This window comes from Salmo salar, chromosome ssa11 (genome assembly GCF_905237065.1).
Source record: "Salmo salar chromosome ssa11, Ssal_v3.1, whole genome shotgun sequence".
Taxonomy (NCBI): domain Eukaryota; kingdom Metazoa; phylum Chordata; class Actinopteri; order Salmoniformes; family Salmonidae; genus Salmo; species Salmo salar.
In genome coordinates, this window is record NC_059452.1 from 86,613,129 (window position 1) to 86,685,217 (window position 72,089).

Genomic DNA, 72,089 nt, shown 5'->3' on the forward strand with positions numbered 1-72,089 from the left:
GTTGCGAGTTAGAGTAGTAGAATAGACAAGGTGCAATTTCGAAATGTGGTTGCCATGAACAGATTTTGTCTTTTTATGTCACTGATAGTCACTCATTTAGCCCATGTCAACAAAACATTTTTAGATTGGTAAGTTAGTCTCTCGGTCAGCTATCTAAACTTAGAAATCATGGTCGAATTACCATCTGGGGGACCCCCATTGATTTTGCTAGACAGTCTCAATCAGATATCATATTAAAAACAGCAAACATTTCACACCACCCTATGGTAGAATTTGTAGAATTTAATGGAATTAGCTGTAAAACAGCTCATTTTTCTCTCGGCCCCCTTGGCAAAGTGAGTAGAATTGCATGAAATGAGTTATAAAATTGCCAAATCTTCTGTCCACCCCACGGTAAAATGTGTAGAATTGCAGAAAAATAGCTTTTAAACTGCATAATTTTCTCTATGCCCCATGACAAAATGTGTAGATTTGCACTCAATGAACTCTAAAATGTACACATGTTCTCTCCGCTGTCAAGAGGGGGGCCGCTAAACTGTTTTGCTCGCAATGTGTGTGGGGTATCGATCTGAGTACGCAGATCCACAGCCGCTCATGATGAGTTGCAATTGTTTGTGTCCCCCACCCCTATTACATTTTAGCCAGTGAGCAGACGCTCTTATCCAGAACAACTTACAGTAGTGACTGCATAAATGTTGATACTTTTTTAATTCAATACTGGTCCCCAGTTGGAATCAAACCCACAACCCTGGCATTGCAAGCACCATGGTCTACCAACTGAGCCACACGGGACCCTATCAAAGTTGCCCATCTCTGGTCTAGCTGGTCAAGCTATTCTGACTAGCATGGTCTAACTGGAAAAACCAATGCACATCCTTATTATATTTCCCAGCATGCTCTATTGTTGTTTGATTTTTAAGAATTGTTTGTTTCAATATCTGTGTTTTTGCATCTACATTGATTGATTCATTAATCTTATGGTACACAATATAAATAACATACATTTTTCTAAACTGATCCAATCTGTTAGTTGGATTTATTGCATCTGTTAATGAAATGGTCCACTCACACAGACAATGTGGTTAAGAAGGCGCAACAGCACCTCTTCAACCTCAGAAGGTTAAAGACATTTAGCTTGTCACCCAAAACCCTGACAAACTTTTACAGATGCACAATCGAGAGCATCCTCTCGGGCTGTATCACAGCCTGGTACGGCAACTGCACCTCCCTCAATCGCAAGGCTCTACAGAGGGTTGTGCGGTCTGCATAACGCATCACCGGGGGCAAACTACCTGCCCTCCATGACACCTACAGTCATGGCCAAAACTTTTGAGAATGACACAAATATTAATTTCCACGAAGTTTGTTGCTTCAGTGTCTTTAGATATTTTTGTCAGATGTTACTATGGAATACTGAAGTATAATTACAAGCATTTCATAAGTGTCAAAGGCTTTTATTGACAGTTACATGAAGTTGATGCAAAGAGTCAATATTTGCAGTGTTGACCCTTCTTTTTCAAGACCTCTGCAATCCGTCATGGCATGCTGTCAATTAACTTCTGGGCCACATCCTGACTGATGGCAGCCCATTCTTGCATAATCAATGCTTGGAGTTTGTCAGAATTTGTGGGGTTTTGTTTGTCCACCTGCCTCTTGAGGATTGACCACAAGTTCCCAATGGGATTAAGGTCTGGGGAGTTTCCTGGCCATGGACCCAAAATATCGATGTTTTGTTCCCCGAGCCCTTTTGCCTTATGGCAAAGTGCTCCATCATTCTGGAAAATGCATCGTTCGTCACCAAACTGTTCCTGGATGGTTGGGAGAAGTTGGAGGATGTGTTGGTACCATTCTTTATTCATGGCTGAATACTTAGGCAAAATTGTGAGTGAGCCCACTCCCTTGGCTGAGAAGAAACCCCACACATGAATGGTCTCAGGATGCTTTACTGTTGGCATGACACAGGACTGATGGTAGTGCTCACCTTGTCTTCTCCGAACAAGCTTTTTTCCAGATGCCCCAAACAATCGGAAAGGGGATTTATCAGAGAAAATGACTTTACCCCAGTCCTCAGCAGTCCAATCCCTGTACCTTTTGCAGAATATCAGTCTGTCCCTGATGTTTTTCCTGGAGAGAAGTGGCTACTTTGCTGCCCTTCTTGACACCAGGCCATCCTCCAAAGGTCTAAATAACGGCACTTTAATAATGTTTACATATCTTACATTACTCATATCACATGTACTGTATATACTGTATTTTATACCATCTATTGCACCTTGCCTATGACGCTCAGCCATCGCTCATCCATATAATTCCATGTACACATTCTCATTCACCCCTTTAGATTTGTCTGTATTAGGTAGTTGTTGGGGAATTGTTAGATTACTTGTTAGTTATTACTGCACTGTCGGAACTAGTATCACAAGCATTTCGCTACACTGACATTAACATCTGCTAACCATGTGTATGTGACAAATAACATTTGATATGATTTGATTTGATTTGGTTGTTCCAGTTTAGATGTTTTAGGTGTCATTTATTTATCTTTCTAACCCTGGAAGTAATTCTGAAAGCAATGTGTAGGTGAATAAAAGTTCCAATTGTTGGATATCCCAACTCTGGCTGGATTCCAATAGGAATTAACATTAATTTGCAAGCCAGGCCAGCATAATATGAATTGCATTCACCAGCATACCAGTATCACCAGCAAACCAGCAAGTGTCCAAAGCACAATGAATGCTTGTCACCAGCAAAACCCACTCTGGTCACCAGCAGGGTGACTATTAAATGCAAATATTTCTAGGGCTTCTATCTGTCTGTCTGTTAACAGATGTAACATGTTACACACATGGGCATTGGTCCGGTGATTTAAGCTCTCCTTTTTTGAAAGGTAACGTTTGTGATGGGATTTGTCTCTTGTGTGTACACTACATGACAGTTTACAGATATCCCATATGCAGTCATGATATTCAACGCTGATGCTCCAGTGCCATCAAGTGAAGCTACATGAAATTACACTGAAATAAAACTTGTGTTAAGTCCTCTCATGTGTAGAGACTACTTTATGTACATAATATTCTCCATAATAGGACTTCATGAGACCCATAATGCAACATCACATAATAGTGTAACAGAAAGTGAAAAGCATAATGGATACCATAAAAAAAAAAAAAAAACAACAACAAAGAAGCACCTTGATTGGGATTAAGAATGTTCCATTCAAAACTGCAAACAACATCCCTCCCCAAATTCATGCTCACAAACTGTCACGTCCTGGCCAGTATAGGGTTAATTGTTTTGGTAGTTTGGTCAGGACGTGGCAGAGGGTATTTGTTTTATGTGGTTCGGGGTGGTGTGTTTGTGTAAAGGGTGTTTGATTTAGTATTTCCGGGTTTTTGGTTGATGGTCTGTGTTTGTATTCTATGGTTAGTCTAGTGTGTGTGTTTCTATGTTTGGTTAATTGGGGTTGGGACTCTCAGTTGAAGGCAGGTGTTGTCTATCTGCCTTTGATTGAGAGTCCCATATATTAGGGTGTGTTTGTGTGTGTGATTTGTGGGTGATTGTTCTGTGTTGAGCTTTGCCTTGCCAGACTGTTTGTTAGTTGTTCGTTTTTTCGGTTTTGTTATTTTGTATGTTCATTTTTGAAGATAATTAAAAATCAAGATGAGCATTCACGTACCTGCTGCGTTTTGGTCCATTTCTACCAACAACAACCGTGACACAAACACATTCACACTTCGTCGATAAGTGGTAATTTAGTATATGGGCTCACAGAAATCAATGCCTTGTAATCAATTGCATTTGCCGGTTAAAATGAATCAATGGGGATTACTTGACTAAAATGTGGAACATCGCTTTGGCTCAAGAGATACATTCTCTTATGGGAGAATACTAATGTACTGGAAGGATCATGTGTGCTCATCAGGGCCAATGTCACATTCCCTTTATTCAGGCCCTCCTAATTTCTCTATTGATCGCTGACTCTGCCAGTACCTGCACTCCCATTTTTCTCATGAGTCATATTCATGCCGGGGTTAATATTGGTACCTTTCCGTTTTCACTTCTCTAATAAAAAATACAAGTTTTTTTATTGCTGTGGTGTTTATTAAAAGCAGCACACTTAGAAATGGAATAAATCACATTAGCAAAGATTTGTATCCTGTAAACAGGGAATTTGTTTGCATTCCCCTTATCTCTGATTTACAGTAAATCGCAGGTGCCCAGATAAATGAAGCCTAAACATCAGTTCCAGACTTTCAGAGATGGTAGTTTAAAGATGCACTCCAGCTTTTTGTTTGACTTTTCCTATTGAAAAACAATACCCCACGTATAAATACATTAATGTATATACACACACTTAAGGGTAAAGAAACATGTTTTTTAGACACAAATGCAAACATCATATAGTAGGCCATTCAATGAGTTGGTCTGATGGTGCCTTTTGCTTGAGGAACAATAGAGGAGCATCTATCCACACTTGTGCCACGTCAGAGGACACCTGGACCACCTATTGAGCAGTGCCTTTTAAGTAAATCAGGTGATAAAAGAGCTGAAAAAAAAGGCTAGAGTAGGACTTTAATAAGGACATGTTCTTTGATCAGCAGTTATCAACATGTATTTTCTTTGTTCTTACTGACATAAAATGTGTGACGGATCTGGCACCTCTGGTATATATGGGGCGGCAGGTAGCCTAGTGGTTAGAGTGTTGGGCCAGTAACTGAAAGGTTGCTAGATCAAGCTGACAAGGTAAAAATATGTTTTTCTGCCCCTGAACAAGGCAGTTAACCCACTGTTCCTAGACCGTCATTGTAAATAAGAATTTGTTCTTAACTGACTTGCCTAATTAAATAAACGATACATTTAAAAAATTCTGGTGTCACCTGCCACTGTCTTTCTTAATGCACTGTATGTCACTTCTCTATTGAAGGTTGAGATATCAGAGAGCAAAAAGATACTTAAGTATCAAAAGTAAAAGTATAAATAATTTCAAATTGATTATATTAAGCTAACCAGATGGCACAATTTTTTATTTTTTATTTAAGGATAGCCTGGGGCACACTACAACAAGCAGACATCATTTCCAAATGAAGCATTTGTGTTTAGTGAGTCCGCCAGATCAGAGGCAGTAGGCATTTATGGAGATAAAAGTACATGATTTATTTAGGAATGTAGTGAAGTAAAAGTAAAAGTTGTCCAAAATATAAATAGTAAAGTAAAGTACAGATACACAAAACAATTACTTAAGTACTACTTTAAAGTATTTTTTACTTAAGTACTTTACACCACTGGTGTCATGCAGGATGGTATCACCTGCCACTGTCCTTCTTAATGCACTATATGTCACATCTCTTTTGAAGGTTGAGAAATCAGAGAACAGATACTGTATCAGCATTTAGTGAATATTGTGGGGGTTTTCTCTTTTCAATCTTTCAAGGCCCTATAGTTAATCTACTGTCTGTGTCTATTGAATATAATGATCCTGCATTGCTTTGTTCTGGGAAAAGTCTCTTTGATCAGGGTGAAATGTACAGTTAGTCGGTACATGGAAAAACAAAAAATCAATGACCACTTCTGATATTCAGAGACAGACTCAACTATCTTGGGAGATATTAGCTATCCATCTTCAGTGAATCACATTTGGGAGAGAGAAAATGTAATCTGAACGCAACCAATCAACTTCCTCAAATACCTTCCCCAGACACACCCAATAGCCCTGTAAGAAACCTTTAAGCTCTAAATTAGCATCATGTATTACATACAGGCATTACTAGTTTTTAACTGTCATAAATAACTCCATCTTTATCCTAGGAGACACCCTGGAAGTATATATATTAATAGGCATCATTCATGCAAACACTTGTTTTAAGTGTATCATGTTTGAATGGGAAGGCCATTTTAACACTGTGGGATTAGTTAAAAAATGTTTTATTAATAACCAGCTGCAAGCAAGCTGGTACATCCTTGTCTGAACCTGAATGCAGGGTTTGATCTCTGACAATGTATTCCTAATGACAATGTGCTGTTGAATAATATTGTGGTTTTGTATCTTTGCCAAATGTATAATCCTGTGTTGTGTACAACAGCTCATCCTGACTCATTTATTTAGGGCTTACCCATGTAGCAGAGGAGGCTGGTGGGAGGAGCTATAGGAAGACGGGTTCATTGTAATGGCTGAAATGGAATAATGGAGCAGAGTCAAACATGTGGTTTCCATATGTTTGATGCATTTGGCAATGTTACACTTATTCCATTCTAGCATTACACATGCCTTTCCTCCTATAGTTCTTCCCACCAGCCTCCTCTGCTAAACGGGTAAGCCCTAAAACTATTTTATTTAACTAGGCAAGTCAGTTAAAGAACAAATTCTTATTTACTATGATGGCCTACCCCTGCCAAACCCTAACCCCACTGGGCCAATTTTGCACCACCCTATGGAACTCCCAATCAGCGACGGTTGTGATACAGCCTGGAATTGAACCAGGGTCTGTAGTGACGCCTACAGCACTGCAATACAGTGCCTTAGACCGCTGCGCCACTCAGGAGACATGTTGGAAACAAATCAAATCAAATCAAATGTATTTATATAGCCCTTCTTACATCAGCTGATATCTCAAAGTGCTGTACAGAAACCCAGCCTAAAATCCCAAACAGCAAGCAATGCAGGTGTAGAAGCACGGTGGATAGAAAGGCCAAAACCTAGGAAGAAACCTAGAGAGGAACCAGACTATGAGGGGTGGCTAGTCCTCTTCTGGCTGTGCCGGTTGGAGATTATAACAGAACATGTTCAAATGTTCATAAATGACCAGCATGGTCAAATAATAATAATCACAGTGGTTGTCGAGGGTGCAACAGGTCAGCACCTCAGAAGTACATGTCAGTTGGCTTTTCATAGCCGATCATTGAGAGTATCTCTCCCGCTCCGTTCACGTCCGGTGAACAGGTCAGGGTTTCATAGCCGCAGGCAGAACTGTTGAAACTGGAGCAGCAGCACAGCCAGGTGGACTGTGGACAGCAAGGAGTCATCAAGGTAGTCCTGAGGCATGGTCCTAGGGCTCAGGTCCCCCGAGAGAGAGAGAGAGAGAGAAAGAAAGAAAGAAAGAAAGAAAGAAAGAAAGAAAGAAAGAAAGAAAGAAAGAAAGAAAGAAAGAAAGAAAGAAAGAAAGAAAGAAAGAAAGAAAGAAAGAAAGAATTAGAGAGAGCATACTTCAATTAACACAGGACACTGGAGAAATACTACAGATATAACAGACTGACCCTAGCCCCCTAACACATAAACTACTGCAGCATAAATACTGGAGGCTGAGACAGGAGGGGTCAGGAGACACTGTGGCCCCATCCGATGATACCCCTGGACAGGGCCAAACAGGCAGGATATAACCCCACCCACTTTGCCAAAGCACAGCCCACACACCACTAGAGGGATATCTTCAACCACCAACTTACCATCCTGAGACAAGGCAGAGTATAGCCCACAAAGATCTCCGCCACGGCACAACCCAAGGGGGGGCGCCAACCCAGACAGGAAGACCACGTCAGTGACTTAACCCACTCAAGTGACGCACCCCTCCTAGGGACGGCATGGAAGAACACCAGTAAGCCAGTGACTCGGCCCCTGTAATAGGGTTAGACGCAGAGAATCCCAGTGGAGAGAGGGGAACCGGCTAGGCAGAGACAGCAAGGGCGGTTCGTTGCTCCAGTGCCTTTCTGTTCACCTTCACACTCCTGGGCCAGACTACACTCCATCATAGGACTTACTGAAGAGATGAGTCTTCAATAAAGACTTAAAGTTTGAGACCGAGTCTGCGTCTCTCACATGGGTAGGCAGACCATTCCATAAATATGGAGCTCTATAGGAGAAAGCCCTGCCTCCAGCTGTTTGCTTTGAAATTCTAGGGACAATTAGGAGGCCTGCATCTTGTGACCGTAGCGTACGTGTAGGTATGTACGGCAGGACCAAATCGGAAAGATAGGTAGGAGCAAGCCCATGTAATGCTTTGTAGGTTAGCAGTAAAACCTTGAAATCAGCCCTTGCCTTAAAAGGAAGCCAGTGTAGAGAGGCTAGAACTGGAGTAATATGATCAAATTTTTGGGTTATAGTCAGGATTCTAGCAGCCGTGTTTAGCACTAACTGAAGTTGGCGAGGTCGGGGTTGAGACCTGAGCCAACTCCCCGTGCTTACCGTGGGGAGCGAGTGACCGAGCAAGCACCGTATTATGCGGTGAGGCGCACTGTGTCGCCGGTGCGCACTAACAGCCCGGTGCGCTCGGTGCAAGCTCCTCACAGTTGCCGTGCTAGAGTTGGCCGTCAGCCAGGAAGAACTGCGCCGGCTCTGCGTGTCTGTAGCTATAAATAGTGATTGAATAGGCTGCATAGCTTTCATGACTAGAAGCTCAAAAGACGAAAACGTCGTTTTTGTTTTTGTAAATTGAAATTTGCTATCGTAAATGTTAGCAACACCTCCGCCTTTGCGGAATGCGTGGGGGATATGGTCACTAGAAACCCCTTAACCAGAGCCATGTAGTCTCATGAGCTGGACTGATCTCCTAGACTAGGTCAACAGGTGGGTCAGTCCCTCTACCTCTGTCTTGGTGATATGCTTGCAAGTGACAACATTGGTGTTGGCAACAGAAACAATGTAGTACAGTACTACCTAAACAAAAACACTGAATAAACATTGCTGTGGTAGATTTAATTAATTTACAGGCATTCCAAGTGAGAGGATTAGGAATAATCCTTAGTTTTTATGTGTTCCCTGTGTGCAGTTTTACTGTCTGATTGTAAGCACTGCAGTCCCTGCCACGGGCCTGGGCAGAACAAGACGATGGCTGCATCATCATTATATGGACTGCAGTTTTTGCTGGCTAGATAACATATAACAAAAGTTATATAGAAACAAAGGAAGGTGAAAACTAAACAAACATTTGCCTCACTTTATCTCTGTCAATGGGGCACCACACACTTACATTTCATGCATAACATATGTAACCTATATATGTCTTCATGTAGTAGCCCAGGGTCGGACTGGGACCAGAAACTGTTCCTGGCATTTCTTACACACTGTAATTTTTAACCCCTTTTCCTCCCCAATTTCATTCTTGTCTCATCACTGCAACTGCCCAATGGGCTCAGGAGAGGTGAAGGTCGAGTCATGTGTCCTCCGAAAAATGACCAACCAAACCACGGTTCTTAACACCCGCTCGCTTAATCCGGAAGCCAGCTGCACCTAATACTGTTCAACTGATGACCGAAGTCAGCCTGCAGGCGCACGGCCCACCACAAGGAGTTGCTAGAGCGTGATGAACCAAGTAGAGACACCCCCCCCCCCCCGGCCAAACCCTTCCATAACCCAGACAACGCTGGGCCAACTGTGCGCCACTCTATGGGACTCCCGGTCACGGCCGGTAAAGACACAGCCTGGGATCAAACACACAGCCTGGGATCAAATCCCTGGCTGTAGTGACGCCGCAACACTGCAAGGCCGTAACTTAGACCACCTTACCACTCGGGAGGCCACACCTGTCTGTTTTTTTTTTCTTGAGGCCACCACACCGGCCCATTTTTCCCCTTGAGGCCCCCATTATTAATCAGATAATGTTTATGTTGTGCTAAAAACCCAAGTTAGACAAGCCCACTGGGCTTAACCTGTTGGGGCTAGGGGGCAGTATTTGCACGGCCGGATAAAAAACGTACCCGATTTAATCTGGTTACTACTCCTGTCCAGTAACTAGAATATGCATATAATTATTGGCTTTGGATAGAAAACACCCTAAAGTTTCTAAAACTGTTTGAATGGTGTCTGTGAGTATAACAGAACTCATTTGGCAGGCCAAAACCTGAGAAGATTCTTTACAGGAAGTGGCCTGTCTGACCATTTCTTGCCCTCCTTGATCATCTCTAACAAATACAGGGGATCTCTGGCATGACGTGACACTTCCTACGGCTCCCATGGGCTCTCAGAAGGCGGGAAAAAGCTGAACGATGTAATTCCATCCCCAGGCTGAAACACATTAGCGCGTTTGGCAAGTGCTCTATCAGAGGGCCATTAGACTGAGGCTCGTGCATGAGGGGATAGCATGCTTTTACTTTCACTCTCTTTGTAATAAAAAACGATTTCCCGGTCGGAATATTATCGCTTTTTTACGAGAAAAATTGCATAAAAATTGATTTTAAACAGCGGTTGACATGCTTCGAAGTACGGTAATGGAATATTTACAATTTTTTTGTCACGAAATGCGCCGTGCTCGTAACCCTTATTTACCCTTTCGGATAGTGTCTTGAACGCACGAACAAAACGCCGCTATTTGGATATAACAATGGATTATTTGGGACCAAACCAACATTTGTTATTGAAGTAGAAGTCCTGGGAGTGCATTCTGACGAAGACAGCAAAGGTAATAACATTTTTCTTATAGTAAATCTGACTTTGGTGAATGCTAAACTTGCTGGGTGTCTAAATAGCTAGCCCTGTGATGCCGGGCTATCTACTTAGAATATTGCAAAATGTGCTTTCACCGAAAAGCTATTTTAAAATCGGACATATCAAGTGCATAGAGGAGTTCTGTATCTATAATTCTTAAAATAATTGTTATGTTTTTTGTGAACGTTTATCGTGAGTAATTTAGTAAATTCACCGGCAGTGTTCGGTGGGAATGCTAGTCACATGCTAGTCACATGCTAATGTAAAAAGCTGGTTTTTGATATAAATATGAACTTGATTGAACAAAACATGCATGTATTGTATAACATAATGTCCTAGGGTTGTCATCTGATGAAGATCATCAAAGGTTAGTGCTGCATTTAGCTGTGGTTTGGGTTTATGTGACATTATATGCTAGCTTGAAAAATGGGTGTCTGATTATTTCTGGCTGGGTACTCTGCTGACATAATCTAATGTTTTGCTTTCGTTGTAAAGCCTTTTTGAAATCGGACAGTGTGGTTAGAAAAAGGAGAGTCTTGTCTTTAAAATGGTGTAAAATAGTCATGTGTTTGAAAAATTGAAGTTTTTGCATTTTTGAGGTATTTGAATATAGCGCCACGGGATTACACTGGCTGTTGAGTAGCCCATAGAGGTTAAAATGGCAAGGCCAAAATGCCAGATGACCAGTCCGCCCCTGTAGCTTAAACATGCCATTAGCAGCAGTAGTTTCGACTACTATTATTATGCAAAATAACATTGGACCATCATCTAAGCCTATTTTTTTTGCCAGTCATGCAATAAATCCTTATCTATGCCTACTGATATAAAGTTATAAAGGTAAAACACACATCATATCTCTCTGTATTGTTATTAATAAAATGTAAACCTAGGCTATGTTGGAAGAAGGTGCATTGCGCTTAGCAGGCAACAATGTTGATGATAAATTTACAATAACAGTATTGAGTAGCCTAATGTCTGGAAATGTCTTGCCTGTTGATCACGTCTTGCCTATTGATCAGTCACAGTGACTGCTCTGATTGGCCAGGGTGGAGACAGGCGAAACAGTTCACGCGAAGAATCAAAAGCTGAGGGCAAGAGTAGTACCTTTATTAAATAGCGCGTCAATTTCTCGATAGAGAAATAATTAGTGTGGAGCGTCGAAAGGGGTGATACATTTAGAATGGAAACAAGTGGGCGTTGATTTTTCCAACACTTTCTCAGAGTGTTCCTCTTTTCTTATGTTTTGCAGATGGACTTCATCGAATTTGGAGTGAATTTTCCGCAAGTATTCTATTTGCCTGAAAACTTTATTTTCACAAATTACCTCCGCATGATTTTGCATTGGTTGTTCACTGCTAAAATGATCAGCTGATGCACGCTTTCAATTGCAACCTTGTTCGATGGCACTGGCCACATGTCACTCTGACCCTGGGTCATAAAGCTGAATTCCGTGGAAATTCACAGGCTTTTTGTGGTGCCTCACGGGTCATTTTGCACGACTGACCACACCTGTCTCGAAATGTTTTTGTCAGTCATTCCTCATGTTTCAACTTAACTCGTTTTATCTTTAGCTTCGTTGATTTTCCTTTATTTTGGTTGAGGTCTTCACAAAAAGTTACATTTTAGAATCAATTGTGTCTTGACGCGCAAGGGCAACTTGTATTTGTGGGTTTTTAATTATTTTGGGTCCATGCTAGAACATCCTGACCTTTCCACAACTTTCAGCTTGATAAATTATTTCATGGATTTATGAGACGTGGCTTAAGGGTATTCCATAGCATCTGCATTCGAGAACTTGTGGTCTTGCTAGAAGTTAGAATCGGTAGACTGCTCTGAATGTAGAACTGCTGTTTGCATTGTCTAACAGTGAACATGAAACTAGTCTTTAGATGCTATACCCCTTTTCCGCAAAATCTAATATGGATAGCAGTCTTGTTCTGTCTTAGCTGACACGTTTCCTTATTAATTACATAAATAATTTGGGCTCCCGAGTGACGCAGTGGTCTAAGGCATTCCATCTCAGTGCTAGAGGCATCACTACAGACCCTGGTTTGATTCCAGGCTGTTTCACAACCGGCTGTGTTTGGGAGTCCCATAGGGCGGCGCACAATTGGCCCTGTGTCGTTAGGGTCTGGGTAGGTCGTCATTGTAAATAAGAATTTGTTCTTAACTGACTTGCCTAGTTAAATATATATTTATTTTTTAAAAGAGTGGTTAAAAATGGTCCATCCCCTCAAGCATTTTAAATTCTCATCTAAGTCTAACCTTATCCTCGTCAACATTGTTCCCTTTAGAGCGCTTCAAGCATTTAGAGACCACTCCATACCACAGCAGTCAGCCATGCCAGTGGACCTTGCCATGCAACTGTGTCTGAGCTAGAGTCCTCCCCTCTGTCACCTACTGGGTGTGTCTCCTCTGAAGGCCCTGAGACCTGCCCTTCTGACAAGAGATTTCCAGACTCCCAGGGCAAGCCTCCGCACTGCACCGCCCTTCTCTTCATCCTTTTCCTCTTCACCAAAGTGGTCTCGGAGCTGTGTCCACAGGAACTGTGCCATCCCAAAGAAGAAGCGTGTGGTGTTTGCTGATACTAAGGGTCTGTGTCAGCGTGAACGAGCGCTCCTTGAGTGGCACCGTGCGTGTGTGCAATGTTGGCTTTGAGAAGTCTGTGCACGTGCGGGTAACCTTTGACTCATGGCGGAGCCATCGTGACATCGCCTGCTCCTACCTGCACCGGCACTACAGCGATTTTAGGACTGATGTGTTTGCATTTGACGTCCCCCTCCCCCAGAATCTGGATCCCAGCGAGTGTCTTGAGTTCTGTGTGTCCTTCCGGCTAGGCAGCGGGGACACACCTTGTTGGGACAACAACAAGGGACAGAACTATAGGGTGTGTGTGACACCTGACGAGTCAGGCTACAGCCAAGCCCAGGCCCTGTTACGGAACCATATCACCCCCTTCCTCCTCCAGTGTCCCCCTAACGGCCAAGGAGCGGAGGAACCAGCCTGAAGAGCCCCATGTACCCTGATTTCTAACACCGCTCAGAGGCCTTTATCAGCCAGAGTGGGAGGCGACTGGAGAACTCTGTCCCTTTCTGGTAGAGGGAAATGGCCCTAATCTGGTCAGGAAATGAGACAACTTTGCCAATCTGATTCTGGCTGCCTGAACTTGGCAATGGAGCTGGACAAACTCTTGCCAAGAATACGTGCAATGTTTAAACCTGTTTTAAATTTTAATAGAGGAAGTGCATCACTAAATGTAATTGACTCAACTGAAATGGAATTGAACCCGTCTGATGGTAGAAGTTTGAAAGACAACCATGTTTGCCTTTGTCGCGGCCCTTAATTCTACTGCTCAACTGGGCCCCAACTAAAATGTGAAATAGATTTGCACTACTAGTGTACTTTTCATAGAATACAGCCCTGTGCTACCCTCAACATATTCCAGATCACTCGGGGGAGTTTCCTAAATACCAAGCACCAAGATCATAATTTTATCTTATTTATTGGTTCTTAGAACTAAGGCTGCGTTTAGAGGCAGCCCAATTGTGAAATTGTTTCACTAATTGGTCTTCGGAATGATCACGTCAGATATTTCACATCCAGAAATTTTAATTTGACCAATCAGATCAGCTCAGAAAAAGATTGGATGTGAAAAGTTCTGACGTGATTGGTCAAAAGACCAATTAGTAGAAAAAAGAGAATTGGGCTGCCTGTTTAAATGCAGCCTATGACGCTTCTTAAACTCTTCACAGAGTTAGTTTCCAGGTGTTTATTAGTACTGATTGCACACAAAGGCCCTCTCAAGAAGACTGCCATGCAGACTTCAACTTCAGCCACCATAACTCGCCTTTTAACAAATGAATGTGTGCCTTGAGTTATTAAACATTCAAAAATAATATTGTCTTCACTCTCATTATTCTGAAACTGCATGGCTAGCAACTGACAAATCATACCACCACCTACTGTATATAGTTATCACAAGCCCTCTAACGTGACTAGTTGGTATACAAAGGGGAAAACTAATTTAAGGCTAATTCATGTCAAATTTGTGTGGAATCATTAACCTTCTGACTGACTCTACCATTAATGGAATAGTCTTTTTTGTGGTAAGTAGTGAGAAAACTAAGCAAATGTTTTGTGCTATATGCACCAAGTCTTGAACCAACAGGACCCTGACCAGATTCTACCCACAAGCCATAAGACTGCTAAACAGTTAGTCTGGGTAGCTATTTGGTTAACCATTTAACTATTTGCATTGACTCTTTGTGCACAAACTTTTTTGACTCATCACATATGCTGCTGCTACTAATTACGATCTGCTACTTTATTCCTAGTTATATGCACATACAGTATCTACCTCAATTACCTCGTAGCCCTGCACATCAACTCGGCACTGACACTAAACATTGCAGGTGTACCCCTTGTATATAGTCATGTTATTGTTACTCACTGGGTATCTTTTATTAAGTTTTTTACTTTTCTATTATTTCTCTATTTTCTTTCTCTCTGCATTATTGGGAAGTGCCTGTAAGTAAGTACTTCACTGCTAGTCAAAATCAAATTGTATTGGTCACATACACATATTTAGCGGATGTTATTGCAGGTGTAGTGAAATGCTTGTGTTCCTAGCTCCAACTTATTGTTTATGAAGCATGTGACTTAAAATTTGATTTGACTGATTTGATTTTATAGATATGCCGTTTGTTAACGTTTCTGATTCTAAGGGCTTGTTCTTCTGCTCAAAATGGTACGCAGCATCATCTGGATGTGTGTGCAACAAAAGTTCAACATTCACCTTCTTCTACCATTTATGTCAAGTCGTCTACGCATACAATTTGATGCATACGTTCGATTAATCCAACGTATGAACCACACAGAATGCACAGCCTCTGCAATGCAATGCTGCAAGGAAAACACAGCGTTCCATTGTAAATTAATGTACTCGTGTACCAAAACGCAATGACGCTGTAGGTGTGATCGAGGCGTAAGGCTCAGATTTCCCTGGGTGTCTTCCTATCAGCTACATCATGCATTCCTAACAGCCTGTGTCAGTAGAGGATGTTCTGGGTGGAGGAGTGATACACACACACTGACATGCCTCCCTGACTGGCACGCCCACCTGTCTTCTTGACAGTACTCATGTAATGCTCTAGACTCTAGAGCCTCAAGCAACATGAACATCAACTCACTTGGGCGGTAGGCACAGCAATCGTTTGGTAACCATGGCAGCATCAGAGCCTGTGTTTACATGCAAGGTTGGAGGTCACCGTGTTGGGAATAAGGAGTGATGTGGTGACAAAGTGTCAGTCTGCCTTTCACTTGACCTCTCGCTCTAACTCACACCCTTTCACTCTATAGCTATAATGTCCTGGGACTGACGCTTTGGTGAATAGTTCCAGGTAGTTGAATGAAGTCAGCCTATTGTGTGTCTCTGTACACTGTTCTCACATTGTATGGTCATCTTGAAAGGTAATGCCATGTGTCATGACCCCTCCCCCCAAAATGTAATCATGAAAGTTCTCAGTTTCCTTTTATCTGGAAATATGACTCAAAAGCCAGCATGGCATGTGTTACTATTGTCAGTTCTGGCAGACATGTTCAGAAATGAGTTCCAATCCCACAATAAAACAGCATGTCCTGTTCAAAAGCACCGAAACACCATATATTACCCAAAAATTATGCCGACTTAAAATGTCTGTACTTGTGTAAAGCTCTTCCAGTGAAGTGCTAGTCGTGGGCTGTTAAGGGCAGGCAAGTGATTTGAAGCCAACTCAGTTGTGTCACGGCTGTCGAAAGGATCGGACGAAAGTGCAGCGTGGTTGTAGTTCCACATTTTATTACATCCGTGAAACTTTGCAAAACATAAATAACTGAATTTACAAAACAACAATCCGTGACGCAGAGAGAAACAAACACGACTCAAAAATATAATCACCCACAAAACCCAGGAAGAAAAGACCCTACTTAAATATGATCTCCAGAGGTAACTAGGACCAGCTGCCTCCAATTGGAGATCAACCCCCCCAAAAAAACATAGAAATAGAAAAACACAAAACACCCCGTCACGCCCTGACCTACTCTACCATAGAAAATCACATCTTACTATGGTCAGGACGTGTAGAGCAAGGTTTCCCAAACTCGGTCCTGGAGCCCCCTCTTGATGCACGTTTTAGTTGTTGCCCTAGCACTACACAGCGGATTCAAATAACCAACTTATCATCAAGCTTTGATTATTTGAATCAGGTGTGTAGTGCTAGGGCAAAAAACAAATTGTGCACCCAGGTTGGGCCCCAGGACCAAGTTTGGAAAACCCTGCTGTAGAGAACAATATTTGGGTCCTTTTTGAATTATAATCTCCTTGCCTCCCTCTTTCTTAACTTCTGAATCTCTCTCTATCTAAATAGAGAGAGATTCAGTGACACTGTTGTGAGTTTCTCAATCTGTTTATTCAGTTTCATCTGTTACTCAGTTTATCTTCCACACTGTCTAAAAGATAAATAAATCCCAGAGTAAAACTGGAGGTGATTCATAGAATGACTGGCATGTAGGTCACAACCAGATATAGGAAACGACAGACAGTGAACACCAACAGGTGACAACCAGATAGATTAAACTCAAAATGCATTGCATGAGTCACGACTTGAAAATATGTGGTGGTTTTAGCAGGGGAAAGCAATTCAACAAGTCATACATTGCACTGAAGGAGCTATCTGAACGATGTTGTGTGGTGATTCTGGGTCTATACAGAAAAAGCAGGTTCCTCTGTGGACCTTAATGGCAACTGCTACTGGGAAGGTGCTCGTGCTCAGGGTTCCAGGGGCTCCTGGCGAAACAGTCCGCAGCCTTCCTGTCACACTCGCAGATGAACATCTCACAGGCGTCATTGTTGCCTGAGGTTGTGAGAGAAAGAACAATAAGGAGGGTATAGTAAGAGAATAAAATGGAAAGAGCAAGGTAAAGTGTACTGTGGGCAGCACTGTATGTAACGTAGTATAAAGCTAATCATTGTGGTGTATGCTACTCACTCTTGCAAGTGACCTTTCTGAGGTTCTCGTCACAGTCGTAGGCATAGGATTCAGTGTAAGGGTTGTCAATGATGGGCCAACATTCATCATGCTGCATGGCATCAGAGTAGCACAGGTCATGGACCTCACAGCACCTGTAGGATGACACCATAGAACACACCAACTCTGAGACAAACTCATACTTACACATTCACACTGGCAAAACTTTGGCCAGAACTTTGGTGGCGGCAGCAATAAGCAACAAAGAACCCAAACTTTCAAGCAAAACATGAATTGATGTCAAGTCAACAGAGATTCATTAGTGGTCGGGATAGTGTGTAGACTGTAGTGGTTTCAGCCCTATTGACATATAACCCTTGTCCCTTGACCCTTAACCCCTGACCTTTCCAGTTCGTCCACAGGGGTACCAGAGCCTCCCTTGCCACAGTAGCAGCCGTAGTCCGCATAGTCAAGGATGGGCCAGCTATCAGGCACAGTGCAGAGGATCATGTTTCTGAACTGCCACAGGGCCCTGTAGTTAAGGTTAGTTGTCTGGGCTGTAAGAAAAGTTTGAGTTTATTGATTTCTTGCTCACATAAAACTGAAGAAATACAGAATTTACACAGGCTAATAAAAAAATTGCTAGAAAAAGACAACACTCACTTAAATACATAAATGGCATGCATAGAATACAACACACTTAAAACATTACTGGGAAAATAAGCAAAGATGGAAATGCTAAAATGTGATTGTTCAAGATTAATATAAAGACTGAGCCAGATCAGATGAGTACGCTAATCCTGCGTTTAGACGAGGGACACAAAAACGTTCAGTCAGCATTGCGGGATAAGAATGCAAGAAAGCAAGCCAGCACGACAGCACAGATAGAACAATGAGACAGATATTTCACCGGATGTACAAATGTGAAGCAACTACTTGGCGTTTCCACTCACTACCAAATATGGTAGTGAGAGGAAGCCCAGTGGCCGGCAGTGGGAGAAGCTGGATTTTGGCAGACATTCTGCAAATTTTCTTATTGATGAATAATTTGATCTCAATATAGTTTTCTGTTCCCAAAACTAAAATATTTTACGAACAGAGTGGACTAAGTTTTGTAGACTTTACCCTTGCCAAAGTTTTTTTTTGAAATTGCGTTGTTTAGAGGAATACCAAGGTGAATTTTAGTTATTGCACACGCGACTTCAGAGTAGGCGTTCTCTAACAGAAATATGCAAATGTATACTAGAACGCGCCAATAGGATCTTGCTAGCTCGTGCATGGCTCTGCCCACCTCCTTGCTTGTTCCGCCCACTATGACTATTTGTTCCCATTTGAAATGATAGGCTGTGGTTTGTCTTGGTTTGTTATAAAAAATCTTTGACGACAATATGCGTTGCTATGGTGATTTCAGTAAACAAACAGTGCAAATCAACATCTGATAGAATATATCTTTGCCGTATCGTTGTTTTCTAAGTCTGGCGGCAAATCCTGTATACCGTAGCGGCTGACAACATTCCCCTCCATTTTGTCATTTAAAACAATTACATCCTGTTTGCCGTTTACCTCGTTCCATGTAAACTCAGCATAATATTAGTCAAATCTGTGTATGTAAATATACGTACAAATCTGTTAACAATTGATCCCTTTTCAGTTTACGACATATTCACAAATATTGGATTATGCTAACGAGTATGATGATGGAGACCTATCATGACAAAATGCAATTGAAACTATTGCAGGTAAATTTGCCCGATTTATAATTAGACTGTATACAGCTGTGACTCACCAACAGAGAGGCGCAAAGCAACAATGAATACTGCTTGGAGGGAGTTCATGTTGCTAGCCAACGACAAGTGAATTCATAGACCTAAACCTCTGCATTGAGGTCTATTTATACTACCTGTAACTCAGTGACCTTGAGGCTCTTTCCCAGACAAACCTGGGGTCTCCCATATCTGCATGCTGCGCAGGTACAGAATAAATCGGAGCACTTAACATATGTGGCAACATATACAGGGGCACATGGAAAGTCCCACTTTCTGGTGCTCTGGTGTATTGGATTTCATGTACATTAAATAAAGTTGGTGTTCCATTACATGTAATTATCTTATGTCATTAATGTCTGTTATGACTACTCATAGTAAAATGTGCATTCTGAAATTGTGTTGACATTGAGACAGATTAGTGCACAAATATGACTTTCTTGGAGCACATTATACAGTACGCATTCCCAGAAAATGTGCAGTGTTTGATATTCCATATAGTTGTGTATACAGTATAGTGACAATAGCAAATATGTGCTTCCATGTGTGTGTGCACGATGCTCAGCATATGGAAAACCATACATTTTATTAAGGTCACAGAATTGTGTATATGCAAAATAATTGGCAAAAACACATGACCAAAAGTATGTAGACACCTGCTTGTCCAACATCTCATTCATAAATCATTAATATGGAGTTGGTCCCCCCTTTTCTGCTATAACAGCCTCCACTCTTGTGGGAAGACTTTCCACTAGAAGTTGGAACATTGCTGCAGGGACTTGCTTCCATTCAGCCACAAGAGCATTAGTGAGGTCGGGCACTGATGTTGGGCTATTAGACCTGGCTCACAGATCGCGCTTGTGCTCTGGGGCTTTGTCATGCTGAAACAGGAAAGGTCATTCCCTAAATTTTTGCCACAAAGTTGAAAACAGCCCCAGACCATTATTCCTCCTCCACCAAACTTTACAGTTGGGACTATGCATTGGGGCAGGTAGCGTTCTCCTGGTACCCGTCAAACCCAGATTCGTCCGTCCAACTGCCAGATGGTGAAGCAGGGCAGAAATTTCACAAACTGACTTGTAGGACAACATTTGTAAATAAGAATTTGTTCTCTATTTAACTAGGCAAGTCAGTTAAGGTTAAATAACCCAAAAAATAATTTCAATATTTGTTTTCTTCTCAAAAAGATAGAGGTCAAAATAGTTGGCACACCTGTTTTCAATACCTTTCAATAGTTATTGCGAGGATAACGGCACAGAGCCTTTTTGTAATATGTTTTATGAGATTGGAGAACACATTGGGAAAGGGAAAGGAGATACCTAGTCAGTTGTCCAACTGAATGTACTCTACCGTACAAAAGTTTGGGGTCACTTAGAAATGTCCTAGTTTTTGAAAGAAAATCGAATTTGTTGTCCATTAAAATGACATCAAATTGATCAGAAATACAGCGTAGACATTGTTAATGTTGTAAATGACTATTGTAGCTGGAAACGGCTGATTTTAAATGGAATATCTACAGTGAGGGAAAAAAGTATTTGATCCCCTGCTGATTTTGTACGTTTGCCCACTGACAAAGAAATTATCAGTCTATAATTTTAATGGTAGGTTTATTTGAACAGTGAGAGACAGAATAATAAAAAAATATTTAAAAAACGCATGTCAAAAATGTTATAAATTGATTTGCATTTTAATAAGGAAAATAAGTATTTGACCACCTCTCAATCAGAAAGATTTCTGGCTCCCAGGTGTCTTCTATACAGGTAACGAGCTGAGATTAGAAGCACACTCTTAAAAGGGAGTGCTCCTAATCTCAGCTTGTTACCTGTATAAAAGACACCTGTCCACAGAAGCAATCAATCAATCAGATTCCAAACTCTCCACCATGGCCAAGACCAAAGAGCTCTCCAAGGATGTCAGGGACAAGATTGTAGACCTAAACGGCTGGAATGGGCTACAAGACCATCGCCAAGCAGCTTGGTGAGAAGGCGACAACAGTTGGTGCGATTATTAGCAAATGGAAGAAACACAAAAGAACTGTCAATCTCCCTCGGCCTGGGGCTCCATGCAAGATCTCACCTCGTGGAGTTGCAATGATCATGAGAACAGTGAGGAATCAGCCCAGAACTACACGGGAGGATCTTGTCAATGATCTCAAGGCAGCTGGGACCATAGTCACCAAGAAAACAATTGGTAACACACAACGCCGTGAAGGACTGAAATCCTGCAGAGCCCACAAGGTCCCCCTGCTCAAGAAAGCACATATACATGCCTGTCTGAAGTTTGCCAATGAACATCTGAATGATTCAGAGGCCAACTGGGTGAAAGTGTTGTGGTCAGATGAGACCAAAATGGAGCTCTTTGGCATCAACTCAAAGTGTTTGGAGGAGGAGGAATGATGCGTATGACCCCAAGAACACCATCCCCATTGTCAAACATGGAGGTGGAAACATTATGCTTTGGAGGTGTTTTTCTGCTAAGGGGACAGGACAACTTCACCGCATCAAAGGGACGATGGACGGGGCCATGTACCGACAAATCTTGGGTGAGAACCTCCTTTCCTCAGCCAGGGCATTGAAAATGGGTCGTGGATGGGTATTCCAGCATGACAATGACCCAAAACACACGGCCAAGGCAACAAAGGAGTGGCTCAAAATGAAGGACATTAAGGTCCTGGAGTGGCCTAGCTATTCTCCAGACCTTAATCCCATAGAAAATCTGTGGAGGGAGCTGAAGGTTCGAGTTGCCAAATGTCAGCCTCGAAACCTTCATGACTTGGATAAGATCTGCAAAGAGGAGTGGGACAAAATCCCTCCCGAGATGTGTGCAAACCTGGTGGCCAACTACAAGAAACGTCTGACCTCTGATTGCCAACAAGGGTTTTGCCACAAAGTACTAAGTCATGTTTTGCAGAGGGGTCAAATACTTGTTTCCCTCATTAAAATGCAAATCACTTTATAACATTTTTGACGTGTTGTTCTGGATTTTTTGTTGTTGTTATTCTGTCTCTCACTGTTCAAATAAACTTACCATTAAAATTATAGACTGATCATTTCTTTGTCAGTGGGCATGTCTTCACTATTAATCTAAAATGTAGAATAGTAAAAATAAAGAAAACCCCTTGAATGAGTAGGTGTGTCCAAACTTTTGACTGGTACTGTATATACAGGTACAACGGTGTAGGCTGTGCTGTGTGAAGCAGTGGTGTCTGTGGTGGGAAGGCAGAGGCTGAGAAGCCACAGGCCTCTGGTCAGACAGGCTTATACAGCCACAGGCCTCTAGCCAGATAGGCTTATAGAGCATAGAGCCACACGCCTCTGGTCAGACAGGCTTATACAGCCACAGGCCTCTTATCAGATAGGCTTATACAGCCACAGGCCTCTGGCCAGATAGGCTTATACATCAGGGTGGTGACATACTTCTTCTTGTAGCGATGAATCGCACTAAGCACCATCACACCATCCTGAGAGGAGAAAGAGAGAAAAACTCCATTAGCACATACTTGACATTTCCCTTTACCTCTCCAAAAGCAACTCTTCTGGGATTCATTCTGTTCCATCTTGCAGACTTTGAATCAATCTACTAATGCTTCATGGCTTTTATTTAATCTTTCTGATCTCTCTCTGGTCTTACCTTAATGGACAGGGAGTAGAGGTGATTGAGCATGACATGGTTGGGTTCTGGAAGCAATGCAGGATCACACTGATGAGGGAAAGCGAAAACATCTTACTCCAGTGCATGCACATTACTGTCAATGACATGAACAGCTCTGTCATGTCTTCATCATTGATATTCCTATGAGGGTTTGGATTCAGTTGTTGTCATCTTGTACTCAGAGATTCCTGTGTGCTTGTTTAGGATGACCTGTAGCAGGTGAGGTGGCAGAATGGGCAGAGACTTAAACTTATCTTCCTGCTTGGGAATGTAGGGTCCTGCTGGTACGGTCCGGGAGGGGAGCTGGACAGGTCTAACTCACAAACAGATGGTAAATACAATGCGAGATTGAACACCAAGATTTGTGTAGTTAATATTTTGCTATTACCAGTTACCATCTAACTTTCTAGCATCATGGAGACATTTTCCAATACAGTAGCATAACTTGGTTACACTCATTAGTGTTAAGCAGAGCCTGTATTTAGAGAGTTTTGGCCAACTCTTAGAATGTTGTTCTAATTCTAGACATTCAGTTACATAGCATGAAATATTAATGGGGTACTAACATGGCTGCCATAGAATGTTAGATGCATCATTAACGCAGAAAGCAGTCGTGGGTGACCCAGGACCGACGTCATCACCAACCGGAATGCCAGTACTCCCCGATGCTTCATGTGTTGGCTGCTGCATTCTATCACGGGACGACGCTGGAGAGGCGAAGCAGGTACGGGGAGTCAAACATTTAATAGGGAACGGACATAGAACGAGACAGGAACAGCATCAGCAAACGGGTAACAAAGACATAACAATCAATGCAGCAGCGGGGAACAGAGCTGGGGAACTGGGGCATTATGGACATAGAAATGTGGGCACACATGACATCCAAAGACTACACATAACGTTAGCTAGCTAGCTACAGTGCCGTGAAAAAGTATTTGCCCCTTTCTGATTTTCTCTATATTTGCCTGTTTTTCACACTGAATGTTATCAGATATTCAACCAAAACCTAATATTAGATAAAGGAAACCTAAGTAAACAACACATGGATACGCATTTCATTTATTTAATTAGCAAAGTTATAAAATACCCAATACCCCAGTGTAAAAAAGTAATAACACTCAATAACTGGTTGTGCCACCTTTAGCTGCAATGACTGCAACTAAACGCTTTCTTGTAGTTGTTGATCATTCTCTCATATCGCTGTGAAGGAATTTTGGCCCACTCTTCCATGCAGAACTGCTTTACCTCAGAGACATTTGTGGGTCTTCGCACATGAACTGCTCGTTTCAGGTACTGCTACATCTCAATTGGGTTTAGGTCTGGACTTTGACTAGGCCATTCCAAAAAGTTTATATTTGCTGCTTTTCAGCCATTCTGATGTAAAATTTATTGTGTGTTTTGGATCACTCTCTTGCTGCATGGTTGCCTATAAATGGTCAGTGAAACGCCCCTAATTAATATTCATCCATACTGACTGCATGACGATAATGACGGCAAATCCCAACAGAAAGGCTAAAAAACGAAATTTCACCCAGTGTGAAATGGAAGTTCTTGTAGGGGAGGTTGATGCAAGAAAAAATATATTGTTTGGTGGACACAGTGTGGGCATTACAAATGCCAAAAAGGCGTTAGAGTGGCAGCATGTAGCGGACGCTGTGAATGCTGCTGGCTCAGAAGGTCAGACCCTCTCAGAAATAAAAAAGAAGTGGAGGCTTCTCCAGCCCCCGTGTCCTCACAGATGCAGTCCTGCAAACGCAGAGACACCATCAACGCTATTAACGAGGTTTCCAAGGAGTTGCAGTGGGAAAGGCACAGCTTGGTTTCTGCGGGTGCTTCTCTGTAAAGCTGGGCCCACTACAGCACAGAGATCCAAGAGAACAGCTCTTGGTAATCGGAACCGGCTCATAAGCCACTCATCATCGGACAGAAAATCTGTCTGTTCTCTGAAAATCCGCTCTCTCTGAATTCTTCCATTCGCCAAATCTTCCAACAGTGCCAAAGCAGCCATTGTGTGTCATTACTCATTGTAATTGCATGCCTTTTTATACCCACCCATTTGATTGTCAAAGCTACCCAATTGCGTAACACCTTCGGGTGTGGTAATTACCTTGATTGTAATTGACAATGACAGGGCCATTATCACATCGACAGTTCTGTGCAACGAACATATGATAACAATATATGAAACTGTGCACTCGTATTTGTACATGTCGGTAGGGGTGAAGTGACTATGCATAGATAATAAACAGCGAGTAGCAGCAGTGTACAAAACAAATTCAGGAGGTTGGGGGCATTAGCTATTCAATGTAATAGTCCGGTGGCCATTTGATGAATTGTTCAGCAGTCTTATGGCTTGGGGGTAGAAGCTGTTAGCCTCTATGGGCTAGGTGGGACGCTAGCGTCCCCCCCGTGGTGCACTCCATCAACAGCAGGTGCATTTCAAGAGTGGCAAATTTGAAACCAAATAAATGTCAAAATTCAAATTTTTCAAACATACAACTATCTTACACCCTTTTAAAGATAAACATCTCCTTAATCTAACCACGTTGTCCGATTTCAAAAAGGTTTTACGGCGAAAGCATAAAGTTAGATTATGTTAGGAGAGTACATTGACAATAGCTGTGTGTAATGTTTTGTCAATTCAAAGACAGGGTCACCAAAACCATAAAACCAGCTAAAATGATGCACTAACCTTTTACAATCTCCATCAGATGACACTCCTAGGACATTATGTTAGACAATGCATGCATTTTTAGTTCTATCAAGTTCATATTTATATCCAAAAACAGCGTTTTACTATGGCATTGATGTTGAGGAAATCGTTTCCCTCCAATAACCGGCAGTCAAGTCAGCACCACAAATTAAATAATTAAAATTAGAAAACATTGGTAAAATATTATATTGTCATTTAAAGAATTATAGATTTACATCTCTTGAACGCAATCAACTTGCCAGATTTAAAAATAACCTTACTGGGAAATCACACTTTGCAATAATCTGAGCACTGCGCCCAGAAAAATATGCTTTGCTATACAGACAAACGGCCATGTTGGAGAGATCTAAAATACTATGTAAATAATCCATTACCTTTGATTCTCTTCATCAGATGTCACTTCCCGAAATCCCAGGTCCATAACGAATGTAGTTTTGTTCAAAAAAGCTCATCATTTATATCCAAAAAGATCCGTGTTGTTAGCACATGATCTAAGCCAGCCGGACTTCTCGTCATGAACGAGGGGAAAAAATATATTTACGTTTGTTCAAACATGTCAAACGTTGTATAGCATAAATCATTAGTGCCTTTTTTAACCAGAACATGAATAATATTCAAGGTGGACGAATGCATTCTCTTTTATAACGTATTGGAACGAGGGTACCCAACATGAACTCGCGCGCCAGAGTCTAATCGGCCATCACCGTTCCATGGCTCTTGTTCGGTCAGATCTCACAGTAAAAGACTCAAAACACTTTGTAAAGGCTGGTGACATCTAGTGGAAGCAATAGGAAGTGCCAAAACATTAATCAACCCCTGTGTGTTTCAATGGCATAGGCTTAAAGGTAATTCAACACATCAGGTATCCACTTCCTGTCAGAAAATGTCTCAGGGTTTTGCCTGCCAAATGAGTTCTGTTATACTCACAGACACCATTCAAACAGTTTTAGAAACTTTAGGGTGTTTTCTATCCATATATAATAAGTATATGCATATTCTAGTTACTGGGTAGGATTAGTAACCAGATTAAATCGGGTACGTTTTTTTATCCAGCCGTGAAAATACTGCCCCCTAGCCCCAACAGGTTAAGGAGCCTTTTGGTCCTAGACTTGGTGCTCCAGTACCGCTTGCCGTGCGGTAGCAGAGAAAACAATCTATGACTTAGGTGACTGGACTCTCTGACAATTTTATGGGCTTTCCTCTTACACCGCCTATTATATAGGTCCTGGATTGCAGGAAGCTTGGCCCCAGTGATGTACTGGGCCATACGCACTACCCTCTGTTACGCCTTATGGTCAGATGCCGAGTAGTTGCCATACCAGGCGCTGATGCAACCGGTCAGGATGCTCTCAATGGTGCAGCTGTAGAACCTTTTTAAGGATCTGGGGACCCATACCAAATCTTTTCAGTCTCCTGAGGGGGAAAAGGTTTTGTTGTGCCCCCATCACGACTGTCTTGGTGTGTTTGAACCATGATAGATTGTTGGTGATGTGGACACCAAGGAACTCTCGACCCACTCCACTACAGCTCTGTTGATGTTAATGGACGACTGTTCAGCCCGCCTTTTCCTGTAGTTCACTATCAGCTCCTTTGTCTTGCTCACATTGAGGGAGAGGTTGTTGTCCTGGCACCGCACTGCCAGTTCTATGACCTCCTCCCTATAGGCTGTCTCATCGTTGTCGGTGATCAGGCCTACCACTGTTGTGTCATCAGCAAACTTAATGGTATTGGAGTTGTGTTTGGCTAGGCAGTCGTGGGTGAACAGGGATTACAGGAGGGGACTAAGTACACACCCCCGAGGGGCCCCAGTGTTGAGGATCAGCGTGGCAGACGTGTTGTTGCCTACCCTTACCACCTGATGGCGACCCATCAGGAAGTCCAGGATCCAGTTGCAGAGGGAGGTGTTTAGTCCCAGGGTCCTTAGCTAAGTGATGAGCTTTGTCGGCACATGGTGTTTAACGCTGAGCTGTAGTCAATGAACAGCATTCTCACATAGGTGTTCCTTTTGACCAGGTGGGAAAGGGCATTGTGTAGTGCGATTGAGATTGCGTCGTCTGTGGATCTGTTGGGGCGGTATGCAAATTGGAGTGGGTCTAGGGTATCCGGGAGGATGCTGTTGTTGTGAGCCTTGACCAGCCTTTCACAGCACTTCATGGCTACCGACGTGAGTGCTACGGGGCGGTAATCATTTAGGCAGGTTACCTTCGCTTCCTTGGGCACAGGGACTATGATGGTTTACTTGAAACATGTAGGTATTAAAGACAGTCAGAGAGAGGTTGAAAATGTCAGTGAAGACACTTACTAGTTAGTCCGCGCATGCTTTGAGTACACGTCCTGATAATCCATCTGGCCCCGTGGCTTTGAGAATGTTGACCTGTTTAAAGGTCTTGCTCACATCAGCTTCCGAGAGCGTTATCACTCAGTCATCCAGAATAGCTGGTGCTCTCGTGCATGCTTCAGTGTTGCTTGCCTCGAAGCGAGCATAAAAGACATTTAGCTCGTCTGGTGGGGTCGCGTCACTGGTAAGCTTGCATCTGGGTTTCCCTTTGTAGTACGTAATAGTTTTCAAGCCCTGCAACATCCGGCAGTAGGATTCAATCTTAATCCTGTATTGACGCTTTGCTTGTTTGATGGTTCGTCTGAGGGCATAGCGGGATTTCTTATATTTGTCCAGACTTGTGTCTCGCTCCTTGAAAGCGGCAGCTTTAGCCTTTAGCTTGATTCGAATGTTGCCTGTAATCCACGGCTTCTGGTTGGGATATGTACGTACGGTCACTGTGGGGATGACGTCGTCGATGCACTAATTGATGAAGCCGATGACTGAGGTGGTATACTCCTCAATGCCATTGGATGAATCCCGGAATATATTACAGTCTGTTCTAGCAAAACAGTCCTGTAGCGCAGCATCCGCGCCATCTGACCACTTCCGTATTGAGCGAGTCACTGATACTTCCTGCTTTAGTTTTTGCTTGTAAGCAGGAAGCAGGAGGATATAATTATGGTCGGATTTGCCAAATGGATGGCGGTGTAGCGCTTTGTATGCATTTCTGCTTGGACATGCTGGTAAAAATGGGGTAAAACTGATTTAAGTTTTCCGCTTCTGGGTGAGCATTTTCTTGTTTGCTTATGGCCTTATAGAGTTGGTTGAGTGCGCTCTTAGTGCCAGCATCAGTCTGTAGTGGTAGATGGCTACTAATAATATAGATGAGAGCACTAAATAAACTTCAGTTAGTGCTAAATACGGCTGCTAGAATCCTGACTAGAACCAAAAAATGTGATCATATTACTCCAGTGCTAGCCTCCCTACACTGGCTTCCTGTTAAGGCAAGGGCTGATTTCAAGGTTTTACTGCTAACCTACAAAGCATTACATGGGCTTGCTCCTACCTATCTTTCCGATTTGGTCCTGCCGTACATACCTACACGTACGCTACGGTCACAAGACGCGGGCCTCCTAATTGTTCCTAGAATTTCTAAGCAAACAGCTGGAGGCAGGGCTTTCTCCTATAGAGCTCCATTTTTATGGAATAGTCTGCCTACCCATGTGAGAGACGCAGACTCAGTCTCAACCTTTAAGTCTTTACTGAAGACACATCTCTTCAGTAGGTCCTATGATTAACCTGTTATGGATAGGGGGCAGTATTTTCACGGCCGGATAAAAAACGTACCCAATTTAATCTGTTTATTACTCCTGCCCAGAAACTAGAATATGCATATAATTGTTTGATTTGGATAGGAAACACCCTAAAGTTTCTAAAACTGTTTGAATGGTGTCTGTGAGTATAACAGAACTCATATGGCAGGCCAAAACCTGAGAAGATTCCAAACAGGAAGTGCCCTCTCTGACCATTTCTTGGCCTTCTTTAGCCTCTTTATTGAAAACAGAGGATCTCTGCTGTAACGTGACACTTTCTAAGGCTCCCATAGGCTCTCAGAGGGCGCCAGAACGTTGAATGATGACTTTGCAGTCCATGGCTGAAAAACAGTAGCGCATTTGGATAGTGGTCGATCTGAGAACAATGAGACGGGCGCGCGCGTGCACGTGAAGAGTCCATTTTACATTTTCAGTCTTTGAACGAAAACAACGACTCCCGGTCGGAATATTATCGCTATTTTACGCGAAAAATCGCATAAAAATTTATTTTAAACAGCGTTTGACATGCTTCGAAGTACGGTAATGGAATATTTTGAATTTTTTTGTCACGATACGCGCGGGCGCGTCACCCTTCGTTACCCTTCGTTACCCTTCGGATAGTGTCTTGAACACACGAACAAAACGCCGCTATTTGGATATAACTATGGATTATTTGGAACCAAACCAAAATTTGTTGTTGAAGTAGAAGTCCTGGGAGTGCATTCTGACGAAGAACAGCAAAGGTAATCCAATTTTCCTTATAGTTAATCTGAGTTTGGTGAGTACCAAACTTGGTGGGTGTCAAAATAGCTAGCCTGTGATGGCCGGGCTATCTACTCAGAATATTGCAAAATGTGCTTTCACCCAAAAGCTATTTTAAAATCGGACACCGCGATTGCATAAAGGAGTTCTGTATCTATAATTCTTAAAATAATTGTTATGTTTTTTGTGAACGTTTATCGTGAGTAATTTAGTAAATTCACCGGAAGTGTTCGGTGGGAATGCTAATGTAAAAAGCTGTTTTTTTATATAAATATGAACTTGATTGAACAAAACATGCATGTATTGTATAACATAATGTCCTAGGAGTGTCATCTGATGAAGATCATCAAAGGTTAGTGCTGCATTTAGCTGTGGTTTTGGTTTTTGTGACATTATATGCTAGCTTGAAAAATGGGTGTCTGATTATTTCTGGCTGGGTACTCTCCTGACATAATCTAATGTTTTGCTTTTTGAAATCGGACAGTGTGGTTAGATAAAGGAGAGTCTTGTCTTTAAAATGGTGTAAAATAGTCATATGTTTGAAAAATTGAAGTTTTCAGATTTTCGAGGAGTTTGTATTTCGCGCCACACCCTATCATTGGATATTGGAGCGGTGTTCCGCTAGCGGAATGTCTAGATGTAAGAAGTTAAGTGTAGTCTGGCCCAGGGGTGTGAAGGTGAACGGAAAGGCTGGAGCAACGAACCGCCCTTGCTGTCTCTGCCTGGCCGGTTTCCCCTCTCTCCACTGGGATTCTCTGCCTCAACCCCTATTACGGCTGGGTCACTGGCTGAGTCACTGGCTTACTGGTGTTCTTCCATGCCGTCCCTGGGAGGGGTGCGTCACTTGAGTGGGTTGAGTCACTGACGTGGTCTTCCTGTCTGGGTTGGCGCCCCCCTTGGGCTGTGCCGTGGCGGAGATCTTTGTGGGCTATACTCGGCCTTGTCCCGGGATGGTATGTTGGTGGTTGGAGATATCCCTCCAGTGGTGTGGAGGCTGTGCTTTGGCAAAGTGGGTGGGGTTATATCCTACCTGTTTGGCCCTGTCCGGGGGTTTCATCGGATGGGGCCACAGTGTCTCCTGACCCCTCCTGTCGCAGCCTCCAGTATTTATGCTGCAGTAGTTTATGTGTCGGGGGGCTAGGGTCAGTCTGGAGTATTTCTCTTGTCTTTTCCGGTGTCCTGTGTGAATTTAAATATGCTCTCTCTAATTCTCTCTTTCTCTCTCTCTTTCTTTCTTCCTTTCTTTCTCTCTCTCGGAGGACCTGAGCCCTAGGACCATGCCTCAGGACTACCTGGCTTGATGAATGGTGTCTGTGAGTATAACAGAACTCATATGGCAGGCCAAAACCTGAGAAGATTCCAAACAGGAAGTGCCCTCTCTGACCATTTCTTGGCCTTCTTTAGCCTCTTTATTGAAAACAGAGGATCTCTGCTGTAACGTGACACTTTCTAAGGCTCCCATAGGCTCTCAGAGGGCGCCAGAACGTTGAATGATGACTTTGCAGTCCATGGCTGAAAAACAGTAGCGCATTTGGATAGTGGTCGATCTGAGAACAATGAGACGGGCGCGCGCGTGCACGTGAAGAGTCCATTTTACATTTTCAGTCTTTGAACGAAAACAACGACTCCCGGTCGGAATATTATCGCTATTTTACGCGAAAAATCGCATAAAAATTTATTTTAAACAGCGTTTGACATGCTTCGAAGTACGGTAATGGAATATTTTGAATTTTTTTGTCACGATACGCGCGGGCGCGTCACCCTTCGTTACCCTTCGTTACCCTTCGGATAGTGTCTTGAACACACGAACAAAACGCCGCTATTTGGATATAACTATGGATTATTTGGAACCAAACCAAAATTTGTTGTTGAAGTAGAAGTCCTGGGAGTGCATTCTGACGAAGAACAGCAAAGGTAATCCAATTTTCCTTATAGTTAATCTGAGTTTGGTGAGTACCAAACTTGGTGGGTGTCAAAATAGCTAGCCTGTGATGGCCGGGCTATCTACTCAGAATATTGCAAAATGTGCTTTCACCCAAAAGCTATTTTAAAATCGGACACCGCGATTGCATAAAGGAGTTCTGTATCTATAATTCTTAAAATAATTGTTATGTTTTTTGTGAACGTTTATCGTGAGTAATTTAGTAAATTCACCGGAAGTGTTCGGTGGGAATGCTAATGTAAAAAGCTGTTTTTTTATATAAATATGAACTTGATTGAACAAAACATGCATGTATTGTATAACATAATGTCCTAGGAGTGTCATCTGATGAAGATCATCAAAGGTTAGTGCTGCATTTAGCTGTGGTTTTGGTTTTTGTGACATTATATGCTAGCTTGAAAAATGGGTGTCTGATTATTTCTGGCTGGGTACTCTCCTGACATAATCTAATGTTTTGCTTTTTGAAATCGGACAGTGTGGTTAGATAAAGGAGAGTCTTGTCTTTAAAATGGTGTAAAATAGTCATATGTTTGAAAAATTGAAGTTTTCAGATTTTCGAGGAGTTTGTATTTCGCGCCACACCCTATCATTGGATATTGGAGCGGTATTCCGCTAGCGGAATGTCTAGATGTAAGAAGTTAAGTGTAGTCTGGCCCAGGGGTGTGAAGGTGAACGGAAAGGCTGGAGCAACGAACCGCCCTTGCTGTCTCTGCCTGGCCGGTTTCCCCTCTCTCCACTGGGATTCTCTGCCTCAACCCCTATTACGGCTGGGTCACTGGCTGAGTCACTGGCTTACTGGTGTTCTTCCATGCCGTCCCTGGGAGGGGTGCGTCACTTGAGTGGGTTGAGTCACTGACGTGGTCTTCCTGTCTGGGTTGGCGCCCCCCCTTGGGCTGTGCCGTGGCGGAGATCTTTGTGGGCTATACTCGGCCTTGTCCCGGGATGGTATGTTGGTGGTTGGAGATATCCCTCCAGTGGTGTGGAGGCTGTGCTTTGGCAAAGTGGGTGGGGTTATATCCTACCTGTTTGGCCCTGTCCGGGGGTTTCATCGGATGGGGCCACAGTGTCTCCTGACCCCTCCTGTCACAGCCTCCAGTATTTATGCTGCAGTAGTTTATGTGTCGGGGGGCTAGGGTCAGTCTGGAGTATTTCTCTTGTCTTTTCCGGTGTCCTGTGTGAATTTAAATATGCTCTCTCTAATTCTCTCTTTCTCTCTCTCTTTCTTTCTTCCTTTCTTTCTCTCTCTCGGAGGACCTGAGCCCTAGGACCATGCCTCAGGACTACCTGGCTTGATGACTCCTTGCTGTCCCCAGTTCACCTGGCTGTGCTGCTGCTACAGTTCCAACTGTTCTGCCTGCAGCTATGGAACCCTGACCTGTTCACCGGACGTGCTACCTGTCCCAGACCTGCTGTCCCAGACCTGCTGGAACCCTGTCCTATTCACCGGACGTGCTACCTGTCCCAGACCTGCTGTTTTCAACTCTCTAGAGACAGCAGGAGCGGTAGAGATACTCTCAAAGATCGGCTATGAAAAAGCCAACTGACACTTACTCTTGTGTTACTGACTTGTTGCACCCTCGACAACTACTATGATTATTATTATTTGACCATGCTGGTCATTTATGAACATTTGAACATCTAGGCCATGTGCTGTTATAACCTCCACCCGGCACAGCCAGAAGAGGACTGGCCACCCCTCATAGCCTGGTTCCTCTCTAGGTTCTTCCTAGGTTTTGGCCTTTCTAGGGAGTTTTTCCTAGCCACCGTGCCTCTACACCTGCATTGCTATTTGGGGTTTTAGGCTGGATTTCTGTACAGCACTTTGAGATATCAGCTGATGTAAGAAGGGCTATATAAATAAATTTGATTTGATTTGATGAGAACTCTTGGTAGGTAGTGTGGTCTACAGCTTATCATAAGGTACTCTACCTCAGCAATACCTCGAGATTTCTTTAATATTAGACATCGCGCACCAGCTGTTATTCACAAAAAGACACACACCCCCACCCCTCGTCTTACCAGACGCAGCTTCTCTGTTCTGCGGGTGCATTGAAAATCCCTCCAGGTCTATATTGTCTGTGTCGTCGTTCAGCCACGACTCGGTGAAAAATAAGATATTACAGTTCTTAATGTCACTTTTGGTAGGCTAATCGTAAGTCATTCATTTTATTTTCCAATGATTGCATGTTAGCAAGTAGAATTGATGGCAATGGGAGTTTCAAAAGGCAGCCTGATCTGTGTCCTCTTTTCTTCACGCAACTGACATGGACCTGGGCCTGTTCCCGGGAGAGCAGTCTCTTTCTTGTCGGACTCGTTAAAGGAAAAAGCTTCTTCCAGTCCGTGGTGAGTGATCACAGTTCTGATGTCCAGAAGTTATTTTCAGTCATAAGAGACAGCAGCAGCAACATTATGTACAAAATAAGTAAAAAAAAAAACAATTACAAACAAAGCAAAAGAAATGAACGGAAGGCCATCCTCTTTGGTGCCATTTTAATATTTGAGGGGGTTCTTTTGCAAAAACAAATATCTGTTTGTATTTATTATCCTAAATCATGTTTTGTGTGTTTTTTTGTGTGCCTTCCAGGGAACTCTTAATAATATATAATACGTGACAGGTAATATTTAGATTTATTTTACACAATGGTATCAATTTCAAAGCGTTTCTCGAGTTTCATCCTTCTGCCTTCAGAGTCGCAGTTCCTCATTTCTCCAGTTTATGCGCGTACGTATGGGTCAAAGTGTCCTTAGAGGACCGCACATTCTCCCGTCAAGTTACTTTTTTATAAATCCCAAAGTTTGTTTAGAAAGTGGCTTATGCCTTCTTTTGTGCTTACGCAACGTTTATAAATGAGGCCCCTGGTCTTCCAGGTCATTTCAATTAAAAATTAAAAAACGAAGTGACTACGGCACTAAAGGACCAAGGTTGCCTACCCCTGCAGTAGGTAGGGCTAGAGTGAGTGACGCTACCACCTCCCTCTACGGCTATACAATTATCTGGTTAACGTTGACAATAAGCACATCAACTAAGAAACACAGTTTGTATTGTAGCAACCCGCACAGACAGTTGTGTGTTATGAGTTATGCTGTTTGTTGTGTTGTACTTAGCAGTAACCAGTGTTCGCGGGGTCCGACACGCCAGTCAACCTGCTATCTGCCAACCACAGGAATGCCTGGAATGTTCCGGTGCCGAGCATCTTTGTGGTTGGTGGAGCGGCGTGGGGGGGTGGAGCACCGCATGCTTAGCCATTGTTGTCTCTCTTTACGTGTGGTCTTAACAAGAGATGGGTCATCGTTGTTTGATATGATTTTCCTTGGTTGGTTTATTTGGCGTGGGCTACGGCCAAACAGTAGCCTGTGTTGAGTTTGGTTAATAAACCGGGAATTCGTAAACGCAATCCTCTGTCTGGACATTTGTCCATTTATCATCTAGCCAGGCCATTACAGTATACTCCCACCAAAATCATACCTTTAGAATTGATGTTAGCTTACACCATTAAATTGCTTGTTTCTTTTATTTAACCATTTTCCAACATTCTGTTGTTCACAAAACAATCTTCGCGTAATTCCCGAGTGCCCCGACTTCTTTCTTCCTTGACTTTCAGGGTGTGCAGTGTCACTTTCTTACCAGAAGGTGGTAGTGTCGACCTGTAATGGGCCATCGGTCTCTGAAATATCTAGATTTCTAAGACGATAATTTAGTTAGACTATCCCAGCTAAATGCTGATATAGACATTATTTCAAACATAGTCACATAACAATGTCCCTATGCTTGTGTTTTTTATGCATGTCCTTTAAATCACCTTTAGAGTGAGGATGACAGGCAGTCAGACAAACAAGAATTGTCACTTATCATCCTGTTGCTTTTAAACTTCTGATATTGTTTTTCCAACATCCTACAGCTCTCAGCAGCTGTGAATTATCACACAGCCTCCGCACTCTCTCCGCTAGCCGTCCCACCCTGAGTGACTGGCTCTAGCTGCACTGTCTGGTGTCTCCCTGTCTTCAGTCTGTCTGGGTATCAGGAGAGCTGTAGGGGAGACTGCAGATCATTCTGTGCTTGTTTCATCCTCTCCTTCTCTACATATCCAGTGTCCCTCCATAATACACAAACGGATATACACACTCATCCACGCACAGACATAGACACTCTCGTATAGGTCAGGTTTAGTTGGAAACACTCATCCACACACAAAAAGATTCTCTCATATGCACATCGACATCCTCCCACACAGAAAGATGCACACCCTCCAGTATTACTTGCACAGGGAGTGTGTTTCCTTCCTGTGTCACATAATGAGCCCCTGGGATGCTGGGTTGTGATGCACCAGGGATGCTGTGTTGTGATGGACACTAGGAGGCTAATTTTCACCAAACTATCTAAAAACAGAGCAATTAAACAAGACACCTTCATATGGAATGTGGTGACATCCATGATAATAGGTTTACCCATATATACTGAACAAAAACATAAATGCAACATGTAATGTGTTGGTTTCATGTTTCATGAGCTGAAATAAAACATCCCAGAAATGTTCCATACGTACAAAAAGCTTCAAATTTTGTCCACAAATATGTTTATCCCTGTTAGTGAGCATTTCTTCTTCGCCAAGATAATCCATTCACCTGAAAGGTGTGGCATATCAGGAAGCTGATTAAATAGCATGATCATTATACAGGTGCACCTTGTGCTGGGGACAAAAGGCCACTCAAAAATGTATAATTTTGACACCAAACACAATGCCACAGATGTCTCAGGTTTTGAGGGAGTGTACAATTGACATGCTGACTGCAGGAATGTCCTCCAGAGCTGTTAACAGAGAATTGAATGTTCATTTCTCTACCATATGTCATTTTAGAGAATTTGCCAGCACATCCAACTGGCCTCAAAACCGCAGACCACTTGTAGCCACGCCAGCCCAGGACCCCTACATCTGGCATCTTCACCTACGGGATCGTCTGAGACTGCCACCTGGACAGCTGATGAAACTGAGGAGTCTTTCTGTCTGTAATAAAGCCCTTTTGTGGGAAAAAACTCCTTATGATTGGCTGAGCCTGGCGCCCAAGTGGGTGGGCCTGGTACCCAAGTGGGTGGGCCATGGCGGGCCATGGCTGCGCCAACTAATTAATTTATTTCAATTGACTGATTTCATTATACAGTTGAAGTTGGAAGTTTACATACACTTAGGTTGAAGTCATTAAAACTCGTTTTTCAACCACTCCACACATTTCTTGTTAAAAAACTATAGCTTAAGTCAGTTAGGACATATACTTTGTGCGTGACACAAGTAATTTTTCCAACAATTGTTTACAGACAGATTATTTCACTTATAATTCACTGTATCACAATTCCAGTGGGTCAGAAGTTTACATACACTAAGTTGACTGTGCCTTTAAACAGCTTGGAAAACTCCAGAAAATTATGTCATGGCTTTAGAAGCTTCTGATAGGCTAATTGACATCATTTGAGTCAATTGGAGGTGTACCTGTGGATGTATTTCAAGGCCAACCTTCAAACTCAGTGCCTCTTTGCTTGACATCATGCGAAAATCAAAAGAAATCAGCCAAGACCTCAGAAAAAAATGGTAGGCCTCCACAAGTCTGGTTCATCCTTGGGAGCAATTTCCAAACGCCTGAAGGTATCACGTTCATCTGTACAAACAATAGTAAGCAAGTATAAACACCAGGGGACCACGCAGCCGTCATACCGCTCAGGAAGGAGACGCGTTCTGTCTCCTAGAGATGAACGTACTTTGGTGCGAAAAGTGCAAATCAATCCCAGAACCACAGCAAAGGACCTTGTGAATATGCTGGAGGAAACCGGTACAAAATTATCTATATCCACAGTAAAACGAGTCCTATGTCAGCATAACCTGAAAGGCCGTTCAGCAAGGAAGAAGCCACTGCTCCAAAACCGCCATAAAAAAAGCCAGACTACAGTTTGCAACTGCATATGGGGACAAAGATCGTACTTTTTAGAGAAATGTCCTCTGGTCTGATGAAACAAAAATAAAACTGTTTGACCATAATGACCATTGTTATGTTTGGAGGAAAAAGGGGGAGGCTTGCAAGCCCGAAGAACATCATCCCAACCGTGAAGCACGGGGGTGGCAGCATCATGTTGTGGCGGTGCTTTGCTGCAGGAGGGACTGGTGCACTTCACAAAATAGATGGCATCATGAGGTAGTAAAATTATGTGGATATATTGAAGCAACATCTCAAGACATCAGTCAGGAAGTTAAAGCTTGGTCGCACATGGGTCTTCCAAATGAACAATGACCTCAAGCATACTTCCAAAGTTGTGGAAAAATGGCTTAAGGACAACAAAGTCAAGGTATTGGAGTGGCCATCACAAAGCCCTGACCTCAATCCTGTACAAAATGTGTGGGCAGAACTGAAAAGGTGTGTGCGAGCAAGGAGGCCTACAAACCTGACTCAGTTACACCAGCTCTGTCAGGAGGAATGGGCCAAAATTCACCCAACTTATAGTGGAAAGCTTGTGGAAGGCTACCTGAAATGTTTGACCCAAGTTAAACAATTTAAAGGCAATGCTACCAAATACTAATTGAGTGTATGTGAACTTCTGACCCACTGGGAATGTGATGAAAGAAATAAAAGCTGAAATAAATCATTCTCTCTACTATTATTCTGACATTTCACATTCTTAAAATAAAGTGGTGATCCTAACTGACCTAAGACAGGGAATTGTTACTAGGATTAAATGTCAGGAATTGTGAAAAATTGAGTTTAAATGCATTTGGCCAAGGTGTATGTAAACTTCCGACTTCAACTGTATCTCTCCATCGACAGTGAGAATGATTTACAGATATTTCCGCCAGGTGTAACTGCAGAGAAAGTACCCTTCAACTCCATGGAAAAGCACTGGCAGAGCCTACTTTATCTTTGTTTGTTTTAAAGGTGAGAGTTGAGGGGTGTGCTGAGCTGAAGCATGGTTTACGGGAAATGGGTGTGTGACTTGAGGGGAGTGAAAGTGAAAGGAGTTGTGCGGTGAGGATATAAAGCTGTGCCTGGACCACAGTAGCCCATTTATCTGCAGATCCTTGTTTAAAATATAAGACATAGACAGAGAACAACTAAGACAGGATGTCCTTACAGTTGGCTGCACTTCTTCTGTTGACATCAGTCCTCTGGAGCCATGCAGCAGGTGAGATCCTCTCTTCCACTGCAGAGCTACTGTTATTAACTACTTTTACTCCAAGTTGTTATCATAGTAACTACTATAATAACGTCTTGGTTACATGATGCTGTGTCTTGATCACTAGTTGTTATTATTATCTGTGGAACTGAATACGCTCTTCGTCTTCTTAAGAGAATGTTGAAATGTAATTTTAGTAGAATGCCATACACAGAGAGAATACACAAAGATACACAGAGGGGATAGTCTAACCTGTGTTTGTGTGTGTGTGTGTGTGTGTGTGTGTCTGCAGCAAACACAGATGAAGCAATGGACTGCTGCTTGACAACAACCGATGCCAAGCTTCCCCGCAGAGTGGTGAAGTCATTCAGTATCCAGACAGTCAGTGGAGGATGTCGGATACATGCCACTGTGTAAGCAACATTAATCATTCCACACACTTGTACAATAGGTTGCCAAATGTAACACATCACCCTAACCACAAGTTAATATTTTCTGGCTGTGTGTGACTGCATTGTTGGAACTATGTCTGATCTAAGTCACTTCTGCCAACAGGTTTGTCACGAGGAAGAATCTTAGACTGTGTGCTCCTCCTGCCAAAAATAACAACTGGGTGACCAAACTCATCAAGCAACTGAAGAGGAAATCGCAGAATGGAAAGGCCAGAAAAGGGAAAAATGGTGGGATTCTATCTTAAAGTGTGATGCAATCCACATTAAGCAATTCTATTAATTATAGAAGCATAAAAGGTTTCATGGTCCCCACCCATTTTCTTCCATCAACGGTGAAGTTCCACCCGTGTCTGTATTAAACTGTTTCTCCGTGTGCATTATTTCTCCTCAGGCAAGAACAGTAGACACTGAAAGACTGTGGGTGATCCCTGAACATGGAGCTCCAGAACACGTTGTGCAAGAAGATTTTCCAGGCTGATACCTGAAACAATAATCAGCAGTTGGACACATTTTGTCAATGGCATTTTAAAGTTAGTTCTCATTGTAGGGTGGATGCACTGTGATACTGTTGAATCGATTGAATTCTCCCAGTTGCCATTTTTCTTTTTGACCAACACTGTTTCATGTGTACTTCATGTACTGCAGAGAAAACACTGCATATTTTCTAACCTTTCTCACAGTCACTTTAAGTCACTATAAGCTGGATTTTGTATTGTATAGATACATTTTATGTAAATAAAGTGTTTTTTTAAGAAATATTGTGTTTTTCATCTCAGTATTGATGATGTATAAATGTTGTCCAGTTAAAGACTTGTCCATGGTTTTTACATTGTACAACATTATTGGGAGTAGTTAGTAGTTAGTAGTTCAATTTCCAAGTTATTCACATCCATTCATAAAACACAATGAGGAACTCCAGCCAGTTGTCTCTGGTGTCAGTAGAGCAGGTTCTAACATCATCAAGGGATAGGTACAGGGAAACATCTGAGTTATAGTCTGTGTTAAACATTGTATGAACCTACATACCTACATACTTAGGGCTGAGCCGGTGCAAGAAATATTTTCTCTGCCATGAACAACTCTCTTGGCACTTTACAAATAAGGCATTAACACACTTAAAGACAGATTTACACGTTATTCCTTATTCTTATAAAAATGATTCAATAGTTATGCTCTATGGACCTTCTATGTTTAATTTCCTCAAACAAAGAAAGGGCGCAGTCACTTGGTCTGGTCCAAGGTGTGGCCTAGCATAACTCTCTCCAATGATAACAGAATGTCAGCTAGAAGAATGGAGCACTGGGACATCAGCTGCATGTCTCCCTGTAACTCCATCTAATAGCTCATGAGAGTGTGACCTCTATATTCACGGCAGCCCGATGTGGGTGTAGTTTCATCAGGCTACTCCTCTAAATCCCAGCTTCACACCCAGACCTGTCAGTCTAAAATACCTCTATACGTGGGGACAGACTGACTCCTCTGTTCAGCCAGGGAGGCGGCAGAACCTGGGCTGTATTCCTATTCCTGTGAAGTTGCAATCCACTATCCATATCATGTGTTTCCAAGAACGCTATTCTTTCTAACTCATGACTTATGATAAATAGCTCAAATGGGATGTACACTGAAAGTAATTTATACAGACATTAGATGAGGGCAGTTCACTTCAGTGGCAGATTGTCTCCATTACCTGATACAGGGTCAATTTGGTTGATTTGAGCAGAATCCTCAGTAATGAGAAGGTGAAAGTGAAAGTGCGTCATCTGCTGGTGATTTATGAAGCTGAGCTAATAATGAGCTTTATAATATTGAGCTTTTTCCCCCCTTTAGCTCCACAGGAAATTTGTACCTGCTGTGTGGATGGCAAAAGGGTAATGGAATACGATTACAAAGCCATTTTGCTGCTTAAAAACAACATTTAGTGCTGGAGATACTTTGAATATGACCTTAGAGATTCACATGTATCATTTTCTGTGGATTTAATTATTATCAGTAGACTTCTAATTGTAATGTTATATCACAGAAAAGAGCAGCACACATAGGCTCACACCATACAGACTCTGGAACAGTGGAAACGCGTTCTCTGGAGGGATGAATCACGCTTCACCATCTGGGAGTCTGGCGGACAAACCTGGGTTTGGCGGATGCCAGGAGAACGCTAGCTGCCCGAATACATAGTGCCAACTGTAAAGTTTGGTGGAGTAGGAATAATGGTCTGGAGCTGATATAAGACTCCAGCATCAGTGATTTTTGCAGTTCGTACCAGTCATTGGCAGCAGAGAACTGGAAAGAAACGCAGCCAAAGGAGGAGTTGGCTTTGGGGGTGACCAGTGAAATATACCTGCTGGAGCGCATGCTATGGTGTTACTGGGTGGGTGTTACTATGGTGACCAGTAAGCTGAGATAAGGCGGGGCTTTACCTAGCAAAGACTTATAGATGACCTGGAGCCAGTGGGTTTGGCGACGAATATGAAGCGAGGGCTTCAGAGCTGTCTATTCTTGGCAGCATGAGTGAAGGATGCCTTGTTGCGAAATAGGAAGCCGATTCTAGATTTAATTTTGGATTGGAGATGCTTAATGTGAGTCTGGAAGGAGAGTTTACAGTCTAACCAGACACCTAGGTATTTGTAGTTGTCCACATATTCTAAGTCAGAACCGTCCAGAGTAGTGATGCTAGACGGGCTGGCGGGTGCGGGCAGCGATCAGTTGAAGAGCATGCATTTAGTTTTGCTTGCATTTAAGAGCAGTTGGAGGCCACAGAAGGAGTGTTGTATGGCATTGAAGCTCATCTGGAGGTTTGTTAACACAGTGTCCAAAGAAGAGCCAGAAGTATACAGAATGACATGTTCGAGGAGGAGGTGTCCACATACTTTTGGTCATGTAGTGTATCTTTGAACAACAGTTATGTGAACAGTGATAAGGACTTAATGATTTTATTTCAATGAACTGATTTCCTTATATGAACTGTAACTCTTAGAATTGTAAAATCTTAGAATTGTTACATTGTGTGTTTATATTTCTATTCAGTGCAAATATATAAAGCATCCTAAGTATTTAATATTTTTTTGTGGTCCACATAAAGGATTGCTGTATATCGTGAGTTATTCTTTTTCTTTTTCCTATTGCCATCACTTTTTTCCACGTTAATTTTATATCCTGAGATGTTTGAGTATTCTGAAAATATTTGTAGCAAAGGGGGCATTGAGTTTTCATTATTGGTCAGGTATATCAGGAGTTTATCTGCAGATAAGTTTAGTTTATATTCATGTTTACCAACACGGATACCCATTACGTATGGGTCCCACTAATTCTTACTGCAAGTGGTTCAATTTCCAGCGCAAACAGGAGGGGAGAGACGGGACATCCCTGACTTGTGCCCGTTTCTAAAGCAATTTCATCAGATAATGTATTATTTGTGTATATTTTTTTCTGCAGGACATTTATACCATATTTTTATTAAATGTATTATTTCAGCTGGAAAGTTGAAGCTTTCAAAGTTTTGAAAAGAAAAGGAAAATCTATATCTTGTTTTTTTGCATATTGTATTAAACTAAACCATGTTCTTGTATTTGTTTGTGTCTATTTAAAACATTTTTTTTGGTGTTACAGCCTGAATTTAAAATGTATTAAAATTATTATTTTTTTGTCACTGGCCTTCGCACAATACCCCATAATGTCAAATTATTTTGACAAATTAATTAAAATGAAAGCTGAAATGTCTTGAGTCAATAAGTATTCAACCCCTTTGTTATGGTAAGCCTAAATTCAAATTCGCTTAACAAGTCACATAAGTTGCATGGACTAACTCTGTGTGCAATAATAGTGTTTAACATGATTTTTGATTGACTACCTCATCTCTGTACCCCACACATACAAATTATAACTGGTTTAGCATGTATTAGTCAAATCAAATCAAATGTTATTGGTCACATACACATGGTTGGTAGATGTTATTGTGAGTGTAGCAAAATGCTTGTGCTTCTAGTTCCGAAGGTGCAGCAATATCTAACATGTAATCGAACAATTCCACAACAACTACCTAATACACAAATCTAAGTAAAGGAATGGAGTAAGAATATATATATGTACGAGAAATGACAGAGTGACATAGGTATAATGCAATAGATGGTATAACATACAGTACATACATATGAGATCAGTAATGCCAGATAACTAAACATTAGTAAAGTTGCATTATTAAAGTGACTAGTGATCCATTGATTAATGTGGGCAATGATTTCAAGTCTGTATGTTGGCAGCAGCCTCTCTGTGTTAGTGATGGCTGTTTAACAGTCTGATGGCCTTGAGATAGAAGCTGTTTTTCAGTCTCTTGGTCCCAGCTTTGATGCACCTGTACTGACCTCGACTTCTGGATGGTAGCGGGGTGAACAGGCTCGGGTGGTTGTTGTCCTTGATGATCTTTTAGGCCTTCCTGTGACATCGGGTGCTGTAGGTGTCCTGGAGGGCAGGTAGTTTGCCCCCGGTGATGCATTGTGCAGACCGCCCTCTGGAGAGCCTTGCGGTTATAGGCGGTGCAGTTGCCGTACCAGGCGGTGATACAGCCTGACAGGATGCTCTCAGTTGTGCATCTGTAAAAGTCTGTGAGGGTTTTAGGTGACAAGCCAAAATTCTTCAGCCTCCTGAAGTTTATTGAGAGCTGTGAGATATTTGCCAGGTTTATTTACAATTAAGTAGTATGCTTTATTTTAGTTTAACTTGTAGTTGTTGGCTCTCTTCAAAGATAAAAATGGAAATTCCTGCTTAATGAGGACATTTTATTTTCTTCTTTAGCTTGCAAATATTTTTTATGGCCTATTTCTATGGGAGTGATATCTTTTTCTTAATTTAAATTTCTATTTCAGATTAAACTCAGAGTATGAGATTCTAGAGGGTTTGCCTATGCATTTGCAGGACAGAACGGCAGTGTCTGGTAACCTCAAGGGGGGTGGTGTGTGTCTCTGTAACAACAACTGGTGCGCAATCTTTATTATTAAGGAAGCTTCGAGGTTTCTGCTTGCCTGAGTTAGAATACCCAATGATAAGCTGTAGACCATACTATTTACCAAGAGAGTACACATCTATTTTTTTCAGAGCTGTCTATTTACCACCACAAACCGATGCTGGCACTAAGACCGCACTCAACAAGCTATCTAGGGCCATAAGCAAACAAGAAAATCCTCATCCAGAGGCAGCACTCCTAGTGGCCAATGATTTTAATGCAGGAAAACTGAAATCTGTTTTACCTCATTTCTACCAGCATGTCACCTGTGCAACTAGAGGCGAAAAAACTCTAGATTACCTTTACTCTACACAGAGACACACACCAAGCTCTCCTTCGCCCTCCATTTGGCAAATCTGACCATAATTATATCCTCTTGATTCCTGCTTACAAGCAAAAACTCAAACAAGAGGTACCAGTGGCGCGCTCAATAGGGAAGTGGTCCAATGAAGCAGATGCTAAGCTACAGGACTGTTTCGCTAGCACAGACTGGAATACGTTCCAGAGTTTATCACATCAATCACTGGCTTTATTAATAAGTGCATTGACGATGTCGTCCACGCAGTAACCGTAGTAACTGTATGTACACATGCCAACCAAATAGCATGGATTATAGGCAACATCCGCACTGAGCTAAAGGCTAGAACTGCCTTTACAAGGAGGGACACACACACACACATATCCCAGAATCCTTCACTGTCTGAAGACCACAATGCACTGATAAGAGACAAATCTGGTCTGGAACCAACTTCAGCCTTTCCTTCGCCAACATTGAGGATATCTCGGGATTGGGGAATGCTTTTCATTCATTATGAAATTTAAACAAAGTTTTCTCATCTATGTTTGGAAAGCACTTTTTGCTTTAGCCTGTATACATTTTTCAGGAGCAGAACAGGAAATGGTTGTCTCTTGCCGCTCTATTTTCTTTCCCTTCTGTTCAGTCCCTTTCATAGTCACTCAGTGTCACCATGTATTGCACCCTGTGCCCTGTGTCAGGTCCTCCCTGTTGTCCATCCCACTGGTAAATACCACACCCTGCAATCATACACCTATCAGCAGCCTCTTACTCTGCCTCTCACCCAGGAAACAATGTTCTCCACTCTGTTGATCTCTGTTTGTCTCTCATTCTCTCTCTCTGTCTCTTGGGGTTGGGTGCTTAGAATAGCAAATTGTTTTTCCACCAACCATTTTATTTGTTTGCCTTCTTTTTGAAGGCCTCACTCAGAGTGCACAGATGTCAGTCCAACAAATAGTTTTGATTTACATTTAGTTGAGTTGTCAACTAATGTGAATTCAACATGAAATCAACATAAAATATTGTTGGATTTAGGTTAAAAGTTCTTTGAAAAGAATACGAAATGCCTTTACGTTGATGACTTTTTGCAAATCCAATGAGTTTTACACATTGATTCAAAGTAATCACATACATTTTTGGGGTTGAAATGATGCGGAAACAACTTCAACCAGTTTTTGCCCAGTGGGCAATGTCAACTTGAGGGTTAAACTAATGCATTATAATGTTCACATACAGGTTTTGTCTTCCTTGATCATTAATTTTAAGAGTTTGTAATACTTTATATGCATGTACAGTACCAGTCAACAGTTTGGACACACCTACTCATTCCAGGGTTTTTCTTCATTTTCTTGGTATTTTATTTATAGATTTTCAGATATGAGAACAGAAAAACAGTACAACCCCAACCCCTCCCTCCCTCTACACCTCCCTCCCATCCCTCCACCCCTCCCTCCAATCCACCCACCCACCAAGGCATCATACAAGGATAACAATGAAAAACAAATTAAATGTGACAGAAATAGAAACAGTAATAGAAACAAAAACAATGGAAAAAGTTCAAGAAAATTAAAATTGGTATCATACCGTAATTTCCGGACTATAAGACGCACCCACTGAATTTAATTTTGTATTTTTATTTTGAACGTAAATAAGCCGCACATGTCTATAAGCCGCAGGTGCCTACCGGTACATTGAAACAAATGAACTTTACACAGGCTTTAACAAAACACGGCTTGTAACAAAAAAAAATAGGCTTTAACGAAACACGGCTTGTAACAAAAATAAATAGGCTTTAACGAAACACGGCTTGTAACAAAAATAAATAGAATTTAACGAAACACAGCTTGTAACAAAACATAAATAGGCTTTAACGAAACACAGCTTGTAACAAAAAATAAAAAATTAGCTGTAAGCTTTAGTTGTCTTTTTGCACTAAGTCAATTCCTCACGCTGCATTAATCCGTTCGGCAATTTCATTGGTCTAATGAAAGCTTCATGCCGCCAAAAAACTGAGCACGTCACAGAATGTGTTTTTTTGGGAGAAAAGAAAATTGAAAGCGGGAAAAATCCATATATTAGCCGCGTCATTGTTTAAGCCGCGAGGTTCAAATCCTGGGAAAAAAGTTGCGGCTTATAGTCTGGAATTTACGGTAATTATAGTTGAACTTATCAGCACAATGTATGGCCACTAGAACAGACATGACTGCTTACCAAAATATGCAAGTTACACTAAGACAGGCTCTCCACGTATTGTATTAATGGGGACCAGGTTAAGTCAAACTTTTGTCGGGAGCCATGCACAGCGTACCTAACCTTCTCCAGAGGCAGAGATGACATCACCTCCTTAACCCACTGCATAAAGGAGGGTGGCTTTGCAGACTTCCAGTGAAAGAGGACAAGGCGGCGAGCTAGCAGCGAGGCAAATGCTATCGCAGTTGCCTGATACATGGTAGCACTCTGGTCTAGGGAAAGTACCCCAAAAATGGCAGTCAACGGGTTGGGGCTAACAGTTATATTACGCATATGTGAGAATGCCTCAAAAATGGGGTCCCAGAAGCCACTCAAAGATTGGCATGACCAAAACATGTGTCCTACAGTCGCTGGACTCTGGTGGCATCTCAAACACTTGGGTTCAACATTTGGATATTTTTACTATTTTCTACATTGTAGAATAATAGTGAAGACATCAAAACTATGAAATAACACAAAACTATGAAATAATACAATCATGTAGTAACCAAAAAAAGTGCTAAACAAATCAAGGCAAAGGGTGGCTTCTTTGAAGAATCTCAAATATAAAATATATTTGGATTTGTTTAACAGTTTTTTTGCTTACTACATGATTCCATATGTGTTATTTCATAGTTTAGATGTTTTCACTATTATTCTACAATGTAGAAAATAGTAAAAATAAAGAAAAACCCTTGAATGAGTAGGTGTGTCCAAACTTTTGACTGGGATTGTATATATCGACATTTTTTATCTACAACATTTATATTTGTATAGAATACACCTAAAATAGAATAGAAGAGACATTTGAATTTCATTACATTTCACTGAATTAAATTGTATTTCCTTTGATTCAAATTCAATTTGCAATTCTGTATTCTGTTTACTACTTGAATTGGAAGAATTGAATTGGAATTATGAGGCATTCTCAATTCCATTCTGAAATGAGTCCAACCCTGCTCTCTCTCTCTCTCTCTCTCTCTCTCTCTCTCTCTCTCTCTCTCTCTCTGTCTCTCTCTCTCTGGGCTCCCCCTTAGCAGTACACTCACGTGGGCCATTCACAGATTTGCTCCCGCCCTTCTCAACCCATTGCCACTTTGAGGCTGAGACAGTGGGAGTGAGTGAGGTGCTGTGATAATATCTCCTTTCTTTCTTTCAGTTTCCCAGAGAGCTCTGACAGTGCACTGAAAGAGGATGGGGGGGGGGTGCATGTGTGTGTGCATGTGTGTGTGCATGTGTGTGTGTTGGAGAGAGTGAGGGACATTTAGGGGATGGGTTAGGGGTACTGAATGGGTTGAAGGAACAACACATTAGGCTGATGGAGGAACCAGTGGGCTAGTCTTTACACCCCCTCCCCTCCAACCTCTGCTCACTAATGCACTATCTACCCAGAGCATGCTGGGTAATCCCTGGGTCTGCCTGGGAGACACTATGGGAGGCTTTTATGAGTGTGTTACAATAGCAGACTTGTTTGAAGAAGCTACAGTGTACAGTGTAGTTCTTGATTTTAAACTTGAGAAATGGTGTTGGAAGAATATTTTAATCGAGTTCTGAACCCTGACCTAGTGCTTGTTTGATGTATAGAATAGTGTGAGGCATCACGTTTGATGTAGACAGCCAAAGACCTTTTCATCCTTTCAGGACCTGTCTGTCAGGACTGGAGGTATCAGGTAACCTGGGGTCAATGTTTTCACTAGTTTCAGTCCATCACATCTCTGACTGATCCAGCTATGGGCTTTCCAAGATGTTCTCAAAAGCCTTCAGTATAGTTCTATCGGGGATCAAATCAAATAACATTTTATTTGTCACATGCACCGAATACAACAGGTGTCGTCCTTACTGTGAAATGCTTACTTAAAAGCCCTTAACCAACAATGCAGTTCAAGAAATAGAGTTAAGAAAATATTAGCTAAATAAGCTAAAGTAAAAAATGAAATAAAAAGTAACACAATAAGATTACATAACAATAACGAGGTTATATACAGTGCGTACCGGTACAAATTAGCAGCAGTGTAAAAACAAGGGGGGGGTGGTTCAATGTAAATAGTCTGAGTGTCCAATTGATTAATTGTTCAGTGGTCTTATGGCTTGGGGGTAGAAGCTAACAGCTTTTTGGACCTAGACTTGGACCTAGACTTGGCGCTCCGGTACCGCTAGCAGAGAAAACAGTCTATGACTTGGGTGACTGGAGTCTTTGACCATTTTTTGGGCCTTCCTCTGACACCGCCTAGTATATATTGTAGGTCCTGGATGGCAGGAAGCTTGGCCCCAGTGATGTATTGAGCCGTACGCACTACCCTCAGTAGCGGCTTATGGTCAGATGCCGAGCAGTTGCCATACCAAGCGGTGATGCAACCGGTCAGGATGCTCTCGATGGTGCAGCTGTAGTACTTTTTGAGAATCTGGGGACCAGTGCCAAATCTTTTCAGTCTACTGAGGGGGAAAATGTGTTGCGTGCCCTCTTTACGACTGACTTGGTGTGTTTGGACCATGACAGTTTGTTGGTGATGTGGACTTCAAGGAACTTGAAACTCTCGACCCGCTACACTACAGCCCCTTTGATGTTAATGGGGGCCTGTTCAGCCCTCCTTTTCCTGTAGTCTATGATTATCTCCTTTGTCTTGCTCACATTGAGGGAGAGGTTGTTGTCCTGGCACCACCGCCAGGTCTCTGACCTCCTCCCTATAGGCTGTCTCATCGTTTTCAGTGATCAAGCTTACCATTGTTGTGTCGTCAGCAAACTTAATGATGGTGTTGGAGTCGTGCTTGGCCACACAGTCGTGGGTGAACAGGGAGTACAGGAGGGGACTAAGCACGCACCTCTGAGGGGCCCCGGTGTTGAGGATCAGCATGGCAGATGTGTTGTTGCCTACCCTTACAACCTGAGGGTGGCCAGTCAAGAAGCCCAGGATCCAGTTGCAGAGGGAGGTGTTTAGTCCCAGGGTCATTAGCTCAGTGATGAGCTTTGTGGGCACTATGATGTTGAACGCTGAGCTGTAGTCATTGACCAGCATTCTCACATAGGTGTTCCTTTTGTCCAGGTGGGAAAGGGCAGTGTGGAGTGTAATTGAGATTGCGTCATCTGTGGATCTGTTGGGGAGGTATGCAAATTGGAGTGGGTCTAGGGTTTCCGGGATGATGGTGTTGATGTGAGCCATGACCAGCCTTTCACAGCGCTTCATGGCTACTGACGTGAGTGCTACCGCGCGGTAGTCATTTAGGCAGGTTACCTTCACATTCTTGGGCACCAGGACTGTGGTGTTCTGCTTGAAACATGTAGATAAAGTGAGAACTAAACCTCTCAGACAGACAGCAGCAACCATTTCTGCTGATCTCTGATTCATTTATCAGAGGCAGGGTGAGACTGAGAGGACATTGAAGCCTTCCACTTAACAAAGGCACCAAGTCAGACAGAGAGCATCATGGGAATTCACATTCTGTATGAGAGCAGGGGTAACAGCTGTGGGGTTATGGGAGATGTAATCAGAGGAGAATTATTTATATGTTGCTGGCTGTAGCAATAGGCTATGGGCTAAACCCACACAGAGGCAGAATTACTTCAAGATCATTCTATCTCAAGGCCATCAGACTGTTAAACAGCCATCACTAACATTGAGTGGCTGCTGCCAACATACTGACTCAACTCCAGCCACTTTAATAATGGAAAAATTGATGTAATAAATGTATCACTAGCCACTTTAAACAATGCCACTTCATATAATGTTTACATACCCTACATCACTCATCTCATATGTATATACTGTACTCTATACCATCCACTGCATCTTACCTATGCCGTTCTATACCATCACTCATTCATATTTTTTTTTATGTATGTATTCTTATTAATTCCTTTACACTTGTGTGTATGAGGTAATTGTTGTGAAATTGTTAGGTTAGATTACTCGTTAGATATTACTGCATTGTCGGAACTAGAAGCACAAGCATTTCGCTACACTCGCATTAACATCTGCTAACCATGTGTATGTGATAAATAAAATTTGATTTGATTTGATTTGAAGGTGAACTGGTCATTCTTTTTTAGTTTGAAACATAACAAAAAGTTTTCTGCAGTTTGACATGATATCTTTGATATGATATCTCTATCTTTCAACAGGTTCAACATGATCTGAGGGTTCTTATCAGATGCAATGTTTTAGACCTACCCTGAAAGCCCAGTTTGATCTGGTTCTGGGAAGAAAACTGATATATTTGTCACAGCCTGAAAACTTACTCAGAGTGCAGCTGAGTCTCTCATCTCCACACTATCTCATTTCCCATCCTTCACCCCGTGTACAGTACATACATACATATGAGAATAGCTTTTTGTGGTAGAGGACATGGAAGCAAGCCTTCAAACCAATTCGGTATCCTGTTACATCTCCTATTTATATCTAAAATCATTGGACAGTGGGAGGGAAGTGGATAACATCGACATTGACAGAAGGAAACAGGATGAGGATGCTGAGTCAATAATTACCATAACTACCCATCACTATTGATGAGAGGAAAGGGTAGGCATTTTATACGGCTGTTTGAGAGAGGAAGGGGGAAAGCAAAGGAAGAGACAAACTAAATCACCAAAATAGGCCTCAATCCCAGATGTGGACCATTGTGGAGTTTTCCTTTATTTGCCTTCCAAATGCACTTCTCTTCACCAACTGGCATTCTAACAGTTATCTGCTTTTCAGCAGATGAGATTAAAGGCTCTATTGCAAATATACAGAGGTCCTTCTGTAATAAACTTTAAGTGCATCACACCACAGAGTCAAGGGTTGCGTGATCATGGATTGCAGAAATCTCTGTGTCTTATTGTTGCATACTAAATTAAATAAGCATGTCCAGGTCGGCGAGTGGCTACTCAGACAGTCCTTTATCCTCTAGTAAGTGCTCCTAAGAAGCCCTGTAAGTGGAATGTGCATGGCTGATCATAGCCCTGGAGGTCTTCAGGGGACCATAATCATAATAAATCCCATTCAGGATCATCACTCGTTACGGGATTGGGTCATGGAAGCCTGCCTGATTCCCAGAGGCTGTCTATCACGGCGATGTCGTTATGTTACTGCAGCTCCTGGCAATGCAGAGGGAGGATGTTCTTAAGGACAACAGGGTGAAAGCCTCTTCACCCTCTGCCACTCACTTCCTGACAACGAAATCTATTGTGTTGGAAAATGTATAACGGTGAGAAGAAAAAATGCTTTCCCCAATACTTAAAGAGGGACAGCGTTTTTGCTGTACAGCAGTGTGTTTTGGTCGATCTATTTTCCTTTGAAACATGTGCCCAGTCTGCTGTCTGAACTGCTTTTTGGTCCAGTGAGATGGCACATTAGAATTCTACATCTGACGTTACTTGGGGGGGTCCAGTAATAAAACCCTGAGGCAGAAACAAGAGGTGACTACCCCATGAAACTGGTTGAGAGAATGCCAAGAGTGTACAAAGCTGTCATCAAGGCAAAGGGTGGCTACTTTGAAGAATCTCAAATATAACATATATTTTGATTTGTTTAACACTTTTTTGGTTACTACATGATTCCAAATGTGTTATTTCATAGTTTTGATGTGATCACTATTATTCTACAATGTAGACAATAGTAAAAATAAAGAAGAATCCCTGAATGAGTAGGTGTGTCCAAACTTTTGACTGGTACTCTATCTATCTATCTATCTATCTATCTATCTATCTATCTATCTATCTATCTATCTATCTATCTATCTATCTATCTATCTATCTATCTATCTATATATATATATATATATATATATATATATATATATATATATATATATACACACACACACACACACACACACACAGTAGTCGTAATAAATAATCAATTTTAATCTCAGATTGAAGGAATGTGTCACGTCCTGACCAGTATAAGGGGTTGTTGGTTATTGTAGTTTGGTCAGGATGTGGCAGGGGGTATTTGTTTTATGTGGTTCGGGGTTTATTAGGATATGTATTTATGTAAGAGAGGTGTTTGTTTTATGTGTTCCGGGGTTTTTGGGTAATGTTCTTGTTTTGTGTTTCTATGGTTTTCTATGTTGTGTATTTCTTTGTTGGCCTGGTATGGCTCTCAATCAGGAACAGCTGTACATCGTTGTTTCTGATTGGGAGTCATACTTAGGTAGCCCTTTTTTCACCTGTGGTTTGTGGGAAGTTGTTGTTGCATAGCTGTGTGTGTGTAGCCTGCAATACTGTTCATTCGATCGTTGTCTTGTCTTGTCTTGTCTTGTCTTGTTTTGTTTCGTTACGTGTTCAATAAAAGTTAAGATGAGCACTCAACCTGCTGCGCCTTGGTCCATTACGTTCGACGACCGTTACAGAATGGGCCACAGGATTTTAATATTAAATACAAAAGCATACTGAATTTCAACTTTACATGCTTTATTGCTATTTTAGCCATTTGGATTTTAATTTATTAGGGATCCCCATTAGTTCCTGACAAGGCAGCAGCTACTGTTCCTGGGGTCCAAACACATTAAGACATTTATATTACACATAAAACAAAAATTGAAACACTACAGTACATCATATAACACAGTCACACGACCACATATCCATCCTTTCGAGAAGCCATCATAATTGTATGCAAAATACCCATCTCAGATAAATATAACCCAAATGAAAATGACAGTAATCAGTGTGTTACGAGTCAATTTCACATTAGATATAAGCATAGGAAATATACTATCAGAAGGGAATATCCGACATATCCACCCATATGTCCACATATCCAGCTTTCTTATTCAACAACACACAAACACCTAGAAGTTGTTCAACTCTTAGGCCTATCTTGTTGCTGTCATTTCAGTCTAGTTGCTCGAGCTGCAAAAAGCTGTCCTATCTGCTTCCAAACAACTGTCCTGTTCATCTTTTCAAACACATTTGAAAATCTGCAAGAAAAGAGCATGGACAAGGTTAAACGGTTCAGATTTGATAGTTGCTAATGCAGGCAGAAAAAAAGACCTGCAAAGTATGAGGCAAGAGCAGATGAAGCAGATGATCCAGCCATCTGTATATTGAAAAGTGTAAAATACTTTAAACATAAAAACATTAGAATCAAACAAAATCCATGGGATGTGGAGTCTTTTGTCTTGGATTAAAGTTTATACAGTAGGTATGGCTTTTCTTGTTGCTATGCTCTTCTTGTCCAATTAGGTGCACAGCCTCACCATGAGGCCATATAGCCAGCCAGGCAGCCTTATTCATATAGTCAGCCTCTTGACCTCTCTTCTCTCTTTGTCGCACCCTTTCTTTTTACACTGTATCCATGCCGACAACAGGATGAGTTCAACCAACAACAAACAAGGCATCCATAACAGTGCATCTTCGATAAGTGGCAGTCCATTTCCTTCCACATTAGGATGAAGCCAAAGGGAAACACTTTTCCGCCTCTCATCGCGAACAACAGCATGCCCATCTTTCATCTGGCCCAGCGACACAATCAATTATGCATTCAAGCTGATCCTGTCTTTCTGACTAAATTTCATTAGAGCATCATTGCTGGAGCGATGAGACGACGCCTGCATTTTGGGTGTGATGGACATATGACTTTATCTTGCGTCTCCCCCGCGTCCATTATCAATTCAGTTTCAAGTTTTAATGTCACATGCACAAATACAGTGAAATGCCTTTCTTGCTAGCTCTAACCCCAACAATGCAGTAATCAATAACAGTGTAATACCACAAATAAGGTAGAACAAAAACGCACAAGAAATTAAAAATTCAAATAAGAAGAACAGAGAAAGTAAGTAAGCATACTATATACAGGGTGAGTCAGTTCCAGTACCATATTTACAATGTGCAGGGATACTGGAGTGATAGAGGTAGATATGTATAGGGGTAAGGTGACTAGGCAATGGCATCAGGATATATAATAAACAGAGTAGCAGCAGCGTATATGATGATTGCATATGAGTGGGTGTGTGTGTGTGTGTGTGTGTGTGTGTGTGTGTAGAGTCAGTATAAATGTACTATATGTGTGTGAGAGCAAATTATAGAGTGAGTGTTTATGTGTTGGAGTGTCAGTGTGTGTGAACGTGCAGGGTCCTGTGAGTGTGCATAGAGACAGTGCCATTTTGTGTCAACTCAGATAATCCATGCAGTCAATTTGTTAGCTATTTAGTTAGCTATTTAGCAGTCTTATGGCTTGTGGATAGAAGCATTTCAGGAGCCTGTTGGTGTCAGACTTGATGCACCAATCTCAGGAACCACTGCTGGGTTCATTGGTGCTGAATCTGATGAAAACAAACTTGAGTGCAGTGAATCGATGAGATCATGTTGCCATTGCACATCTATCCTTTTCTGTGTTTTTGCGAGGTGTCATGGTGCCATGGAGAGAGTCACTTTTTACTTACTCATTCAGCTGGTGATTTGGGGAGACAGGCGTACAGTAATTTGTGAGGACGTGCGGAAGAGGGTAATTAGATCAGTGAGATAGTGGATATTCCCCTGCAGCTCTCTGTTTTCAAGCATTACCTCCAAATTACGTCACATATTGCCTTATGTAACAGTCATTTTTTGACCACTTATTAAAGTAGGCCTATCTTGTGTTATGTTGATTTTTAAACATTATAGTCATTACTTTTTCATGTTCATTTGGTAGGATATATATATATATATATATATATATATATATATATATATATATATATATATATATATATATATATTGGCATATATATATATATATATATATGGGCATATATATATATATATATATATATATAGTTCTCATTTATTCTGGTTAATAGGGTACAGTGTCAGGTCTCTCTACGAGAGGTGGGTGTAGAAGTCAGGCGCAGGAGAGGAGTAAATACGAAGAAGGCGGATTTATTAACAGTTCATAAAAACTTACAGGCACAGACTAAATGGCAGTCCACAAAATCATCTAGAACATAGTCTAGGAAAAAACACCTGTAAAAATTAACAAAATAGGTAGGCGAGATTAAATACCCCAACTAATCAACCTAAACTAGACACAGGTGAACAATCAAAACAGACATGACCAAACGAAAAAGAAAAAGGATCGGTGGCAACTAGTAGACCGGCGACGACGACCGCCGAGCGCCGCCCGAACAGGGAGAGGTGACAGTACCCCCCCCCACGCGCGGCTCCCGCAGCGTGTCCTGAAGCCGGCCTCGAGGACGACCCGGAGGGCGAGGCGCAGGGCAATCCGGATGGAGGTCGTGGAACTCACTCAGCAAGGATGGGTCAAAGATGTCCCCCCTCAGTACCCAGCACCTCTCCTCCGGACCATACCCCTCCCAATCCACGAGGTACTGCAGGCCCCCCACCCGACGCCTAGAGTCCAGGATGGACCGTACTGTGTACGCCGGGGCCCCCTCGATGTCCAGGGGGGACCTCCCGCACCTCAGCATCCTGCAGTGGACCAGCTACCACCGGCCTGAGGAGAGATGAAACGAGGGGTTAATACGATAGTAAGGGGGAGCCTTAACTTATAACATACCTCGTTTATTCTCCTCAGGACTTTAAATGGCCCTACAAACAGCGGTGGCAGTCAGCGCTCACCTTCTGCCGCCCACAAGTCCGTTTAAGGCATTCCTGGACAGCTCTCCAGGTCTCCTTTGAGCGCTGCACCCATTCTTCCACCGCAGGAGCCTCGGTCTGGCTCTGCTGCCATGGTACCAGGACCAGCTGATAACCCAACACACACTGAAACGGTGACATGTTCATGGAGGAGTGGCGGAGTGAATTCTGAGCCATCTCGGCCCATGGGACGAACCTCGCCCACTCTCCTGGCCGGTCCTGGCAATATGACCGCAAAAACCTGCCTACATCCTGATTAACTCTCTCCACCTGCCCATTACTCTCAGGGTGAAAACCCGAGGTCAGGCTGATCGAAACCCCAGACGCTCCATAAACGCCCTCCACACCCGGGACGTGAACTGGGGGCCCCGATCAGAAACTATGTCCTCAGGCACCCCGTAGTGCCGGAAGACGTGTGTAAACAGGGCCACTGCGGTCTGTAGGGCCGTAGGAAGACTGAGCAAAGGGAGGAGACGGCAGGACTTAGAAAACCGATCCACAACGACCAGGATTGTAGTGTTCCCCTGTGATGGAGGAAGATCGGTGAGAAAATCCACCGACAGGTGGGACCAAGGCCGCTGTGGAACGGGAAGGGGCTGTGACTTTCCTCTAGGCAGGTGTCTAGGAGCCTTACACTGGGCGCACACCGAACAGGAGGAGACATAAACCCTCATGTCCCTTGCCAACGTGGGCCACCAGTACTTCCCTCTAAGACCCCGCACCGTCCTATCAATAGCCGGATGACCATAGGAGGGTAGCGTGTGAGGCCACCTGATCAATCTATCACGAACACCAAGCGGGACGTACCTCCGACCAGCTGGACACTCTGGTGGAGGGGGATCTGACCGTGACGCCCGCTCAATGTCCGCGTCCACCTCCCATACCACCGGTGCCACCAGACAAGAAGCCGGAAGTATGGGGGCGGGATCAATGGACCCCTCCTCGGTATCATAGAGACGGGACAGTGCGTCAGCCTTAGCGTTTTGGGTGAAAAACATCGCCCACCTTGGCTGATGGGGATTCAGTCTACTCGCCGCCCGGATGTACTCCAGATTATGGTGGTCAGTCCAGATGAGAAAAGAGTGTTGCGCTCCCTCAAGCCAATGTCTCCACACCTTCAGGGCTTTTACCACAGCCAACAACTCACGGTCCCCCACATCATAGTTTCTCTGCGCCGGACTGAGCTTCCTTGAAAAGAAAGCGCAGGGGCGAAGTTTGGGGGCCGTGCCCGAGTGCTGTGAGAGCACGGCTCCAACCCCAGCCTCAGACGCGTCCACCTCCACTATGAATGGTAAAGAGGGGTCCGGAAGCGCCAAGACGGAAGCATCGGTAAAAAGAGCCTTCAGACGACCAAAAGCTCTGTCCTCCTCCGCCGACCACCTCAAACGCACCGGCCCCCCCTTCAGCAGTGAGGTAATGGGAGCAGCCACCTGCCCAAAACCTCGAATAAACCTCCGGTAGTAATTGGCAAACCTTAAAAACCGCTGCACCTCCTTTACCGTGGTCGGAGTCGGGCAATTACGCAGGGCCGCAATGAGGTCACACTCCACCACCACCCCAGATGTGGAAATGCGATACCCCAGAAAGGAGGCGGCTTGTTTGGAGAACACACATTTCTCGGCCTTGATGTATAGGTCATGCTCCACCAGTCGCCCAAGTACCTTGCGCACCAGAGACACATGCGCGCGTGTGTAGCGGAATCAATCAGAATGTCATCGATGTAGACCACCACACCCTGCCCGTGCAGGTCCCTGAGAATCTCGTCTACAAAGGATTGGAAAATGGCTGGAGCATTCTTCAACCCATACGGCATGACGAGGTACTCATAATGGCCAGATGTGGTACTAAACATGGTCTTCCACTCATCTCCCTCTCGAATACGCACCAAGTTATACAGCGCTCCTGAGATCCAGTTTTGTGAAGAAGCGTGCTCCGTGAAATGACTCCACCGCCGTGGCGAATCGCATCTCTGCATGTCTGGCAGACATATCAGTGTGGATGACGGATCACCACCTCAAGCTGAACCTCGGCAAGACGGAGCTGCTCTTCCTCCCGGGGAAGGACTGCTCGTTCCATGATCTTGCCATCACGGTTGACAACTCCATTGTGTCCTCCTCCCAGAGTGCTAAGAGCCTTGGCGTGACCCTGGACAACACCCTGTCGTTTCCCCGCTAACATCAAGGCGATCCTGTAGGTTCATGCTCTACAACAGTCGCAGAGTACGACCCTGCCTCACACAGGAAGCGGCGCAGGTCCTAATCCAGGCACTTGTCATCTACCGTCTGGATTACTGCAACTCGCTGTTGGCGGGGCTCCCTGCCTGTGCCATTAAACCCCTACAACTCATCCAGAACGCCGCAGCCCGTCTGGTGTTCAACCTTCCCAAGTTCTCTCACGTCACCTCGCTCCTCTGCACAATCCACTGGCTTCCAGTTGAAGCTCGCATCTGCTACAAGACCATGGTGCTTGCCTACGGAGCTGTGAGGGGAACGGCACCTCTGTACCTTCAGGCTCTGATCAGTCCCTACACCCAAAGAAGGGCACTGCGTTCATCCACCTCTGGCCTGCTCGCCTCCCTACCTCTGCGGAAGCACAGTTCCCGCTCAGCCCGGTCAAAACTGTTCGCTGCTCTGGCACCCCAATGGTGGAACAAGCTCCCTCACGACGCCAGGACAGCGGAGTCAATCACCACCTTTCGGAGACACCTGAAACCCCACCTCTTTAAGGAATACCTAGGATAGGATTAAGTAATCCTTCTAACCCCCCCCACCCCCCCAAAAAAAAAGATATAGATGTACTATTGTAAAGTGGTTGCTTCACTGGATATCATAAGGTGAATGCACCAATTTGTAAGTCGCTCTGGATAAGAGCGTCTGCTAAATGACGTAAATGTAAATGTAAAAGGTAGGTAGCGGGTAACTGAATCCCACTGTGATGGAATTTAGACCTCGATAGTCAATGCACGGATGCAGACCTCCCTCCTTCTTCTTCACAAAAAAGAAACTCGAGGAGACGGGTGACGTGGATGGCTGAATGTATCCCTGTCTCAGAGATTCAGTGACATATGTCTCCATAGCCACTGTCTCCTCCTGTGACAAAGGATACACGTGACTCCTAGGAAGTGCAGCGTTAACCTGTTGGGTCTAGGGGGCAGCATTTGCACGTCTGGATAAAAAAAATGTACCCGATTTAATCTGGTTACTAATCCTACCCAGTAACTAGAATATGCATATACTTATTATATATGGATAGAAAACACTCTAAAGTTTCCAAAACTGTTTGAATGGTGTCTGTGAGTATAACAGAACTCATTTGGCAGGCAAAACCCTGAGACATTTTCTGACAGGAAGTGGATACCTGATGTGTTGTATTGAGTTTAAACCTATCCCATTGAAAAACACAGGGGTTTAGGAATATTTTGGCACTTCCTATTGCTTCCACTAGATGTCACCAGCCTTTACAAAGTGTTTTGAGTCTTCTGGAGGGAGATCTGACCGAACAAGAGCCATGGAACGGTGATGTCCCATTAGACACCTGGCGCTACTTCATGTTGGGTACCCTCGTTCCAATACGTTATAAAAGGCTATGCATTCGTCCACCTTGAATATTATTCATGTTCTGGTTAAAAAAGGCCCTAATGATTTATGCTATACAACGTTTGACATGTTTGAACGAACGGAAATATATTTTTTCCCCTCGTTCATGACGAGAAGTCCGGCTGGCTTACATCATGTGCTAACGAGACGGAGATTTTTGGACATAAATGATGAGCTTTTTTGAACAAAACTACATTCGTTATGGACCTGTGATACCTGGAAGTGACATCTGATGAAGAGAATCAAAGGTAATGGATTATTTACATAGTATTTTCGATTTTAGATCTCCCCAACATGACGTCTAGTCTGTATCGCAACGCGTATTTTTCTGGGCACAGTGCTCAGATTATTGCAAAGTGTGATTTCCCAGTAAGGTTATTTTTAAATCTGGCAAGTTGATTGCGTTCAAAAGATGTAAATCTATAATTCTTTAAATGACAATATAATATTTTACCAATGTTTTCTAATTTTAATTATTTAATTTGTGACGCTGACTTGACTGCCGGTTATTGGAGGGAAACGATTTCCTCAACATCAATGCCATAGTAAAACGCTGTTTTTGTATATAAATATGAACTTGATAGAACTAAAAATGCATGCATTGTCTAACATAATGTCCTAGGAGTGTCATCTGATGGAGATTGTAAAAGGTTAGTGTATCATTTTAGCTGGTTTTATGGTTTTGGTGACCCTGTCTTTGACTTGACAAAACATTACACACAACTCTTGTAAATGTACTGTCCTAACATACTCTAAATTTATGCTTTCGCCGTAAAACCTTTTTGAAATCGTAAAACGTGGTTAGATTAAGGAGATGTTTATCTTTCAAATGGTGTAACATAGTTGTATTTTTGAAAAATTTGAATTTTGACATTTATTTGGATTCAAATTTGCCGCTCTTGAAATGCACCTGCTGTTGATGGAGTGCACCACGGGTGGCACGCTAGCGTCCCACCTAGCCCCAAGAGGTTAACCTGGAGGTTTATCGCACAATCCCCTCATTGATGAGGTGGTAATTGGGTCGCCCTCCTTTTACAGAAAGCGATAGCCAAATCGGCATATTCGGGGGGAATGCGCACGGTGGAGACTTGGTCTGGACTCTCCACCGTCGTCGCACCGATGGAAACACCTAAACACCTACCTGAGCACTCCTCTGACCACCCCTCAAGAGCTCCCTGTCTCCACAAAATGTTGGGATTGTGATCAGCCAGCCAGGGAATCCCCAGCACCACCGGAAACGCAGGAGAGTCAATGAGGAAGAGACTAATCCGCTCCTCATGCCCCCCTCGCGTCACCATGTCCAGTGGAACCGTGGCCTCCCTGACCAGCCCTGACCCAAGTGGTTGACAATCTAGGGCGTGCACGGGGAAGGATTGGTCCAACTGAACCAAGGGAATCCCTAACCTACTAGCGAACCCGCGATCAATAAAGCTCCCGCTGCGCCTGAATCTACTAGCGCCTTATGCTGGGAGTGAGGGGAAAACTCAGGAAAAGAAACCAACACATACATATGGCCAACAGGGAACTCTGGGTGAGTCTGGTGCGGACTCACCTGAGGTGTACAAGCAGTGCTCTGCCTGCCCTCTCGACTCCCAGACGGGCTCCTCCAGCACCGGTCAGCAGTGTGTCCTCTCCGACCACAACTGGTGCAGGAGGAGGCTCCTACTCCAGTCAACCTAGCGGCAGCACTCCCCAACTCCATGGGTGTCGGAGCAGGTGGGCTGGGAGGGGGAATAAACAGGACCCGATCAGAACGCTCACGGGCAGCCAGCAAGTTGTCCAGTCTGATGGACATGTCTATTAGTTGATCCAAAGTGAGGGTGGTGTCCCGACAAGCTAGCTCCCTGCGGCCGTCCTCATGTAGGCTGCACCTATAATGGTCTATCAGGGCCCTGTCATTCCACCCCGCGCCGGCGGCCAGGGTCCGGAAATCCAGCGCAAAATCCTGTGCGCTCCTCGTCTCCTGCCTCAAATGAAACAGACGTTCACCCGCGTGAACTCTGGGTAATTGTCCCTCGCCGAGTCTGGGCCATCCCAGACTGCGTTGGCCCACTCCAGGGATTTCCCCGAAAGGCAGGAGACGATGGCGTTGACACTCTCCTCTCCCGAGGGAGTCGGTTGAACGGTCGCCAGGTAAAGCTCCAACTGGAGCAGGAACCCCTTGCACCCGGCAGCCGTCCCATCGTACTCCCTCGGGAGCGCGAGTCGAATCCCGCTGGGGCTGGACGCCGTTGGAGAGGGTGGTGATGCAGGCTGAAGAGTGGCTGAAGACGGGGTAGGGAGACTGCTCCTCTCCCATCTCTCTATTCTCGCCAACACTTGATCCATAGCCCTTCCCAGACGGTGGAGAACGGCTGTATGCTGAAGGACACGCTCCTCCATGGACGGGGAGGGCGCGTCCGCTCCTGCTGACTCCATATCTTTCGGTGCGGGTTTCTGTCAGGTCTCTCTACGAGAGGTGGGTGTAGAAGTCAGGCGCAGGTGAGGAGTAAATACAAAGAAGGCGGATTTATTAACAGTTCATAAAAACTTACAGGCACAGACTAAATGGCAGTCCACAAAATCATCTAGAACATAGTCTAGGAAAAAACACCTGTAAAAATGAACAAAATATACGCCACCCAAAACCAAAGACAGGAAAACACAATCAAACCCGCACGAAACAAAATGGGTGGGCGAGATTAAATACCCCAACTAATTAACCTAAACTAGACACAGGTGAACAATCAAAACAGACATGACCAAACGAAAAGGAAAAAGGATCGGTGGCAACTAGTAGACCGGCGACGACGACCGCCGAGCGCCGCCCGAACAGGGAGAGTAGCCAACTTCGGTGGAAGTCGTGACACACAGTAACAGGGCACAGTTGTTGTTTTATGGTTGCGATGGCAATTTAACAATACCAAGACTATGCCGACGTGTTCATCAGAGAGGAAGTCCTAAGAAGGTTCTAAGAAATCTGGTTGAGCGTTCTGTAGGTTTTACAAATCCTGGATGAGCTGGCAAATATGGAAATGAGCAGGGCCTGTTTTCCTAAAAGCCTCTTATGGCTAAGTTCCTCGTTAGAACCATAGAATATTGTTCTAACAATGAACTTAGCCTTAAGATGCTTTTGGGAAACCGGGCCCAGACTAAGTGTAAGGACCGATGCCAGAGACGAGAAGCAAGTACGGGGAGTCAACATTTAAGACAGGCACAGCGCCAGCACACAGGCAAAACAACGACATTTGACAATCACTGCAGCAGCGGGGAACAGAGATGGGGAACTGACAAATATATGGCAGGTAATAAGCAGGTGATTGAGTCCAGGTGAGTCCAGTAATATGCTGATGCGCGTGACGGGGAAAGGCAGGAATGTGCAATGCTGTGGAGCCTGGTTCCCTCGAGCGGCAGGGGGGAAGAGCGGGAGCAGGCGTGACACCAAGACCAGGTAAAAGGTCAGGCATTTAGTTTATTTTACATACAAGGTAGAGCTGGTGTTCACTCCATGGAGTTCCTTCCTCTGTGCGGCCACACCCAAATCCTTATCAGTGGAAGAGTGAGAATTGGAGTTGATTATCATGATTAGTAATGCCTGGCCCTTCCAATATGACAGTTGGAGTGTTCGGAGAGTGGAACAGCAGCTATATGAAAGATAAGACTTGGACACGGGCATACGTAGCTCAACAGGACGTGACTTTAGTCCAGGACATGCAATCAGGTCACGTGACAGACAGGAATTTATAGACACAGGCCAGGCATTACTAATCAATGATAATCAACTCCAATTCTCAATCCTACATCAGCAAATGAAAGGAGCCCAGTAATCAGACAGCCTTCAATTGGTTGCAAAAGCATGCAATGGAAAGCAGTCACGTGTTACATGACCTAACACCCAACACTGGCAAGTTTGAATGCTCTGTGCATCACAACATCAGGTTCTGGTTATACCTATTTCCTTTACAGGAAGTAGTGCTATAAAATATTAAACCACAGAAAAGCGGCTTATTGGATTTTTGCCACGGTAAGATGGGATCCCTCTCTCTCCTTACTCTATAGCTAATGCACTTTCAATTAATTACTGTCCAACTTTTAAAGCATCACCGCTTTTATGAAGGTAATCGTCAGTGAAGTGCCCACACAGTAAATCAAAGAGATATCAGTAAAATACAATTAACTTCCAACCGGAAAAAGAACAGACATGTTGAGCAGAATTGTATTTAGATATGCTCAAGAGGAATAAATGAGTTTCTGTAATGCATGCTGTCGTGTCTCTGACTGATTCAATTATATGACATGCTATTTTATCAAATCGATTACCTAACGTTTAATTGATTACATGATTGAACTAAACCATGCAACAATTAAACCATTAATGACCTGGGGCACCACGGAAGCATTCATTTATATAGAGCGGTTATCTCACGAATCCACTCTCTTAAAGATCTGAAGATCTTTTATATCAATAGCAGTCAATTATTAATCTCCACCTCGATCGCCATCTCATTTTGATTGTTGTAATTACTTGGTTATCTGCACGAACCCTAGCTAATAAGTTGAATCAGCAATACACAAATTGGCTTAATTATTTCTTTACTAAATACCTAAATCATCACACAGCATTACATATACACAGGATTGATCATACATCAATTACTAATCATGTCATGAAAAGCCCCTAGTGGGCTAACCCGATATGACGGCTGGTTACAAAAGGAAGGGGGTTGGGTTTGAATGAAAGAGCGAGAAGACTAAGGAACAAAGGTATTGAATCTCTATCGGACCTTGAGAAGCTATGCTACAGTAAATACAGAATCTCATGCATTCTAATAACCGCCCATTCGGAAGAGGAAAATGCAAGATATATATATATATACTCTGAGATGCACTTCGATAGATGTGTCGAAGATAGAAGACTGGTTTACCCAGCAGAGATCGCCATTCTTTGAATAATCTTTCTGGTTGTAGTGTTGTAGAGCAGATACATTAAAGTACCCTGTCATTATTAGGAGATTGTCTGTCCTTTCCTAGGCCACGTACGTTTACAGCTGCAGCTGATAACTCGACATCACTTCTTCTTTAGTGAATAATCGTTTGAAGTTCATACCAAGTTGCCATAATCAGCTTGCGCTGTATTCTGGCTGGTCTAGTCGAAATTCATTCTTCCAGTGTGGTGATGGTCACCTCCATGTTAAAATTCACCATTTTAAACATATGGACACCAGTCCTCACGTCGTTGGGAACTAAATGCTCATTTTGTTAGGTTGTAGTTGAAATTAACCCTTTTAAACATATGTACACCAGTCCTCACGTCTTTGGGAACTAAATGCTAATTTCGTTAGGTTGTAGTTGAAATTAGCCCTTTTAAACGTATGGACACCAGTCCTCACGTCGTTGGGAACTAAATGCTCATTTTGTTAGGTTGTAGTTGAAATTAACCCTTTTAAACATATGGACACCAGTCCTCACGTCGTTGGGAACTAAATGCTAATTTCGTTAGGTTGTAGTTGAAATTAGCCCTTTTAAACGTATGGACACCAGTCCTCACGTCGTTGGGAACTAAATGCTCATTTTGTTAGGTTGTAGTTGAAATTAACCCTTTTAAACATATGGACAGTCCTCACGTCGTTGGGAACTAAATGCTAATTTCGTTAGGTTGTAGTTGAAATTAGCCCTTTTAAACGTATGGACACCAGTCCTCACGTCGTCGGAAACTAAGGTTGACTTCCGTCAACGGGCTTTTGTACTGGAGGCGAGAAGGGCATGTTTCATAGTTCTCAACCAATGTCTGTTCACTTGGGCGTGGCCACTGAGTGGGCCTACGTTTTACTATGAAACAATTATCTTATTTAGGAGGCTAAAATTACATTTAATCTTTTCACAAATAGTTTCATATTTAAACATTTAAATTGCACAACAATTCCATGTGAATCTGATAACTAGAATGTGTAGACTTTCCAAGATTGAATTTATGTCGTCCTATCATCAGATATAATGTCCCAGACTCCAACTGATCTGACATCATATTCTTTAAGTACCAACAGACACTTTCAACTTGTTGAGAAAGGGAAATATTGTTCCATTCCCCAAACTTTTGATGTTACTATACTTTCTCTACGTTAACAAAGGGCTTTCCAAGAGTCCATTCTGTAGATTGGAGAGAAAAGAGGGAAAGGTATTTATGGGGGGTCATAAACCTCACCCAACAGGGCAACATCATGACAATGCTGTTCTTACCACTTACTCTTTTGAGGTAAAATGAGGCAGTCTTGCCCTCCCGAGTCCAGTCTCTCTCATGGAAGCAGGTCTCAGATGGTAACTTTTCAAATTAAATAGTTCATCAACTAAGAGGCCAGCAGCAGCAGTCAAATTAGGTTATCAAAGGTGGCCATTCTTGGCTCATCTCTTCATCTCCACTTCTATCAGTAGAGATCTTCTCATGTTGAGAGATAGACAAAGCCTTTGTCAGACTGCTGTCAGACACTGTTTTCAGCTGGGTGTATAAATAACATTTAAACGTATCTATTTTTGACAGTAACCCTGTTTTTATTATTACTGCTTGAGGCAGCAATTTTCTTAATGTAACTGAATACTTAAAATAAATTCATTAGATCATGGTAGAAGAATCCATTCTAATTCAATTTGCACTATTTCATAGATGATTGGGTTGCATTTAATCCTTATCAAGACTATATTAAGATATGTGTTCCAGCTGTGCATTTCTTCTCAGCAATTACTGTAATTACTCTATGCTTAAAAAATACATCTATAGACCTACTTATGAAAGTAGAAAGTTTTCAGTCAACTTTTTGTCTTAAGTCTGTAAACGAACAAGCCAGACTATTTTTCTGCGTTCAATCAAATCAAATCACACTTTATTTGTCACATGCGCTGAATATATGTGTAGACCTTACCGTGAAATGCTTACCTATAAGCCCTTAACCAACAATGCAGTTCAAGAAAGAGTTAAGAAAATATTTACCAAATAAAATAAAATAAAAATAATAAAAAGTAACACAATAAAATAACCATAACGAGGCTATATACAGGTTGTACCGGTACCGAGTCAATGTGCGGGGGTACAGGTTAGTCGAGGTCATTTGTACATGTGGGTATGGGTGAAGTGAATATGCATACTGTAGATAATAAGCCGGCGAGTAGCAGCAGTGTAAAAAACAAATGGAGGAGGGGGGGTGTCAATGTAAATAGTCCGGTGGCCATTTGATTAATTGTTCAGCAGTCTTATGGCTTGGGGGTAGAAGCCTTTAGGTCCTAGACTTGGCGCCCCAGTATAGCTTGCAGTGCGGAAGCAGAAAAAACAGTCTATGACTTGGGTAACTGGAGTCTTTGACAATTTGTTGGACTTTCCTCTGACACCGCCTAGTATATCAGTCCTGGATGGCAGGAAACTTGGCCCCAGTGATGTACTGAGTCGTATGCACTACCCTCTGTAGCACTTTACGGTCAGATGTCGAGCAGTTACCATACCAGGTGGTAACTTTTTGAGGATCTGGGGACCCATGCCAAATCTTTTCAGTCTCCTGAGGGGTAAAAGGCGTTGTCGTGCCCTCTTCATGACTTTCTTGGTGTGTTTGGACCATGATAGTTCGCTGAAACTCTCGACCCGCTCCACTACAGCCCTGTCGATGTTAATGGGGGCCTGTTCGGCCCACCTTTCCTGTAGTCCACGATCAGCTCCTTTGTCTTGCTCACATTGAGAGAGAGGTTATTGTCCTGGCACCACACTGCCAGGTCTCTGACCTCCTCCCTATAGGCTCTCATCATTGTCGGTGATCACTGTTGTGTCATCAGCAAACTTAATGATAGTGTTGGAGTCGTGTTTTGCCACACAGTCGTGGGTGAACAGGGACTACAGGAGGGGACTAAGCACACACCCCTGAGGAGGATCAGCGTGGGAGATGTGTTGTTGCCTACCATTACCACCTGGGACGGCCCGTTGGGAAGTCCACGATCCAGTTGCAGAGGGAGGTGCTTAGTCCCAGGGTCCTTAGCTTAGCGATGACCTTTGTGGGCACTATGGTGTTGAACGCTGAGCTGTAGTCAATGAACAGCATTCTCACATACCGTATGTCTTCCTTTTGTCCAGGTGGGAAAGGGCAGTGTGGAGTGCAATTGAGATTGCATCATCTGTGGATCTGTTGGTGTGGTATTCAAATTGGAGTGGGTCTAGGGTATCCGGGAGGATGCTGTTGTTGTGAGCCTTGACCAGCCTTTCACAGCACTTCATGGCTACCGACGTGAGTGCTACGGGGCGGTAATCATTTAGGCAGGTTACCTTCGCTTCCTTGGGCACAGGGACTACGGTGGTCTGCTTGAAACATGTAGGTATTACAGACTCGGTCAGGGAGAGTTTGAAAATGTCAGTGAAGACACTTGCCAGTTGGTCCGTGCATGCCTTGAGTACACGTCCTGGTAATCCGTCTGGCCCCACGGCTTTGTGAATGTTGACCTGTTTAAAGGTCTTACTCACATCGGCTACCGAGATCTTAATCACACAGTCATCCAGAACAGCTGGTGCTCTCATGCATGCTTCAATGTTGCTTGCCTCAAAGCAAGCATAAAAGTCATTTAGCTCGTCTGGTAGGCTTGCATCACTGGGCAGCTTGCGGCTGGTTTTCCCTTTGTAGTCAGTAATAGTTTTCAAGCCCTGCCACATCTAACGAGCGTTAGAGCTGGTCTAGTAGGATTCAATCTTAATCCTGTATTGACGCTATGCTTGTTTGATGGTTCATCTGAGGGCAAAGCAGGATTTGTTATAAGAGTCCGGATTAGTGTCCCACTCCTTGAAAGTGGCAGCTTTAGCCTTTAGCTCGATGTGGATGTTGCCTTTTGGGATATGGGATATTGGGATATGTATGTACGGTCACTGTGGGGATGACGTCGTCAATGCACTTATTGATGAAGCCGATGACTGAGGTGGTATACTCCTCAATGCCATTTGATGAATCCCGGAACAACTATAGTGATGATGCGTTTCTATCATTCTCTCATCATTCATACACAGAAATCAATATAAATTCTTCAAATCACTACTGGTGGTCTGTAGATTAAGGAGGCAGCATTTCCAGGATGAAGCATTACTGTACACAGTTTGATCATCTGTTAGATATTATTGTAAGCTGCTAATTGCATTTCTTCAGATGGTTCTTCATTTACATTGTGTCAGAGAGGAAGCATTAACTTGATTAACATTGTACAAACACCACCCACCCGCCCATCATCCCCTTGCTTCCTCTCTCTCTCCATTTTAGGTGGAGATGTGGCAGATACTCTGCCAAATGCCCCATTTCTGAAGACCGTATGGACCATTGGTGCTTCTGTACCACATTTATGCATATTTGATATCCATCAACAGAATGTAAAGTTATGACAGTGTTTAAATGGAAAATAACTAATTGATTGCTTCAATAAAATGTCTCCTAACATTAACCCCCCCAGCATTTAGGAAATTACACAGTTAATGAAACCAGGGGAATCATTACATTTCACTCTGTTCTCTTTTTCCACCCATATTCTTGGCATGTAGGTACAGTACATGCATTTTCTTTCCCACTTGGCAAGCTACACATCCTAGGGTCCAGGCTTCGAAATTATGCTTGGTCTATTTTCTTCTTCCAGAGATAAATGACATAAATCTCTTGCTGTGCTCACCAGAGTTATAGCCTGTCCTCTGCACTTCAGCCGTGCCATAAATAGGCAGAAACCTGTGACACATAATTAAATTCACTGCTCAAGCTGTCAGCGGTTCTGCCTGGCCCTCCTCTCCCTGGTACTAATGGATGTTTGTGTCCATAATGACTGTGTGGCAGGTCCACACTGTTGGCTCAGCTTACTATACTATGATGCACCATCACCGAGCCTTGTTAATGTATAAACTGTCAAATGCAACGGTCCAAACCTTAAGATTGAAATGGTCCTACCCAAGGAGACAAGCACCATTCCGCAGGGTTTCTTCCATCGTATGTGAACTATTGACTTGGTGATGGAGTCAAACAGATAAAGCTATGGAATCCTCATGTACTCCTCTCTTCCTTCAGAGGCCACAAAGCATTGTTATCAACTTCTTGGGCAGGAGTCACCATCGATAGATTCCTTCTAGCTAACTCAACCAGTCAATGTGTAATTTAACTAAGGCCACTGGCTCATTATTTGTTCAGTACATTAGTGTTGGTATCAATGATGTACATATATAAACTCTGGATTGCTGATGCTATGTATAGACCAATGAGAGGCTTTGAAGCCACTGTTTGGCCATATTGGCACTCCCCAGAAGAGGCAGTCCTCCATTGGAATGAATGGAATTCTACAGTATTTCAATTATATGTTTCAAGGATAAAATGACATGTTTTTAAGTATTTGTTATTGTATTGGGGACAATAAAATAAACTTTCAATACATTATACTTTAAGGAATATATTTTTTTCATGTTTATGTTTAGCTCACATAATATAATTTGACATTATGCATTAAGTTGTACAGTACACTGAGTATACAAAACATTAAGAAAACCTGCTCTTTCCATGACATAGACTGACCAGGTGAATCCAGGTGAAAGCTATGATCCCTTATTGATGTCACTTGTTAAATCCACTTCAAATCAGTGTATATGAAGGGGAGGAGACAGGTTAAAGTAGGATTTTTAATCCTTGAGACAATTGAGACATGGATTGTGTATGTGTGCCATTCAGAGGGTGAATGGGCAAGACAAATGATTCATGTGCCTTTGAATGGGGTATGATAGTAGGTGCCATGCGCACCGGTTTGTGTCAAGAACAGTTTCCCATGTGTATCAAGAATGGTCCACCACCCAAAGGACATCCAGACAACCATTTTTTAATATATCTTTTTTTTTATTCAAGTTTTACAAAATGTACATCAATGTAAGTATTAAGATTTGACCAAATCCCAACCACCCTCCCTCCATACAACACATCCACCCAACCCCCCCAGTCCCTTCCCTACCTCTCCGCCCTACCTCAGTCCACCCACCTCGATTCCCTCCCTCCAACCACCCACCCCAACCCCCTTCCAACCACCCACCCTGATCACCCCATATAGCCAACCCATCCCATACCCTCCCTCAATTTGGTCCTAGAAAAAAAAAATCTACAGAAATAAATACATGATCAGTAAACCTTAGACAAACTTGCTTGGACTGGATAGCATTATATTGATGACTGTATCTATTATATAATGACTACTGGTAATGTCTACTGGGAAACCTTAAAGCATATCATCAGAGGGGAGCCTCTGCAAGCCTTTAAAATATGATATAAATGTTTGCCATTTTCTAACAAATGTATCTTTGGAACCCCTAAGAGAATACTTAATTTTCTCATGCTTTAGGAAGAACATTACATCGTTGAGCCATTGAGAAGTAGAGGGGGGGCTGAGCAGACATCCACTTGAGAAGAATTCTACATCGAGCTAAGAACAATGTAAAAGCAACAATATCTGCATGTTTGGGGTTCAAGGAGAACAAGTCTTCTGGAATACCAAAAACAGCTATCAAGGGACAACACTGCAGGTTAATTTCAAGCACCTCAGATAAAGTTTTAAAAATAGAATTCCAGTAATTTTATAGTTTAGAGCATTGAATGAACATGTGACTAAGGTCACATGGTGAGACATAACAGCTATCACACTCATCATTTACATTTGGATATATGTCAGACAATCTGGATTTGGAAAAATGCACCCTCTGTAAAACCTTAAATTGTATGAGACCAAGACGAGCACAAGATGTAGTGGCGCGTACTCTATCAATCGCCTCATCCCACCACTCCTGTGTAAATTCAACACCTATTTCCATTTCCCAAACAGATTTAATTTTGTTGGTGAAGTATTTGTCCAATGACAAAATACATAGATCAGAGAAATTACTGCTTTTTGTTGAGGTAATAGAGTCAATATGCCATCCCAGGGTTGGCAAG

General features: G+C 42.9%; 2 protein-coding genes and 1 pseudogene across 3 annotated transcripts; 1 reads left to right on the plus strand and 2 right to left on the minus strand.

The window, feature by feature from the left end:
• Positions 1-16,759: 16,759 nt before the first annotated feature.
• Positions 16,760-19,359, minus strand: LOC106563359 (phospholipase A2, minor isoenzyme). Of its 2 annotated transcripts, none has more exons than XM_014128862.2 (4): positions 19,205-19,359; positions 17,822-17,975; positions 17,440-17,573; positions 16,760-17,304 (listed from the first exon to the last, which is right to left on the minus strand). In XM_014128862.2, the coding sequence occupies exons 1-4, from the start codon at positions 19,251-19,253 to the stop codon at positions 17,186-17,188; spliced, it is 456 nt and encodes a 151-aa protein (XP_013984337.1). In that variant the 5' UTR covers positions 19,254-19,359; the 3' UTR covers positions 16,760-17,185. The 2 variants fall into 2 exon arrangements, with proteins under 2 accessions (XP_013984337.1, XP_013984338.1); XM_014128863.2 differs by lacking the exon at positions 19,205-19,359 and adding an exon at positions 18,082-18,303.
• Positions 19,360-22,509: 3,150 nt separating this feature from the next.
• LOC106563336 (5'-AMP-activated protein kinase subunit beta-1-like) lies at positions 22,510-24,599 on the minus strand (annotated as a pseudogene).
• A 14,192-nt stretch (positions 24,600-38,791) lies between these two features.
• LOC106563358 (C-C motif chemokine 19) lies at positions 38,792-40,237 on the plus strand. Its single transcript, XM_014128861.2, has 4 exons — positions 38,792-39,044; positions 39,328-39,448; positions 39,591-39,715; positions 39,879-40,237. The coding sequence occupies exons 1-4, from the start codon at positions 38,984-38,986 to the stop codon at positions 39,896-39,898; spliced, it is 327 nt and encodes a 108-aa protein (XP_013984336.1). The 5' UTR covers positions 38,792-38,983; the 3' UTR covers positions 39,899-40,237.
• Positions 40,238-72,089: the final 31,852 nt, after the last annotated feature.

Bases quoted from the DNA above. Each gene is read 5' to 3' on its own strand.
- LOC106563359 (XM_014128862.2), bottom strand. From the start codon at position 19,253: ATGAACTCCCTCCAAGCAGTATTCATTGTTGCTTTGCGCCTCTCTGTT. The intron at 17,976-19,204 runs GTGAGTCACAGC...CTTTTCTTACAG, and splicing joins TGCTTTGCGCCTCTCTGTTG to CCCAGACAACTAACCTTAAC. The intron at 17,305-17,439 runs GTGAGTAGCATA...TCACAACCTCAG, and splicing joins CAGAAAGGTCACTTGCAAGA to GCAACAATGACGCCTGTGAG.
- LOC106563358 (XM_014128861.2), top strand. From the start codon at position 38,984: ATGTCCTTACAGTTGGCTGCACTTCTTCTGTTGACATCAGTCCTCTGG. The intron at 39,045-39,327 runs GTGAGATCCTCT...GTGTGTCTGCAG, and splicing joins CCTCTGGAGCCATGCAGCAG to CAAACACAGATGAAGCAATG. The intron at 39,449-39,590 runs GTAAGCAACATT...TTCTGCCAACAG, and splicing joins TGTCGGATACATGCCACTGT to GTTTGTCACGAGGAAGAATC.